Source organism: Aotus nancymaae, unplaced genomic scaffold (genome assembly GCF_030222135.1).
Source record: "Aotus nancymaae isolate 86718 unplaced genomic scaffold, 86718_ANA_hifiasm-v0.15.2.pri h1tg000033l, whole genome shotgun sequence".
NCBI classification, from domain to species: domain Eukaryota; kingdom Metazoa; phylum Chordata; class Mammalia; order Primates; family Aotidae; genus Aotus; species Aotus nancymaae.
Window position 1 is genome coordinate 53301337 of NW_026988447.1, and position 72089 is coordinate 53373425.

The 72089-nt window shown below is 37.2% G+C and overlaps 1 protein-coding gene across 1 annotated transcript; it reads right to left on the minus strand.

The window, feature by feature from the left end:
- Positions 1–5088: 5088 nt before the first annotated feature.
- FAM241A (family with sequence similarity 241 member A) lies at positions 5089–44202 on the minus strand. The gene is made up of 2 exons (XM_012436593.2): positions 44053–44202; positions 5089–10577 (listed from the first exon to the last, which is right to left on the minus strand). Exons 1-2 carry the CDS (start codon positions 44200–44202, stop codon positions 10332–10334), a joined length of 396 nt encoding a protein of 131 aa, XP_012292016.2. The 3' UTR covers positions 5089–10331.
- Between the last annotated feature and the right edge of the window lie 27887 nt (positions 44203–72089).

The window sequence follows — 72089 nt, forward strand, 5'->3', positions numbered from 1 at the left end:
TTGATGATCTGGCTGAAGTAATATTTGTCAGGTTTATCCCCTATCAACCTACTATCCCTACGGTCTTCAGTTCTGTATACTTTGGAAAGTAATTCATATGCATTAGGGAGTTATGCTCAACCTACCTGAAGGGGCAGTATCTATATAAATTCTTTGGAAATTCTTCTGCATAAGAGATTTGTCTATTTTCCCTTATTAATATGTTTATATAATCATCTATTTCTATCAGGATAAACTCGTGAATATTTATACTTTGGGTTACAATTCAATACTACTTTATATATTTTGTTGCTTAAATTGTTCCAGCTTTGGTCTTTTGGAAACTTTTCCAATTGGTGTGTGCTCTCTCTCTCTCTCTCTCTCTCTCTCTCTGTGTGTGTGTGTGTGTGTGTGTGTGTGAGAGAGAGAGAGAGAGAGAGAGAGAGAGAGAGAGGTAAATTTTAGCATTCTTTACTTTCCAGGCTCATCTTTCACATTCCCTCTCTAGCCCTAGAATCAACTGTTTCTCCAGGGAACCTTGATTACCATTATTAGAGAAACGTATTAGAAACAAAGAGATGGGCGATGATATGCTAGTGGGGTGGTGGTGTTTCTAGGCCCTGTCTACTTGGAGAGATATGAGCAGTATACTAACCCCTTGTATACAGACATATCTATCATTATTTCTGTATTTATTCATCTGTATCTATATTAAGCTGAGTTCATTCTGATGTAGCATGCCCTGTATTTAAAGAAAAAAGTTAGCAGCAGATAGTGTGTCACAGAGTTGCCTTTCAGTTTGAGAATTTACCAGTACCACTCTTCCTGGTATGAACATTTCTGAAAGTCACTGATGAAGAGAAATGACTCATCTGGTAAAGAAAATAGTCCAAATAGCAGCTTCTTACTTGATTTGGCAGAAATGAAGGAGCACCACCTAGCATCAGTAAATGGTGCCAGTAAAGCACCTGTAATTTAAAACAAATTTTATAGGCCAGGTCTTTTTGTTTGTAAGTCTTTCTGCCATTGCAAAAATAATGTCTTCTTTGTTAGCCTAGGGATTTTGCAAGCCAAGTTAGGAAAAAAAAAAGCCTGTCTCATCCACCTGGGTGTCGGTGATATGGTAAGGGAAGAAAAAGCACAGAATATTTCCATTACAGAGAGGTGATTGTGAAGATCAGGTATTCAGGAATGGAGTTCTCAGGAAATGTTTCTCACAATCTGAAAAAGGTAGAAATGCCTGAAGAGCTGTATTAGCCAACATCAGCTCTATCTGAGCATCTTATAAAAATATCTGAAAGCATAAACTGACAGTTAAGGAAAATGTGGGAGAACCAGTTTTGAAATGCCCTAAGAGATGGCACTAAAGATAGGCCATAACTTTTCATAAACATCTGATTTGAGAAACTCCCACTTTTCAGGTAGGGAGAAATACTTGAAAGAAAAAGAAATATGAAAGGGAAGTCCAGGAGAGAACAATGTAACTGGAGGTTTGCTAAAACAGAGAAAGACTAATTAAAATAATAATATGCATTTGGCATGTTTTCAGACTAAAAAGGTACCACTTCATGAACATACTAATAATACTCTTTTAGATACTACATATTAATTACCATTCCTGGCTTATATTATCTACTCATATACAGAATGTTTTGATGTGGGCTGGATATTTTATGTGAGAGTACTAGTACAGGCTATACATTCTGAATACAAATTATACTGGGTACAATTATATTTATCTTGGTCAAACTTTTTTTTTTCTTTGAGACAAAATTTCACTCTTGTTGCCCAGGCTGGAGTGGAATGGCGTGATCTCAGCTCGCTGCAACCTCTGCCTCTTGGGTTCAAGCAATTCTCCTGCCTCAGCCTCCTAAGTAGCTGGGATTATAGGCATGTGCCACCATGCTCGGCTAATTTTTTTATTTTTAGTAGAGATGGGGTTTCTTCGTGTTGGTCATCAGGCTGGCCTGGAACTCCTCACCTCAGGTGATCCACCTGCCTCAGCTTCCCAAAGTGCTAGGATTACAGGCATGAACCACTATGCCTGGCCCTTAGCCAAACATCTTTAAGTGTGTATTGACAACATAGCATAGACAAACAAATTAATTTGAAATTTCATTTTAAAATCAAAGCAAGATACATGTTATTCTAGAAACATACCCCCAATACTATTGGCTTATGAAATGGAGGAAAATTTAGAGTTAAGTATTTTCAGAATTGATATCATTTTGTAAATGTTCAAACCCACAGCAGATCTTGTGTGAACCCCTGAGTGTGGTTCTGCAACTAAGTTTTACAAGACAAAAAAGCAACAGAAAGTGCATGGTATTGGGGTAAACAGGGGCTTAAAGGAAACAATGCATCTCGTTAAAGAAGGTATGGTTGCACAAAGCACATTTTATTTCTGTTCATTAACTTGTTGGCTTATTCCTTATTTTTTATGATCATTTTAACTCATGAAGCACACATAGTTGAAATTAATGAGATATTTCACAAAGATTTCAATCATGAGTGATTGGGAACAGAAGAGCATTGTAATAGAATTCCCTTGTATTTATCTTTTGTTAACAATAAAATGACTAAACCTTTTGCGGCTCTCAATATATGAGCTTTCCACGGGCAGTGAAGAAGGTCACCTCAGTCCCACATGTAAATGTTTAATAATGACTGGCATTTATTGAAAGTTTGCTATATGCAAGGCACTATGATAAGATATGCAATAACTTATGCCGTCATAACAATTACCCTGTTTTACAGATGAGAGACTTGAAGTTTAAAAAGATGTATTTACCTAGTAAATGGCAGAACCAAGTCTTAAATTCAGATCTGACATAAAGAGGATCTTTTCATCTGGAAGTTTGTTTGTACATTATTCTAAACTTTTTCTATAACAGAAGAGGAAAAGCATGCCTCAACACTACTATAGACTTTGTGCATAACTGGGTTGGGGTCATTGTCTTGCTTGATCATGCCCACTCCTAAGATTCCTGAGATAAAAATGCAACTAAAATTACTCTTAGGGAGCCCCAAAAATATTCTGAATTAAGACTGGAGAAAGCTCTTGAGTGCCTAATAAATTACCAAATCTGGCTTCTGAGACCATATTTATTTCCTGAAAATAAATAGGAAAGTCATGATTAGGGCAAAAGCTCCAAGTCAAGTCAGTTCCAATACTGCACTGGGGTAGGTCACAGGATATGGTTTAAGTGAGTTCTCTGCCATTGAAAATCTTATTTCAAACATGCTCCAAAAGTTTGAGGATTAAAACTGCTTTGGGAACTTGGGGAGGTGCCAGAAAGCACAAATCAGAATGCTGGAAAGACTTACCTTTGTCTGTGCTTGGACCTGTCCAGCTCCCAAGACACGCCCTAATGATGGTTTGTCATGATATTTTGTGAGGCTCCATCTGATGGACTTATTAGTTTAAATATTGGTCTATGCAGTTTATACATACAAAATGTCACTGACTTCCTACTCCTGGCTTTAAGTACTGAGCTTTCTTGTCAACCATTCTTAATAGAGGAAGCCATTTTTGGCTCCTGGACATACTGTTAAGTCAACTAAAGCCTTATCATAACTGAAGACTGATTCTCATGGTAGAAGCTAGGCAACCCAACAGACTAAAGGTGTAGGTATTCCCTCAATTTTTAAGCCATCTTAGTCCATAAGTTTATGATTTAAATTTTTATCAGTCATTTTCATATGGTACTCTGAAGACTAAGGTTTTTGAAAGTGACTCAGATACCATGGAGAGCAGATGCTACATTGTCCTGCTCAAATCCTCCCTTCAGAACCGAAGGATTTATTCTGATAGCTGCCGGGAGTGCTGCTTGATCACCCCTAGCTGTCAGCCCTCCCTGGGAATTGCTTTTTGTAGAAGAAAGCTGTCTGCTCCGGACATGGAATTCTGAGGGACTATCCTAGCTTCAGAGCACCCCATAGAGTTTTGGCCCTGTTGTGACTGTATTGCTTAACCCCTCTGTCTAATCTTGCATCTTTTACTTCCCTCACAGGTGCCAATCCCAGAGCACTCCCTAACAGACTTTCCATGCTAAATTTCTTCCAGGTCTGCTTCCCAGAGAACTTTGACCTACAGCAACTCAATCATAGTAGCTCTTTTACCATATAAATAATATTTATGTATCAAAAGACCAATTTATTTAAGTTCATCTCTCCAAAGTAATACCCAGGGGTGTTTTCCTTTTGTAATTGTTTCTTGTTAACCTTTATTTATACATTCCATTTACATACATACTCTTGTGCCCTTTAAGACAGAAAAGATATTAAAAAATTATGACTTAAGGTCCTTCAGAGGTAGCCTGCTGTGGGGGTACCTGGTGCTGTGGCCTCATGGAAAAACTAATGATGACTATTTTTAGAATTTTATACCTAAAAAATGAGGAAAGCATTAACAGAAACAATCATGATAGATCATCTACCATTCAGTAGATGGTACATATTTTCAACTACGGATAATGTCTTTACATATCCTGTTACTCCCAGAAAAATAACATTTTGAAGTTTTTGTCTTAACTATGATATTAATAAGTACATTGTATATAAAATTTTCTTAAGCTAAACAACTTCACATTAAAAATATACTATAAACTAGCCTCTTATAATACTGGGGGAAACCAATAGCAAAAAAAGAGTCCATGGTTTTTTGATACAAGTTACTGTATTCTGGGTGCTTTGGAAAATTGGCAAGGAAATTTCCAACTAAGTCAATGAAAGATCAAATGATAAACCTTAATTGCTGAAAAGATCATTCTAATTTAATAAACATAAATGACTATGTTTTGGATATTTATAGCAGGCTTCTGCACAGTTGATTCGATAATTCTAACTTACACAATAGTCAAGGGAACAGAAAGAAGAAAAACATAGCTTGGAGGCAGAGGTTGGTCTTGATCTTGGCTTTCCCACTTCTTTCCTGGGAAGCCATACATGTCAGGTCTTGGCATTCTGTTCCAGCAACAGGGATGAGGAAAAAAGATAAACTCTTTTCACCCTCAGGTGTGTTGTTGCTTTGGTCATTCCAAGCCGGATGTGGCAGCCATTAACTGGTAAGTAGAACGTGATAGGGAGTCAGAAGTGACACTCAGAATGAAGAGTTGTGAAAGAGTATTATTTATTAGAAAGAATAACAAAGTATATACATATCATTTAACACGTATGTTTGGGCAACTACGACATTGTAATAGTGAATTTCTTCTGGAGCCTAAAATACCACACTTAGATACTTGAGAATTCCTGCTCACAAAAAAGTTTCTGAGTTTTTTTTTTTAATTAAAATGTAGTAAATAAAAGTCTATTGAAAAATACTGAACAAAGGTGAAGTTTTGGTAATATCAGTGACCATATGTATTGTAAAATATTCTTGTTGGAGAAATAGTGAATCAACCAAACACAACACTGAAAATACATTTTCTCCTAAAATACACAAGTGTATAGTGGAAATACTGTATATGTATCCAAATAACAGCAATATTCTTTTATCAAAAGTGAATAGCTTTGTACATTATAATGTATACATCAATCCACTCTCTTTGTGCACAATAAGTATACTTTTGGAGTCAAAGAACTTCAAAGTACAACCAACTCTAGATCTTTTTTGTTAGTGGTCTATCTGGAGACTATGAGTAGACAAAATGGGTTTACTTATTTGATAAATATTTTGAGTACCTATTATGTGCCAGGCATTGTGTTAGGCACTAGCAATGCAATTATAGAATGACACACATGTTCTCTTCCCTTGTGAAGCCTATTGATTAATGGAAGAAGCTGACAAATAAGCTATTACAATATAGCATGAGAAGCGCTGACCTGGAAAGTACAGGGTTGCACATAGTGAGAAACCAAGCCATAATGAAGAACCAAAACTCGATTTAAAGGAGTCAGAGAAGTTTCCCTGGATAACACGATGTCTCACTTGAGGTCTTAAGGCTGTGTAGATGTTGGTCAGTCTGGTGGGGAGCACTTAAAGAAGGTAAAGCATGTACAAAGTTCTGGAAGTAAGAAAGCATGTCTCTTTAAAGGAACTGGGGAAAAGTTCAGTATAGTTGAGTCTTGGAAATGGAAAGTGGCAGTATAGAGAGATGAGGTATGCAAGAACCAGTACACGAAGAGCCTTGTACAACATATTAAGGCGTAAGGACTTTGTCATAATGGAAACAGAAAGCCATTGAAAAGATTTAGGTCAAGGATATCAGAATCAGGTTAGAATAACGATTTAGAAAGATCTGTAACTACAAAGTGGAAAATGAAGGCAGGGAGGCTAATCAGTATTCTCAGCACGTCAGGTGAGATGATGGCAGAATGGACTGAGTTAGTGATGCCAGGAATGAAAAGAAGTAGAAAGATTAAATACATTTTTAGAAGTAAAATAGGACTTGGTAATTAGTTACATATAGGTACTGTAGGAGACAAAGTCAAGGATGTCACCTACAACTCTTGCTTGAGCAGTTAGGGAAAGGATTGTGTCATTTGCTGAGATGGCAAACAGGAATTAAAGATTTGGGCAAACGAATTAAAGAAAGATGCTGAGCTCTTGTTTGGACATGCTGAATCTTGGGTACTATGGGATGACCAAGTGTAAATAAATATTGGGGAAGCAATTGAATGTATGAGTCTTGAATTCTGTACAGTGCTCTGATCTAGAGATGCAGACTGGGGAGCTGTTAGTATGCAAATGGTAACTCTGAAGCCATGAGAGTGATGTGAGAACGAGCTGTTGGACTGAGAACGAGCTGTTGGACTGAACTCCAACGCATACCAAAAATTAAATGTTGGGCAGAGAAACAGGAGTTGCAAATGACCCCAAATCCACCAATATTCCTGAAGCCATAGTTTGTAAATAAGTTTACATTCTTCTTGGGCCAAGTCTATTAACAGGCATCAAAGTCTTATTTGATTTTTTTTTTTTGAGACGGAGTTTTGCTCTCGTTGCCCAGGCTGGAGTGCAATGGCATGATCTCAGCTCACTGCAATCTCCGTCTCCTGGGTTCAAGCGATTCTCCTGCCTCCAAGCGATTCTCCTGCCTCAGCTTCCATGAGTAGCTGGGATTACAGGCATGCGTCACCAAACCCTGCTAATTTTTTTTTTTTTTCAGTAGAGATGGGGTTCCTACATTTTGGTCAGGCTGTCGAACTCCTGACCTCAGGTGATCCACCTGCCTCGGCCTTCCGAAGTGTTGGGATTACAGGCGTAAACCACTGCACTCAGCTGTCTTGATTTTTTTCTTCTTCTCCCTTCAATTGTAAAACCATAAATTGGTAATGAAAGCATTTAAAAAGCCTGAAATTAATAAACTTTGTAAAGTAACTATTAAAACATAATCTACGAACCACATGAACAGCCTTTGATTGCTCAATGTCTAGCTTTGACTATTGTGATCTTTACTTATACTGTAATTTTTCCTTCATCATTCTGTAAGTTTCTCCTTTCCTGGTTGCCTGGACAGTCTTTAGTGGATTTGCAGCTTGGTGACAGCCTGGAGAGATTTTCTGTGGTCAAACATGATTAAATAAGAGATTTGTTGGTCAGCAGATAACCATGGACTGTAATACCCACAAGGAAAAGATCCAGATGCAGTTTTGGATGGGTCGATGAGGATTTACGTCATATGCTTTCTTTTATTTCACAAAATGTGTTCGGTTCTTTACTTTCATATATGTAGGAATAGAAATGGGAATGTGGCCTCTAGGGTGTGCTGATGTATGTTTAACAGCTGACTTTTGAGGAAAAAAAAAGATCTGATTTGTAGCATTTACTAATTTTTTTGGTATAAATACTCCCACCATGGCCAATTTCAAACTACCAATTTGACAGCACTGAAGGCAGAAAAAATGTACATAGTTGGCTCTTGTAAGCCAGTGCAAGCTGGCTCCAGCACACTACTAGACTAAGATTGATCTGCCTGTTGCCAGGAATGGGAAAATACCTTGCACATGATAGCTTAAGGTGTAAGAGAATAGAATTCTACAAATACAGAGTTTTTACTTTAAGAAAAATGGATTTACTCATCTATAGTCAGTTTACTTGTGGACTTTGACTTTTTCTTTTGAATTAAAGGCTGGCTGTATGAGTGTGCATTATATAATCTAATAACCTTAGCACTGTAACTTCTATTTCTTTATTCATGAGCAATAACAGTTTCTAAAACTGGCTTGTATTTGAGATTGAAATTATTGAGAATCATTTTCAATCTAATTCCTTATACCATGAACCAAACAAATTACCAGTTTTATTTCAGGGTATTAGCATAATTTGCATTCTAATATATTTCATAAAAGAAAATATTTTATTTCCATTATATGGGCAAAGTTTTTTCCCATATCAAAGCCAAATATTTGATGGCATATTGCACTAACCAATAATATGTGTAGAAAGAATACCAGCAAAATACCTTATTTTTAAAATATAATTTAATATATACCCTATTAACACCAGTGTGCAGATGCATAGTATTGACAGTATACTAAATACTTACTATTAAAAATTACTTTTAAAATGTTTTCAACATTAGGTACTGGTGGAACCAGAGCTGTTATTTTGTACATCGTATCTTTTATGTGTTCCAAAGGGAAAGTAAAATTTCCAGTAGCATTAGAAAAAAAGTACTTATATTTTATGTAGATATACAAAATCTCATGACATCTACTGAAAACCTCACAATTCTACTGTGCACTAATGAAAACACCTTTTCAAACAATTTGCACTTATATTGAGTTCATAAAGGTTACTACAAAAATATTGCAAACCCAATAAAAACATAATGATATCGTACAAAGTGTTTTGATTTTTAAAAGTCAAATTTTAAAAGGCCTGTATTTATATAAATGTGCAATAGTTTTTAGTTACGCTGACTAATATTTTTGTTTAGGATTATCTGATTTTAGAAATCTGGGTTAAATGTTTTTCCTTATTTTCTGCTACGGAATGAGAAGACACTGAGAATGCACAGAATTTAAAAAATAGATTGGGTAAAAGCTTTATAAAGTGGAATAGCAAACACTCCACATGTTTTACTTGTTGCCCTACCAAAGATAAAAATGTCCTACTGCCCCAATTTTCTGAAATTTAACTTGAATTCTTAATGATCTTAACTACCTAGGTCCTTTATATTCTTTGAGATGAAAGTGTAAAGATTTTAGGTTCTCCAACAAAACCCAATATATCACTAAAGCCATTCTCCATTTTCAAAGAATATTTAAAGAAATGCATATTTCAATATAAAACCTCAAAATGCTGAACTAAGATACCTTAACAACATGACTACCCATTACTGACTTGGCTTTAGCCTTAGAAAAATATTATTAAAATCAGCTAAGTTCCAAATTTAAGCATTTGGTTGTATACTGTTAAAACTGTACTTTCTGATATAGATATCAAAGAAAAATGATTTTTTCTGAAAAGCAACAGCAAAATATATATCTTTTTTTGGTGAAAAAATCCATGTCAATATAGGAAATACATTGTTTTAAAACTTAGAATAATTGTTATGAAAGAACTATAAAATTATAAATTTCTAAAAAAAATTACACTGAAAATGTCTCTCTAGGAAAAAATATGCAACTTGTTAGACACCGGAAAATATGGCATTACCACAGGGCGCAGTCAACTAGGCTATGAGACTTTAAAAACTCACAAAAAGTAATTAGCACCAAAATTGAAACTTCAAATGATATACTAAAGTAGGTCTAGGTCCAAATGTTACATTATAAAAAAGTTATATTTAACCCAGGAACTTTCCCTACCAATAATAAATATATTATTTTCAACCTTTAGAAAACATTCCAGCTTTACTGATTTTCATCACAATATTAAGGTAGTGTATGCTAATTATCATTTAACTTAGTTTAGACTGGGTAGGGACAATCAAAATCCAAATATTTCCCAAATAGTATTATTTGGTGTGGAAGGTGAGTGGGGAGCAGTTTTCTAAGAAAAACTTATTTTTAGCTAGTTTCATCCTTTTCTTCTGAAATGTTACTGGAACTCTATAAGAACTATATTGCTTGATTTGAATTCCATGTCCCGTTGTTTTCCCTGTTCACTTTCTGATGGTGTTATTTAAAATCTGGCATGGGGATAGAGGTGTATAAAGGGGACAGAGATCACAGTAGTGAAACAAGAGTTTTGAATAAGCTAATGTATAATCAAAATATATATTCAACCCTGATCAAGAGTTTAGTTTTAAATAACATCCAGGTATAAATTTACTTACAAAACAGTCAGCACACAATTTGAAAACAAGGCAAACTTTTTCGGTTGTCAAAAAGTGAAATATATAACTTATTCAATTACATATACGGTTACCAAATGTCAAACAATTCCATTCGACTGTGTTTTACTGTTGCACATAAATAATAACAAGGCAAAGAACAGCAACTAGTCCAAGGGCTTGCAGGCCAAGGAACCACAGCATAACCCAAAAGAAAATCACTATTACTGGTTCCACAATTCGTTCTCCAAAATACATCCTTGTGAAGCCCATGTTGATAAGGTTTTTGTTCAGTTCACCAAAAAGTGTTCCCATTTTTTTGTAGTCATCTCTAACAGGCTCAACAGTGTGGTTTTGTGATTCTTCAACATCCTTAAAAAAGAAGACAAAACATGAACATAACATGAGAAATATGTAAAGTTATTCAAGAACCTTAGTTCTTCATCACCCAAAGTGCTGAGCTACTTCCGATAATTATTCAGTAAGTGCCTGTTAACTTAATACAATGGGAATGTTCTTTCTGATCCTGGAATTGCACAAAAATGGCTGCTTAAGTGAAGAATCATGTTTGTATTTCCCTTGTGAACAACTGTTTCTGCCACCCTCCTGTTTTGTGAGGCAAAACGTGATTAGTCTGTCCTGGTAAGATTCTTTTTAGTCTATTCCTTTGACACTAAGACTTTAAGGAACTGAGCCTCAGCTGACCAAAGCATGTTTGCAATTACTATTGAGCAATCCTCAGCCACTACTGCTGTGATCCTTGTCTTAGGCTCAGCTAAGCAGACTTCAGCGTAGGCCCTTGTATAGTTTCCTGTTCATGATACAGATGCCCTAAATGTCTCTTATGAAATCTCATCAGGAGAAACAAATAGTTTGAAAATAATACAATTTTTTTTTTTTTTTACAATAAGGCCAAAAGTCTACCCAGACATAGTTGAGTGTTGCAGAAAATGTTTGTGTGCACCCAATTATACATAAACAAAAATTTTATTTCTATTATCTTCCAGTCTTATTACAATTAAGGCCATGCCAATAAGTAAGTTACTGTCTCTTGGCTTTAAACTCACTCTTTGGAATTCTGCAAGTATTGGCTCCCTGTTAGGCTCTGTCAACACAGGGACCAGTGTGACACTTCACAGGTAGAGAAGGAAGAAGGAATTTGCTGTTTCCTTCAGATGGGTTTCTTGATCCTGTTAAGTCTCACTCTAACAACAGTTTTTCACGCTGACAGCAATAGTGCATTCTAGTAGTATCAGCTGATTGCAATTTGGGGGTTTTCCAACACTTGTAGAACCAATCTCAATGTGCCTTCTTGAGATGCCAGCTCCAATTCCTGGATGCTTCTTCCTCAGATATCTGGTTCCTAGGTCTATAGGCTCCCTCCTCTGAACTAAGAGAAATCAGCACCAGGTAAGCAGTGACCTATTCTCAAAAGTCTGAATTTCAGCTCCATGGGGACCTTTTTTAAGCTTCTCAGTTTCAGTAATTCCATCTATTTCTTTTCCTTGCTGCCCAATCCTACAAGTGGTGGCTACTTCTGGCTGTTGTCCTGGTGATATTTTAGTGTAGTGGTTTTTAAACTTTAGCGTGTGTTAGAATCTGCTGGAGGACTTGTTAAAGCACAGATTGTGGCCTACTACCAGAGTTTCTGATTCAGTAAGACAGGGGTGAAGCTTGGAGTCTGAGAGTTTGCATTTCTAGGAAGTTTCTAGGTGATGCTTATGATGCTAGTCTGGTTACCATGCTTTTCCAATACCTAGTTAACAATTATTTATATTAAATTATCTTTGTTAAAATAATTGATATAGTTTCTATCTCACCCCAGACCCTAGTACAATCACAAAAGAAAATCTATGTTAGGTAGGTGAGATAACTGTAAATATAATTTATTAAATACATATTTTTAGGGGTCATGATTCAAATAATTATTGAAATATTTGCTCATAATAGGTACAAGATGGAGAATTTATCATATGTTACAAAAGCCTTTAGATATAGGGCTTCACATAATAAGTATTAAATACCATTAAGTATGCTTGTATAGGCCAAAGGAAGGCAAAATTAATTACCTTAAAAGGGAGTGTCACAAAAATCACCTGCCATAGAGCCAACAAATTTGAGGAAGTCTTAAAGCATTCTTTGAACATCTGATTCAAACTTACATTCTTTTAGTAGAAACCAAAGCTTGATCATTTCAGTCATCAATCAGTAAATAATTAAAAATACTTTTTCTTATTTAACAAATGAGGGCCATATGAAGCCTTATTTTCTATTATAGGCATAGAGTTTAAAAAACATCTTTAAGGGAAGAGTGAAAAAAATATAACTTTTGTTTGAAACAGAAAGTCAAACAAAATGATTTTCAGTATGACTTTAAGAAGTGGGCTTTTCCCATATACTAGTAATTTATGTGCAGTAATGAGTACCAAGGGGGACTGATGAGGTAGTAGAAAAATGAGACTCACTGGGGCATACTTGTTGAGCCTGTGTCATGTGTTCAAGCCATATTTACTTTTGAGCTGTACTTTTACATAATTTTAAAAATTACTTTTGGATTTTCACTTCTATCAGAAAAAGAGTCAGAAAAGCAAAATGTTGAGTTATCTAGGGAATTCAAATCCAGGCTGCAGCACTTAAAGTAGCTGAGTGACGTGACCTTAGCCAAATTACTTCACTTTTCCCGAACTTCAGTATTCTAATCCATAAAATGATTTGTGTGATTCTTTTTTGATACTGATAGTTTTCTCTTAAATTATAATTTGTGGTTCTTTTCTTTTTTTAAAAAAAATTAATTTCTAAGGTATTTTTTCCTTCACTGATATATTACGAATGGGTCAATTTTATGTTCCTTGTAGTTTGATGTGATCCATAAAATTACACTACATTTAAAAAAAAAACCTTGTTCTTGTCTAATATTAAGGCTTTCTTTTCTCTAGGGTAGAACTGGGTCCTTGATTTAGTATGTAATTCTGCTGATTCCTCATCCCTCTCTATTTCTCCAGTGTTTAGTATGTTGATACTGTTTCTGGCCTTTTTTTCTTCTTCATGTTTTATTAAAGTTCTTAAAAATTTTTTTTACTCTTCCTAATTTCTTGTAATCTATGCACTCGTTGTACTTTGGGGTTTTTTTGTTGTTACTGAAGCTTTTTGAGACTTTTTTTTCAGTATTTTTGTGGTTTTAGTACAAAGAAAGTACCCTAATCTGGATACGGCAGGTACTCTCTGAAGATTTAAAATTCTTTGTAAAATAAATTAAATCTACAAATGCTTGTGGTTTTTTTCAGGGGAAGAAAGAGGTGTTGCAACACTTAAATCAAAATAGAGAGTTACTAACACAGGCCAGGTGAGGAGACAGCAATGCTGACATTATCTCAGATCTTGAGAACAGCTGGTGGGACTGAGACTGAAGGCCGAAGACCCAGTAAGGACAAATCTGGGCAAGCTGTGGCTGTCGCAGCCTTCTTCTTCCTTTTTTATTATAAAAAATTTTAAGCACACACAAAACTAGAGAAAATAGTATAATAAACCTATATACCCATCAACCAGATTCAGTAATTTCTAAAACTTTGCCACCTACTGAAGTACTTCTTAATCTGGGTAATCTAATGAAGAAGAAGAAAAAAGTTTTTAAAAAATCACTAGACTAATGCCTAAAAGTAACATATCTTCACAAATGAAGTTCTATAGAAACATCAAATATATCCAGCAATGAATTGGATAGGGGGTTCAAACAACGCTAAAGGAAGACATTTAAGAGTGTGGAAAGGGTGTCAGTTTCCAGGCAGGCAAATGAAAAAAAAAAACATGGAAAAGGAAAATGAGCAATATTCTTCAATCAGTAAGATTATAGTCAATCTCATTAAAGTATTTTATGTATCTAGGCTATCCTCTCAAATAACACAGTTCTAAAGGATACAAAAAGTGGCGTGTTGATAAATGTTTAACAATGGGCTTTGTTGGGGGTTGAGGGAAGCTCTATTTTGTAGTGTTTGCCAATGCTCTTGTGTTTTCCAATTTCTGTAGTATTAGTACTCTCACTCTGGCCAATTTCAAACTGTAACAGTCAGCTCACAAAGTTCCTGAAAATTTAACAACTTGCTCTTCGAGGACTGGTAGGAGCCAGCACCAGCACTTCACTGTAGGAATAAGAGATGCTTGAGATAAGTTGAGGTAAAGACCTGCATGTTTATAGTCGATGAGTTTGATCCTTTCCTTCTGTCAATTGGTGCATTTCTACATTTTGTTTTGTTTTGTTTTTAAGTTTACAAAATTGACAAGCTGGGATAATTAAGTAGAATTAACTTATTACAAATATATAGAAAAATATATTGCAATTGGGTAAATTGTATTAAGATAGGAATATATTATGACTTGAGTTAGAGATACAATGAAATGCATGTGGTGTCAGAAAACTAAGTAACAGCATATTGCTTTTTCTGGATCGTCTCATGCAGCTGTCAAAAGGTCATCCAATTCAATTATTTTTAGAAATTCTTATTTACAATAACATTTAAACCATCTGGTTGATTTGTGAGGAAGAGGGATTTCTTGATGCTCCCTAGGTCAGTGAACGACACCACCATCCACCAGATCCAAAGGTCAGAACTCTAAGGCTTTCTTAATCCCCACCCTCTTCCTCTTCCCTATGTCCCACTTCTAGCTCATCACCAAATCCTCTGTTTTATCTTCTAAATATTTCTTTAAAGTGTATATACTATTCCATCTACTGCTATAATCATAATAGTCTACTAAGATCTCTTGCCTTGACTATTCAAATAATTTCCTAACATTGCTACTGCACAAATCCATTAGCTTCTCTATAATGTATATACCACAATGTAGCCACAGTGATTCTTTCCAAGTACAAATTCAATCATGCCACCTCCATCCTGTTTTTAGGATCAAGGATCCTAAAAACTTTTCTCACAGTTTACAGAATACCTAAAAGTATTCAAGCAGAAAATTTGCTCAAATTCTTATTTTCATCTTGGACAAAAATTTAAACTAGGTAAAACTATTTGCAGCAGGTTAGTACATTTTCATAGCTTTTAAAGTAGTGATGAATTTAGATTCAAATGTGAAAAAAAGACTCAGCAAGAATGAAGAGATACATCGTTGGCAGAATTGCAATAAGACAAAAAAAAAACAAAAAAAAATCCTCCCCCACAAACAATAAACAAACCCATAAGACTTCACACATATACCAGTACATGAGTGCAGAAATATAGATGGACCTTTTTTCCTGTTCTAATATTAATCACTTTTGTCTTTGCCAAAATTTATTCTTTGTATGCGAGGTCTCAATGGAAAAACATTTGTCAAATATACGGTTTCCTTTGTGATTATGCAGAGAGTACTGACTATGATATGCACATGAAGAGTGTTCTCAACAAAACAGTGATATTCTTTTTTTGGTCCATGATTAAAGACATACATAAAAATAGAGGGGTGTTCCAATTGATTCAAAACGCTTCTTAACAGATACCCAAAATTAATGATGAGAAATTAAAGGTGAACCCTTAAGTAATCACTGGATTTTTGAGAAGCATCTTCAAAGATAATTAAATCAAAGTATCTTACTTTAGAAATTAGGCATAAAGAGGTTAAGTCCCAGAGCCCATTAACAACAACCAAGGTTTTGGTAGCAAATAGGACAGATTCAAATCCCGCTCTGTCATGTATCAGCTGTGTGACATTAGGCAAATTACTTAACCACTGACTCCCAGTTTCTTCTCCCATAAAATGTGCATAATAACACCTACTTCATAGAGTTGTTGTGATAATAAGAAAACAGATAAAAACTTTTTGAATAAGCACTCAACATATGGTAACTATTATTATTACTGTATTTTTGGCAGAATTTATATCTTGTGATTTTACTTCTATTCTCTATTGTATCATGCTGCCTGAGATAATTAATACCTTACTGATTATCTTTCTCATGATAATTAAGTTCATTTGTATTTTTTTCAAGTGTTATGACAATTTCATTCTAAGGAAATTGAGTTGGGATGTTTTCTATGGAACATCCCTACCCACAGAACAATCTGTGCACATTAATATTGGTAAAACTTGTTTACTCACTTTTAGGAGAGCACAAGCTACATTCTATAAACAGGCTTTTGCTGAGTGAGTGACAATTTAAGATTCACTTACAATTGTCTTTCTGTGTCCAGTATTACATGTTGTTGTATTAATGCATATTACTACATATGCAATATTGAAAATCTGCTGTTTTTGCCTACATAGTATATATTCCATATATTCTACTTGATTTAACTTTGGGGAAACCATACTTTACCTGCTCTTAGTCCATGTGTTAGTTGAAGATGTCTCCATTCCCCAGCTCCAGGCCTGCCCAATAAGAACATTTCATTTTATTTTTTTTTGGGTGTCAGATGGTTTACTCATATGAATTATGAAAGCCATTTCAATATCAAAATCTGTGATGAAATCTGGGGAGTGGCCAGGTTAGTGGCAGATAACTATGATCTGAAGTTCCTTTATCAATCATTTTCTATACTCTTACTTGGCCTCTAACTTATTATCTGTCATTCTCATGTCCATTGGTGTCATCTTCTTGTCTTCACTTCACTCTTTGTCCCATTCATCAAATTGCTCTTGAAAAAAATTAAATGATCTTAGTCCTCTGACTCAAGTCACATACCTGAAAACAGTCACCCTTGGCCAGGCACTATAGCTCACACCTATAATCTCAGTTACCTGGGAAGCTGAGGCAGGAGAATCGCCTCAACCCAGGTGGAGGTTATGTGAGCCAAGATTGCACCACTGCACTCCAGTCTGGGCAACAGAGCAAGACCCTATTACAACAACAACAACAATGACAACAACAAATCACCCTTCCAGGAGCATAATCACATTTGTAGAGACAAGTCATGTTTGGAGGGGATGTTTAGAGATATATTGACAAACTGCAGAATGCACTGAACCCGTTAGCTACTATAATGGATTTCCCTTTCAGTCTCAAAACATTTCCAGAGGTTGGTAATTTCTTCATTGATTTTTTTCTTAAATAAAATCAATTAACATCTATTATAAAAACTTTAAATCTACAGTAGGGTAAAAATAAAATGTATAAAAGCTCCTTTGCACTCCCCTCACTTAGTTCTACTCCATGGAATTAACGATTGTTAAAATTTCTTGTTTATCCTTACAGAATTCCATTTATTGGTGAGAATGTGTCATATAAAACATCTTAGCCAGGTGCAATGGCTACTGCTTGTTAAGCACAGCATTTCTAGAGCCAAGGTCAGACGATTGCTTGAGGGCAGAAGTTCAAGACTAGCCTTGGAAAAAGAGAGACCCCATCTCATGTTTTTTCTTATGCTTTCTCTTAGACATTTCTGTATTATATTTCTTCCTCTTTTTATAAAACACTGATTTATCTGTTCATATGTCACGCCAAATTCAAATGAGAGTGATAGACTCTCTTGTATTGTGGGGCACCTGTTAAACTTTGCCCAGTGTCCATGAGGGATTTGCTGACTAATCTTGTCTTGGGATATTGTTTCTCATTTTCTGTTTTCCTTTTTATTTCCTGTTCATCTTCCATCTCCTTTTCATTTTCCTCTTCTTTTCATCACCTCTCTTTCCACCAGCTTCTCCTCCTCCTCCTCTCCATTTCTGCTTTCCCTTTCATTCACCTTCACTGTAATTTCCATTTGATTGTTCTGGATTTTGATCCCAAGGCATAGCTGATTGTTTCTGTATAAAAATATTTGAATGATCAGGGGCTTCTGAAGTATCAGGATCTCTCTCCACGTTAAAAAAGTTTCTTCTTTCACTTCCTGAACACCATCCTTTCCTGGGCTTCCTTCAAAGTCAATGGCTGCTCTTTCAAAGCTTTCTTTATTGCTCCTCTTTCCCCTACTGCTTTCTGACCCTGTGCTTTTTTAATCACCCATTTTCTTTCTCTCTTTTTTTTGTTTTTGAGATGGAGTCTTGCTCTGTTACCCAGGCTGGAGTGCAATGGTATGATCTTGGCTCACTGCAACCTCCACCTCCAGGGTTCAAGCAATTCTCCTGCCTCAGTCTCCTGAGTAGCTGGGATTACAGGTGCCCACCACCACACCCAGCTAATTTTTGTGTTTTTAGTAGAGACAGGGCTTCACCATGTTGGCCAGGCTGGTCTTGAACTCCTGACCTCAGGTGATCCACCCGCCTTGGCCTCCCAAAGTCCTGGAGTACAGGCGTGAGCCACCATGCCCAGCTGAACATTTTATTTTCTTGGGCAAGTATTTACTTAATGAATGAGTATATAATGCAAGACAGGCCAATGAAAACTCTAGCCAAGACTTTTACTGCAACTATTTAAAAAAACACACACAAATAAACTGTAGTTAGATAGCTGGTGAGATGTAGGCCATCATATTACTAGAAGGGGAAAGCTTGCTAAGAACAAAGCCAACATAAAGCCAAGAAATGGATAGAGACAGTTTCATTGACATAGTTTGAGTACTTGGATCTAGCTAACATGTCTACTTTTGGTCTTTTTCATAACATGAGCCAATAAATTCCTATTTCCCAAAATTTAGTAGGAGTTGGATTTTTGTCACTTGAAACCAAGAGTTCTGACTACAGATGATGATAATAATAATAATAGCTACCACTAATCAGAGTTTAACTATATGCTATATATTGTGATAGGCACTTTACACATTCAGCTAGGGACTCGTAACTTGGAGATTCCCACTCTGGCAACTGAGAGAGAAGAGCCTTGGGCATGTACATAGTTTTTCAGGCTGCCAGTGATGACTGTGATATCATTTTTAAGCCTGGCTTCCAAGGAGTAAGGGGTAAGAATAGTTTATTGTTCAATCGGTGTTTGGTCAGATGTTGAATTTAAGCTCGTTGTGCCACTGAGACTATTGTCCTGTGTTGATGGGTCTATGTACAGTATGGAGAATGCTTTCAAGTCTATAATCCTACTATAGTTACTCCTGAGTGGGTGCAGCCTAGCACATGAGCACTGCTTTCTTGATTCTCACAGTTGACTTTGATCCCAGAAAGACCCTTGGCTCTTTCCCTGGTTCTCTCTTTAAAACTTCTGGCTGCTGTGTTGTTTTGATGGTGTTACTAGTAATATGTTTTGATATATTATGGAGCTATTGGCCTCCTTTTAATTGGTCTTTACCAAGATCTGTATTGCTTTCAACAACAAACTTAGCCATGAAGTTCTCCATTCCCTTTTCCAAATAAAGCCTCTCAGGCAAACCTATGGAGCTCTTCACTCATAAGATTTGCCTTTCCTCCTGGGCAGGGCTCCTGCACCTTTGCACTAGTCTTCACTGGGGTGACACCCTGCTGTAAAATTAGACACATGAAGTTAGGGAGAAGCTCCTGGTTTTCCTGGGTTCTTGCTCCTGGAAGGGAACCTCCACCCTACAGTGAGTATGGGGAGCGGAAGCTGGGCCTCTGTGTTCTCAACTTGCTGTGCCTCTCTTAGAGACTGTTTGGGGGAAGAGAGAGTTGTCCTCTCAGCTATGCCTACCTGGAATAGAGATTCCACAACATGGAGCTAGCGGGAGGGGAGGCAGAGCGCTGAGAAACACCAGAGGCCTACTCCTCCAGGGTGAAACGGTAGCCTGAGATTTAGCAGATATTCTTGAATGAATAATTCTCTATTTGCTGTATACCTTGAAGATGGTTCTTGGAGACTTTAAAAGATTGTTTTATTTTGTTTTGTTAAATAATTTTCAACAGTTACATTGTTGCTTTGCTGAGGAGACAGTCTGAATTCCTTACGTCCTTGTTCTAGAAACCCTATCTTGGTTGTTTCTGGATACCACTTTTGATGGTGAATTGTGAGACAATTTCTGTGAGGCTGAATCAGAGGATGCTGTATGGTAGACAGCTAGTTCTCTGGAATCAGTCTTGGGACTGTAAGCACCTTCAAGAGTGTTTATTATTCTTTAAATGTTCTGTGATCAAACTCTCAGTATAAAAGTTCGACTTAGGAGGATCCATTTAATCAGGCAGTTCTTACTAACATTAAAAAAAGGCTTTAAATATATACTTAAAGTTTAAATGTATTTAAAAATGGCTCCCCTTTTCTCCTTCTTCATTATCCTTTCACATATCACATTAAATGGGCAATTTTTCTTCATTGTGCAGTTGTCTACCAAGTACTTTAGCTGGTAATTTACTTATTTTTTCATTAAGCCTAAAGAAAGTTAACCAGAAACCCAAATATCAGAATAGTCCTGTTTTTTTCCCTAGTTGCTTTAATACATTAAATGTCACACTCAAACCTATTTTTTAGAACAACTTTGAACATAATTAAAAAACTTTCTATCATTATTTATAACTCTCTGGAGAAGTTCTTGAAAAATGTAGAAATATAAAAAGTAAATCAAGAATGCTCTGTGAACATTAAAATAGTCTTCTCCTTCTACAGCCCAAATTAAATCTCTGGCAGGGCTGGGCATGGTGGCTCACACCTATAATCCCAACACTTTGGGAGGCCGAGGTGGGCAGATCACTTGAGGTCAGGAGTTCAAGACCAGCCTGGGCAACACAGTAAGACCCTGTCTCTACAAAAAATACAGAAATTAGTGGGGTGTGGTGGTGTGTGCCTGTAGTCCCAGCTGCTCAGTAGGCTGAGGTAGGAGAATAGCTTGAGCCCAGGAGGCAGAGGCTGCAGTGAGCCAAGATGGCACCACTGCACTCCAGCCTAGTTGACAGAGCCAGAACTTGTCTCAAAACAAACAAACAAAGAAACAAACATCTGGCAGCCCAGAAAGAAACAGCAAATAAATAAATATATTAATGCACAAATGAACAAATAAAACTATATTAAGCTATCATTTATATTCAGCATAACATTTACAATTATTTTGCTTTAAAAACACTTTACTCTCTAGAACCAATTCAACAAACATATTTTCTGGTACCTATAAAGTATTAGATAAATAATACCATGTCCTTAACTTTAAGAAGCTAATAATGTAGTATGGAGGTTAACATTTATAAACAAATACATGTATCTTAAGGCATAAGGTGTTAAAACATTTAAGAGTTGCAAAATGCTTGGCATTTAGTTCAAAAAAGATAAAAAACTATATCAACAGAATTGGTAAAAAGCCCACTAATGCAATGCTTTCAAATATTTAAATGATGTTTTTAAAAATGATATGGTGTGCTTAACTGCTTTATATTATTATATAAAAGGATAGCTGGTTACAGCACTGATACACCACAAACTGATTCCGTGGTTGACAAAACGTCTTCACTTCAGAATTTAGTCATCTGCAAAGACCCGTTTCTTGCTTTATATTCCTTTTCATCTCAAAGGCTATCCCTATGAAGCTATGCTCTGAAATATGTAAGCCTTGAAAACAAGTAATGTTTAAATGAAATTTTTAACTGATTTAACGACACATTTATTTAAAAATGAACATTAATTGAATAGTATGTGCTGGGCAATGTTTTAAGTACTATAATCTTCAAAACATAAAGGAAACTGAGGAAGAGAGATTATGTAATTTAGTCAAGATCCCTTAGTAATTTGTGGAATCTAGAAACATTCTGGCAATCTGGCTCTAAAGCCTATGTTCTAAAGCCCTACACTATATGCTTCCTTATAAATATAAAATCAATCTTGTGATGATTCATATTCTAATTGTTTCAATGTATCAGTTTTTAAAAGTAGTTCAGTTATACTTGTCTTGATTCACTTATATTCAGCAAATTTTTTTGAACATAAACTCAAGAGTTTATAGTATTCATAATAAAACAAAAGATGACATTTAGAACTGAATCACTTGGCCCTTTCTCTCCTTATCTCCACTCTGTTCAAAATGCTTGTATCTTTTAATAAGCCAGCATTCTCTTACATCTGTGTTTGGGCTCAACACACTCAAACCTTAGCACAGTCTTCTTTGTAGTTTTTTTTTTTCTGGAAAATTGGCTTAGTTTGCCCTCCATAGCCACTCTGCTTCCTGTCATAACATTGCTTTCCCTCGGCATACAGAGAATCCTTGCCCTTCTTGTACTGCGTCATTTTGTGGGATTGGTGCTTGCCACACTTTGTATAGAAAGTCCAGCGGGTTTTAGGCATGTTCACCATGTTTGTGGGAGCGCTGTCACACAGAAAGAAAGTAAAAATAATCATTTTAAAATGGTTTTGTGGTTTTTGCATTTTTTCCTGTACAATAACAGCTTCTTGTTTTATACACACATCTGGCTGACTATAGTATAGCACCTGTCAATTGTCATACTATTTGACCAGGATTTTAAAAATGAAAAACAAAACCAATCTCTAACCTTTAATCCCATTCCTATTCCCAGAAGAAAAGAAAGCTGTAGAGGTTGGCACAAAGACTAAGCACATTGAACACTTCAAAGGTGGACTTTTTTTTGTTTTTCATATTTCTAACTGTATCCAGTGAAGAGAGAAAACATATCATATTTGGGCAGAAAATAACCACTTGTTTCCCCCTGAAATTTTCTGGCCTTAATAGTATAGTAATCCCCCTTATCCACAGTTTCTCTTTTCTCAGTTTCAGTTGCCTGTGATCAACTGTGGTCTGAAAAATATTAAAAGGAAAATTCTAGAAATAAACTATTTGTAAATTTTAATTGTGGGCCATTTTGAATAGAGTAACAAAATATCACACCATCGTGTTCCATCCTGCTTGGGACATGACTCATGCTTTTGTCCAGTGTATTCATGCTATTGACACCACCCATCCATTAGTTGCTTAGTAGTCACTTCAATTATCAGATCAACAGATCACAAGGAGGGTGAATATGATACAATAAGATTATTTTGAGAGAAAGAGAGGGAGAGACCACATTCATACAACTTTTATTACAGTATACTTGTTATAATTTATTCTTAGTTATTGTTGTTAATATCTGTGTCTTATAAATGAAATGTTATCATAGGTATGTACATATAGGAAAAACAGTATATATAGGGTTCAGTACTATCATCAATTTCAGGCATCCATTGGTGGTCTTAGAATGTATCCCCTGCAGATAAGGGGGGACTACTGTATGTGCTTAATGACTAAAAACAAAGAACAGTGAACTTCTAACATGAGCAGAATGTGCTCCAATGATCATGGAAAGGCTGCCTTTATACATAACATAATTTTTAACTAAATTTAGTTATAGAGAGACCAAAAGAAGGAAGAGGAATGACAGAAAGAAATAGTTTGAGTGAGTCTCAGAGGGATTTTAGACTAAAAAATATTTTGCCAAAAAATAACTGGAATTTTGTTCCACTTCATCCACTCTACACCATGCCACTCAACCTCTCCAAAGAAAGGCTTTTTGAAAAATGCCTTCTTACTTACTTTCTTACAAAAGGTCAGGAGTCTCACATTTGTTAAACACAAGTAAGACATAGTATCATACAGAAAGAGAATAGACAAATACATGACAATATATACCATGAAAGAAGCCAAATTTTAAAAGCCTCTGGATTCGTTATATATTTAGTCCTTTTGGCTTCTATTTTCTCCTTGCAGTTAATTTCAACTGTGAATTCATAGCTACATTTTCTCCCCATGCCCTGACTTCCCACAGTCTCCAATTTCCCTGTTTCTTTTAGGCTGCTAAGTGTTGTTGGTAAAAATTGTGCTGAGATGCTTCATTATAAAATTATGTTGTCTCAATGTTCCTGGTACTCCTTCCATACTCCCAAATCCTTTCAGTCACCTCTTGGTAACTGTTCATCCAATTCCTGAAGATTATTTTGGATCTTTCTGATTCTTTTATCTTCTCTTTCTCAGAGGTGTTACTATTTCTTTTTAAAATTAGTGTTTACTCATAATCCCAATCCTCTTATTCATGCATCCAAGTACAAAAATAGATTTTATACTGTAACATATTCCTTTACATTCCTAAAGCAAAATAAGCAAAATAGAGATCCTGAATGGAACTGGATTAGTTTGTGTGTTTGATAAGTCACTTTCTTTTAGGACAAAACTAAGAAAAGCAATAATATTCAAAATCAGAGGCACCAGAAAGAATCTGTGGCACTAACTAGATGAGGACTGATTCTTAAAAGTGTTGAGTATATCACTGATGCTGCTCTTCTGGTAGTTTGGCCAGCATCTATTGAAAGAATTATCAACATTTATGATTTTGTAAATGCTTCTTTTAAATTAAATTTTAGGATAGGAGTTTTAAGTTTGTACCTAGCCCAAGGTAAAGCTCTATGGAAGATTGAAGACTATTTTGCTTATGCTGTTATATATCTTTTCCATATTATATTTTAAGAGCTAAACATGTAGGCATGACTAACAAGTATCCACAGCTGGGCATGATGGCTCATGCCTATAATCCCAGCACTTTGGGAGGCTGAAGTGGGTGGATTACTTGAGGTCAGGAGTTCAAAACTAGGCTGACCAACATGGTGAAACCCCATCTTTACTAAAAATACAAAATTAGCCAGGCGTGTTGGTACACGCCTGTAATCCCAACTACTTTGAAGGCTGAGGCAAGAGAATCGCTTGAACCTGAGAGGCAGAAGTTGCAATGAGCCAAGATTGCGCCATTGCACTCCAGCCTGGGCAACAAGAGCCAAACTCCGTCTCAGAAAAAATAAAAAAAAGTATTCAAATATAGGAACCATCCTTGTTAGCATTACATTTCCTTTAAAAATTAACTTATCAATAATTTCTTAGTAAGATCTATAATGGAATTTTGTCTCACAGCAAACAGTGCTTATGAATTTTTCAAAAAGCTATGAAAATGCCATTCATTTATATTAATTGTTTGGGAATATACAGTTCCCTGTACAATAACAACATCTTGTTTTATATATTGCACTTTTTATCAAACCCAGTAACTTGGTTGATTTTTTTCTTTGCAGTTCTGAAATAACCACTGCTGTATAATTATTATTAAATGAAATGTCTATTAAGCTATCAATCATTTGGACTAAGTAGGGAAATAAGTTTAATTGCTTTTCATTATTTATAGAACTAAAGAGTCTGTAGGAATATCTAGTCTTGTAGATAAAGAAAAATGTGTGAATCTGTGACTTCTTGTGAAAAAAACCTTTGAAAAACAGTTTATCTACATAAAGCCACCTTATTTCATAACTAAGTATATTAGTTGTTTTAATTTTAGTGAATGGTGAAATAGTGAAAATTACTAGAAGTTTTCTGCTTACTGTAATAAAGTTTGTGCTTACATTCCAAAGTTATGATCCTCTCCTCTCAGCAAGTTTTGCACCTGCATTTTATGCAAGATGTGCTGTGCCCTACTTGTGGCAAGCCTGCACAGACCTGACTGATTTGCCAGACTGATTGATGGCTGCTTACTTTCAGGAAACCACACACTGGTTCTTGATGTGTATCATGTCCTCCTTAAGAATCTCTGATTATTAAGCTCCAATTCGGATAATTCACAATCCTTGATTCACAGAATAGGCTGGCTTGCAAAAGAAGCTCTTGAGTCAGTTTAGTTCAATTCAACAAATAATAATTGAATGTTTACCATGAGTAAGGTTAAGTGCTGTGGGATATTAAAAATAATAACCCATATTTCCTGTGATTAAGCTTCTTAATATATAAAGATATATACCCAAATCACCATATAAAACACTGCTGTACTATCCCTTCCTAATTAAAATGACCCATATTTTCATAAAAGATTCACTTTTCTTATCTTTCTGAACATTACTTCTCAGCTCAGGCAACTCTTTAGATTTCTAGATTAGAATGCTCAACTACATATTCAACATTTCTTCATGGATGTCTTATAGGAACATCAAATTCAACATGCCCAGTGCCAAATTCATAAACATCTGCTCTAAAATTGATCTTCCTCCAGTATCCTCTCCTTCAATGAATGCACAACCTTCAGTGCAAGCAAGAGGTCTACTAGTCATTCTAGATGTCTTCATCTCCCTTGTTCTCTTTGGTCTACTTTTGCTGGCCCATTCCCTTCTGAGTTTATATGTTAGAAATGTCAGGGGCTTACCTACAGGGCATCTTATCTTTTTACTCTATGTTCTCTTCTGATGGAGAGTTCATCTTCTCTAATGATTTTTAATAATATTTATATAGTTTATGTGCTGAAGACTCAATTTTTAAATCACACCTTGGCTAAGAGAAAATTATTAGTATTTTTAATATCTTCAGGAAAAAAATCCTTGTAATTTTGATTTGATCTTTTTCTATCTTCCTTTGCTTATAGCCATTTGTTCAATAAACTATTGAACACATAAGTTCCAAGAATTAGTTCCTCACAAAATCACAGTCAGGTGGGAGCTATCAGATTCTAGAGGTATAACTGACTCCAGAGTACTTCCCCCAAATCAGCCAGCCAGGATTTGAAAGCAGGAGTATTCTGACAAATTCTGAGCTCGTTCCAAAAATCTGTAGTATAGTTTACTGGGAAATTTCTTTTTCAGAAAATATGCTTTGCTATAAATAATTTACATTCTCCTTCTCAACCTCACCCCTTCACATCAAGTAATCAAACTTCTAAATCTCTTATTGTAAAGGAGTTGAACCAGGTATTAAAAGGAAAGCAGAATATTTAAACAAATTCATTATAAGGTGTGATGATATAATCTTCATTAAGAAATGTACTTTTAAAAAACATTAAAATTTTTTTTGAGTACATAGTAGATATATATATATTTATGGGGTACATGAGATGTTTTGATACAGGTATGCAAAGTGAAATAAGCACATCATAGAAAATGGGGTATCCATCCCCTCAAGCATTTAATTTTGTGTTACAAACAATCCAGTTATACTCTTTTAGTTATTTTTAAATGTACGATTACATTATTTTGACTATAGTCATTCTATTGTGCTATCAAATACTAGGTCTCATTCATTCATTTCATTCTTTTTGTACCCATTAACCATCCTCACTTCCCCCTCACACCCCACCACTCTTCTCAGTCTCTGGTAACCATCCTTCTACTCTCTACCTCTGTGAGTTCAATTATTTTGATTTTTAGATCCCACAAATAAGTGAGAACATGCAATGTTTGTCTTCCTGTGCCTTATTTCACTTAACATAATGACCTCCAGTTCCATCCACATTGTTGGAAATGACAGGACCTCACTCTATAAGAGCTGAATATTTTTCAATAGTATTCAATTGGCTATAAATACCACATTTTCTTTATCCATTCATCTCTTGATGGACAATTAGGTTGCTTCCAAAGATTGGCTATTGTCAACAGTGCTATAACAAATATAAGAGTGCAGACATCTCTTTGATATACTAATTTCCTTTCTTTTGGGCATATGCCCAGCAGTGGGATTGCTAGATTATATAGAAGCTCAATTTTTAGTTTTTTGAGGAACCTCCAAACTGTTCTCCATTGTGGTCATATTAATTTACATTCCCACCAGCAGTGTATGAGGCTTCCCTTTTCTCCACATCCTTGCTAGTATTTGTTATTGCTTGTCTTTTGGATAAAAGCCATTTTAACTGGTGTGAGATATGTCACTGTAGTTTTGATTTGCATTTCTCTGATGCTCAGTGATGTTGAGCATCTTTTCATATGCCTGTTTGCCATTTGTATGCCTTGTTTTTGCTTTTGAGACAGGGTCTCACTCTGTCATCCAGGATGGAGTGTAGTGGTGCAATCATGACTCCTGAACTCAAGTGATCTGCCTGCCGAGACCTCCCAAAGTGCTGGGATTACAGGCATGAGCCACAGCATCTGGCCTATACGCCTTTTTTTTGAGGAATGTGTATTTAAATTTTTTGCCTATTTAAAAATTAAATTATTAGACCTTTTTCCCTATAGAGTTGTTTGAGCTTCTTATATATTCTGGTTATTAATCCTTTGTCAGATAGGTAGTTTACAAATATTTTCTCCCATTCTGTGGGTTGTATCTTCACTTGGTTGATTACTTCCTTTGCTGTGTAGAGGCTTTTCAACTTGATGTGATCCAATTTGTCCATTTTTGCTTTAGTTGCCTGTACTTGTGGGTATTACTCAAGAATTTTTAGTCCAAACCAATGTTCTGGAGATTTTCCCCAATGTTTTCTTGTAGCAGTTTCATAGTTTGAGGTGTTAGATTTAAGTCTTTAATTCATTTTTATTTTTGTATATGGCAAGAGATAGGGTATGGTTTCATTCTTCTGCATATGGTTATCCAGTTTTCCCACAGCATCATTTATTGAAGAGACTGTCTTTTCCTCAGTGTATATTCTTGGCACCCTTGTTGAAAATGTGTTCACTGTAGGGGTGTGGATTTGTTTCTGGGCTATTTATTCTGTTCCATTGGTCTGTGTGTCTGTTTTTATGCCAGTACCACACTGTTTAGGTTACTATATCTCTGTAGTATAATTTGAAGTCAGGTAATGTGTTTCCTCCAGTTTTGTTCTTTTTGTTCAGGATAGCTTTGGTATTCTGGATCTTCTGTGATTCTAAATAAATTCTAGGATTGTTTTTTCTATTTCTGTGATGAATGTCATTGGTATTTTGATAGGGATTGCATTGAATCTATAGATTGTTTTGGGTAGTATGGACATTTTATTAACACTGATTCTTCCAATCCAGGAACATGCAATATCTTTCCATTTTTTGGTGTCCTCTTTAACTTCTTTCATCAGTGTTACACAGTTTCCATTGTAGAGATCTTTCACTTACTTGGTTAAATGTATTAATGTATTATTAGGCATTTATTTTATTCGTAGCTATTGTAAATGGGATTTTTTTTTAAAATTTCTTTTTCAGATTGTTCACTGTTGGTATAGAGAAATGCTACTGATTCTTCTTCTTTTTTTTTTCTTTGAGATGGAGTTTTGTTCTGTCGTGCAGGCTGGAGTGCAGTGGTGCAATCTTGGCTCACTGCAATCTCCGCCTCCAGGATTTAAGTGATTCTCTTCTCTCAGCCTCCCGAGTAGCTGGGATTATAGGCACGCACCATCATGCCTGGCTAATTTTTGTATTTCTTAGCAGAGACGGGGTTTCATCATGTTTGCCAGGCTGGTCTTGAACTCCTGACCTCAAGTGATCCACCCACCTCAGCCTCCAAAAGTGCTGGGAATACAGGCATGAGCCACCATGCCTGGCCAGAAATGCTACTGATTCTTATGTGTTGGTTTTATATTATGCAACTTTATTGAATCTATCAGTTCTAATAGTTTTTTGATGGAGTCCTTAGGTTTTTTCAAATATAACATCATATCATCTTCAAACAAGGATAATTTGACTTCTTCCTTTCCAATCTGGATGCCCTTCATATCTTTCTCTTGTTTGATAACTCTAGCTAAGACTTCTATTACTATGTTGAATAACAGTGGTGACAGTGGACATCCTTCTCATGTTTTAGATCTTAGAGCAAGGGGTTTCAGTTTTTCTACATTCAGTATGATACTAGCTGTGGGTGTGCCATCTATGTATGACTTTTATTATGTTGAGGTATTTTCTTTCTATATCCAGTTTTGTAGTGTTTTTTATCATGAAGGAATATTGAATTTTATCAAATGCTTTTTCAGCATCAATTGAAATCATCATATGGTTTTTAACCTTCATGCTGTTGATACATCACATTGATTGATTTGTGTATGTTGAACCATCATTGCATCCCTGGAATAAATTGCACTTGGTCATGATGAATAACCTTTTTAGCATGTTGTTGAATTTAGTTTGCCAGTATTTTGTTGAGGATTTGTACATCAGTAGTCCTCAGAGATACTGTTCTGCAGTTTTCTTTTCTTTCTTTCTTTCTTTTTGATGCATCTCTATTTGGCTTTAGCATAATAAACACACCTTTTAAAAGATGAAATTTGCTAACTGAAATAAGTCCATAATTAACTTACTTTTTTATTTTATCTTTCCACAAAGAATCTGCATTTGCTTACAGTAGGAGCAAATGAATAAAATAGTAGCAAAATATAGAGAACTGGAAGTGGGGATTGTGAGAAAGAACTGAGAATCTTAGATTAAAGAAAGATATGTTACCATAATTAGTAAGACTGAGACTCAAACTGCTCTACCCTACTAAAGAATCAAAGCAAATGGAGGGGCAAAGCCAAATAGGTAATTCTCACTTCCTTTGGGTCTTTGCTCAACTGTTACCTCAGTGAGCTCTTCCATGACCACTTTATTTAAAAGATAAATAAGCCAGACACAGAAAGACAAATATTGCATGTTCTCACTCGTATGTGGGAGCAGAACTGGGAAGGATGTATGTATCAGGGGAAACTGGGTGATAAAGCACAATCATACAGTTAGAAGGAATCTATGGTTCAATAGCACAGTAAAGTGACTGCAGTTAACAGCAATATGTTGTATATTTTTAAAAAGCTGGAAGAGAAAATTTGAATGTTCCCAACACAAAGAAATAAGAAATGTTTGAGGTGATGGTTATCCTAAAAACACTGATTTAATTATTACACAATGAATGCATTTATCAAAATATCATGTGTACCCCATAACTATGCTCAAATGTTACATATTAATAGCAATGAAAAAAATAAGAACAACAAAAATAGCAACCCTAGCTCATATCCACACTCCTGTCTACGTTCCTGCTTTTATTTTTTTTATAGTGTCTATAACCCAATTATTTACTTGTTCACTGACATACTGTTTATTTATTCATTGTCTCTCTTTCCCCACTACAACACAAGATAAATGAAAAATGAAATGTGGCCTGTTTTTGTTTGTTTTCTTACATCTTGACCTAGATCAGTGCCTGGAAAAATAGTAGGAGCTCATTAAACTTTTTGAATGAATGGGTGAAAAGCTATCAAGAAAGTACATGCTAGCTAGAAAAATAAAGAACAAATAATAAATACAGAAACATTTATATAATACAACAATTATAATCAGTTGTTAAAACAATTGATGTTCAATATGATATAAATGGAGTAAGTATCTTCAGTATATGGTAAGATTGTTAAGGCAACTTAAGTCTGAAAATCGTAGCCAAATATAGAGTGCCCAAAGACTTTGATTTTCAAATAGCTAATCTTTTAAACTCCAAGAAGAAAATATTATCATCCAGAAATGGCAGAATCATTATACCTTTTTCAGTATATTACTGTTAAATAAACTATAACAGTAAATTATAATAAATAAATAATGAAGGACAAAGTTTGGTATCTATTTTTTTCCTTATGTATTTTTTCTTAAGTGTTTTATATTGGATATTTTTATTGATGCCAAAGATAGTCATGCTAATTGGTTAATTACCTATGGAAAAAAAATCACTTCATTCTTGCCCTTCTTTAAATTTAAAAGCTTACATGAAATGTGCCTCTACTTTGCTGTGAAACTCTTGAGTAGACAAAGTTGTCTCTGAACCGATGACCACTCAACACATGGAGAAAATATGGTAGGATGACATGAACAAGCAATTGGGATTTCTGTGCTAAATAAAAACTAGACATAGATATAGAATCCTTTCAGCAGCAATCTTGTTTTCACCAAAATTTTTTTGTGAGTGTTTGGGGTGTTTTTTTGGGAGTAATCTCAGTTTCAGGTTAATTTTAGTTATATAATAACAGAAGAATGTAAAAAAGAAATCAAGTTTTGCTTTTGTTTTTCATATAAACCATGCATTTTCACATGTACATTGAATGTATGCATTCAATAGCATTAGGGAAGAAGACTGGAATAGAATTAATATTTTCTAGCATCACATGACACTGTAAAGAGACATATGTATCCCTGCTGTCCAGAAATTAATCTACTTTGTATAGCAATTTTTAGAAATTATCTTCATCTATTACTAAATTATCTTTCTTTCTTTATCTATTTAGGATAAGCAAAAAAAGTTACTGGGTGACTCTATGGCATTATTTAGAACATTGTTAGTTTTCATGGTCTTTGAGTTATTTTAAAGTCTATAAATTACAGGTAATTGAGAGCAATGCAAAAATATTCTTATCTATAAGAATAAATTCTGTTCCAGTGAAGGTTCAAGTGACTTCCCTCTGTCTGGCTGTGGAAAAAGCCAGTTCGGAAATTCATTTCAACGTATCTTCTCCATAATATTTTTAGTTCTTTGATTTCTTCTTTGAATAGGTTGTAACATTTATTGGGTTCCCTCTTAATTATGAGTTAAATAAAACCTTTAACATATGCTCCTTTTACGTTTAATAAGAGCCATAACTTTACCTTTTTGAAAATTATAATTTAACATTGTCATAATTGAAATAGCTGATATGAACTTTATTCACTATCTTTCTACTAGTTCTGGACTTTATTGACTATCTGGGTTTCCTACTATCTAACGTCAAAAAAAAAAAAACCTGAAAAACAGAATTCAAAATTTAGAGTAATATCAGTTAATATCCCCAGTTCCTATGTTTGTTAGCCTTTTACCATCTTTATATGGTGATAATTTTTAAATACAGTACATCAAGGACTACAATTCTTCCCTAAAATTTTGCAAATGTTTCACAGAAGTCTTTTAAGCTCAATACACAACTAACATCACTAGTTCCTCTTCTGTTGATTCTGATAAGAGGACATGTTCCTGTTATACACAAAGTCCAAGATTCTCCTTGAAAATCAATTTCTGTCATGGTAATTTCACCTGGGAAGACATACTTCTTTAGCAAAAACATCAATTGAGTTTTTACTAGCAAGTGTGTTTTTGGATAGAAGTTTTAACAGATTCATCCCTACTAGCTCAGAGATGCCCAAATAATTTTCTAAAATACTTCTCATAATTCAATCTCTGTCCTCATGGGGATTACGTTTTAGAGTGTGCCTGTGGAGAGGGCAGTGAGGAGCAGCAGAGAATAAACATATTAACTAACAAGTAAGATAATTTCAAATAGCCAGAAAATCTATGAGGAAAAGAAAACAGGTTAGTGGAATAAAGGATTATAGGATAGGAGGTTCTTTCTACAAAGTAGTCAGCACTGAACTTTCTGAGAAAGTAATAGATAAGGTGATGATATGAAGCTCTGCCAAGGGAAGATCTGGGGGAAGAATTCCAGGCAGATGACCTGAGATAGAATTGATCTGTCTGTGCTACTGCAGTGATCTTGACTGTCATCCACAATAAAAAATATACAGTATTTTATATCCTGAACTAGTACAAATTAAGTTCCACAAAGTGACACTCATACTATGTGTGATGCATTCCAATAATTTCTATATTATCCTATCCTGTTTAAAATCCACTAAACTGATTTCATGGACAAACATGGCTTGGTAGTTTAGGGCTATTAAGCATGGGTTTCAATCTCAACTCTGCAACTTACTAACTGCTATACTTTCTCTATATTACTTAACCTCCTTGCTCAGCAATTTGCACATCTTAAAGTAGGGGCAATAATAGTATCTATTCATAAGGCTTGATATCATATTTCATTCTATAAATACTGAACTAACTTATATATCTAACTTTTAGTGTATTTTATACACTATATCCCATATAGTATATTTTATACACTGTATCTCATATAGTGTATTTTATACACTGTAGCTCATATAGTGTATTTTACACACTATATCTCTGAACCCACACCATTCATCTTTTTAATCTTTGACAACTATATAGGTGAAAAATCATTCCTAATTGTTTTAATTTGCATTTCTTTTCTTTCTAGTGAGGGTGGACATATTTTCCTATTTATTGGACTCTATATGAAGTTGCAATTTTCATTTCCTACAAAACATAAAAAACTATGTACTTAAATGTAAAACTTTACTACCTATATAAGGCTTCATCTAATAATAGCAGTACATATTATATAATTTATGACTTCATCATTATAAATTGTCATTTATCAGTAAATAAAAAGTTATAGCATTGTTTTATACTTATTTCCCACTAAACTACACAGAATCAATAAAAGAAAAATATATTTTTGAAGGGATGGATAAAAACCAATGAGAATATAATCTAAAACTTAGTCTTTTTAATGATTATAAACTGAAAAAATATCAGAATTTGTATTCATTTTTCATCTTAACTACCGGAATTCAATATTTTAAAAAGTTTAAGTCATAACTGCAAACACACAAATGAAACCACCAGGTAGTCAAAAAGATACACGCAATTTCAGTAGTATCTAACAGACATACTGGAACAGCTGCCTGTTGTAGTGAAAGAAATGGTTATGCAATGGAAAAATAAGAGAAGGGCTTTTCATGAACTAATGATACATGATAATGGGCTATGAATTCAAGAATATGACTAATTCAAGCCTCTTTTTTTTTGTTTTTGGTGAGGGGGCAAAGACGGAGTCTTGCTCTGTCACCCAGGCAGGAATGCAGTGGCACCATCTCAGTTCACTGCAACCTCCGGTTCCTGAGTTCAAGTGATTCTTCTATCTCAGCCTCCTGAGTAGCTGGGATTATAGGTATTCACCACCATGCCTGGCTAATTGTGGTAGTTTTTTGTAGAGCCTGGGTATCGCCATGTTAGCCAGGCTGGTCTCAAACCCCTGGCCTCAGGTGACCCGCCTGCCTCAGCCTCCCAAAGTGCTGGGATTACACTCCCAAGTGTGGTGGAATGAGCCACCATGCCCTGCCCAAGCCTCTTTCTTAAATCAAACTGCAGTTTAAAAAATTTCTACATTTTATACATTTTCAAGAATCTACTTCTTTTAAAAAAAGAAATGAAATTTCTGGTGACATTACTTAGTACCCTGTATATGCAGGACAATATGCTAGATGCTACCACAAGATGGGTGAACTTGTCTATTAAAAGTAGCCAGGCTGGGCATGGCAACTCATGCTTGTAATTCCAGCACTTTGGGAGGCCGAGGCAAGCAGATTGCTTGAGGCCAGAAGATTGTAACCAGCCTGGACAACATGGCAAAACTCCATCTCTACTAAAAATACAAAAATTAGCCAGACATGGTGGTGTGCACCTGGTAGCCCCTGCTACTCAGTAGGCTGAGGCACAATAATTGCTTGAACCTGGGAAGTGGAGGTTACAGTGAGCCGAGACCGCACCACTGCACTCCTGCCTGGGCAAAAGAGCAAGACTCGGTCTCAAAAATAAATAAATAAACACACAAATAGAAATAAATTTTTAAAAAAGTATAAAACTTAGGGAAAAAAGTATCCAAAATCAAGTATTCTCCTGAAAAAATGACTTTCTTTCTCAATTCTCAATCTGTGGCAGTGAAAATTTTGCTCCTGCTGTTACTATCTCTAAAACTCATGGAATAAGGAATCCTCAGTTCAGTCAGACTGATGGAATTTGCAATCATGCAACATCAAACTTAAATTCCCTGCCTCTGTAGACCATCTGCAGACATTCAAGTAAAATTTTGATCAAGAGGATACAAAACAAAAATCAAATTCTTTTGGATTAATTGGAAAGGGAAATGAAAAAAATTCTCAAACACAGATATTTAAAAAATTATATGAAAAGAAATAGAGTAAAAACCACAAATGGGAATCTAATTTTCTTAATATTATGTTCAGACATTAAGTATTAAAAATAATTTTATCATTCATTTTCCATAAAGTTAAAAACATTTGTACCATGCTTTCCTTTTGATCAGAACTCTGATAAGCTGCAGTTGTTGCCATAAGAAAAGAGCAAGAAATAAAGCCAATCATTTCCTCTTCCTATGCCAAGATAAGGCTCAGCTGCTGATGAGGTAAAATGGGCAGGGGGGAACATTGGGTATGGGGAAAAAGAGCAGAAGATAGAAAGTTAGCTTCTGCCTCAGGTTAGTTAGAAACTTGGTTTATCTGCTCAAAAGAAGCTACACTTCAAATGTCTTATCAATTTTCTTAAACACACATGGACACAACGAAACAAAACGTAACTAGTAGGAACACAAGGTTTTTGGAGATAGGTGGCTGTTACTGCAAGATAAGATTATGACTCCAGAGAAGACAGAAAATGAAGATAGTGTTGCTAAGGCTTAAAGAACACATGAACAGAGACACAGAATTTCTACATATTTCTGTTACAGCAAGAATGATGTTATGGTACTTTTAGGTTTTCCCTTTAATCTTACCTTATCACTTCTTTTGAATAAGAAACTGAGAATAGTTTGTACAGAGGAGGCAGGTATCTTTCCTATCAAGGATTAGTGAGCAACAAGGAGGAAAAAATCAACTAGAGATCTACATAAAAAGCAACATAATTTAGGTTGATAGGTTTAATTTTTTCCTTAGATATTGTGAAACAATTTATCTAATGTTTAGAATAGACAGTCTTAACAGTTTGTTCAATAAATATTCTATAAATCTGAGAATTATAAGTACTAAAAACACAGTTCTATGATGTGTTAGTTGAGGGAAATAAGAGTAAAACCAGAGGAAAAAAATGAAAAATAGAAAAGGTGAGGGAGAAATAAGCAGCAAATATTTATTGAGGGCCTATCTCCCATGTGTTAGGCATTTTACATACAAAATAAGACTGAATCCTCCTAAAAACTTTTAAGAGGTAGGTAGCATTATACCTATTATAAATAAGGAAATGTAATCTCTGAGGGTTTAAGTAATCAGGATCACAGGGGCTTATAAAGCAGTAAAGCCAGGATTCAAAATGAGATCTGTCATACTTCAAACCCTTTTTCACTGTTTCCCAATGCCCAGCTTCTGCAGAGAAGAGGAAGAGGTAGAGGAGGATGCATGCAGAAGAAGAGAAAGTGGCTGAGATAGGTGGGGAAGGATAAAGCACATGGGAGAATGAGACTCAATAGGGATAGAAAGGAGATGGGCGGTAGGAAAGAAAGGCAGAAAAGGAATGTGAGAGAAAGCCAAAGACAGCAAGTTGCGTGTGAGCAGCTGCTAGAAGAGACACAGAGAAAAGGGATCATTTGAAAGTCTGTCTAAAATACAGGTTTCAAGCAAATAAACAATTTTAACCTATCTAGTGGAATATCTATTATCAGAGTAATTACTTTTGGCAACTCAAAGGACTTTAACACTTACCCATTTTGAGTATGGTTTCTCAACTTTGGCACTATTGACATTTTGGGCCACATAATACTTCGCTGTAGGGGACTATAGCATTATAGGATGTTTGGCAGCATTCCTGGCCTTTTCCTATTAGATGTCAGTAGTATCCCTTTAGTCTCAACAATAAAAAATTGTCCAGACGTTGTCAATCGCCCACTGTGGGCAAAAGGCCCCCAGTTGAGAACCACGGATTTAAGAGATCTACTCTGGATAATGATTTAAAAAAATGAACAAAAGATGCCTATCATATGCATAGCCCTGAGTTACTCCAGTGACTGGATGTCCTTAGAAACAAGATGAGATTAAGTTAGGGCAGAATTCATCTAAACTCATAGCACTTGTTACAATATTGTTTGCAAACTGCTTTTAAAATATGTGAAAGGAAGTGGGTATAAACTAATATTTAGTTTTGAACTACACAGTCTAAAGAAGCGAAGAAAATCTATCAGACTGTTCTTCCATCATGTGATGGGCTCTTTGTATTTATGCAACAAATAACCAAAAAAACACTAGCTTTGGTGTTTAGAAAACTGGGTTCTAGTCTGTTCTAGCATGAGTTAGTAGTAGGACCTACAGCAAATAACATGGCCTAGGGAACAACTATTGGCTTCTCATATTTTACCAAGAGTTTAAATAGACAATTCTAGGAAAATAGTTAAACAACTTCCATATGTATATATTACTGATACAATGTTGAAGGGCAAGTATGGTGAATACTGTGTACTGACTTGCTTATCCTCGATTCCCTTGCCAAAGTGTGGTCCATGAGCACAGCATCAGCATCGCTTAGGAGTTTGTAGAGATGCCAAATCTCAGACCTCACTCCAAACCAACTGAATCAAAATATGTGTTTAATAAGAGATGATTCCTATGCACATTAAAGTTGAGGAATATTTGCATTAGTTTTCATTGCTATAAAATATCGGACACTGATAATACAGCACTGGATAATTTATAAAGAAGAAAGGTTTATTTGGCTCATGGTTCTGCAGGCTGTACATGGAACGTAGTGCTGGCATCTGTTTCTGATGAGGGCCTCAGGAAACTTACAATCACGGCGGAAGGTGAAGGGAGAGCAGACAGTGTCACATCACAAGAGAGGTAGTGAGAGAGGGAAAGAGAGAGAGAAAAGAAGAGGAGGAGGAAGAGGGGGAAGGGGAGGAGGAGGAGGTCCCAGATTCCTTTAAACAACCAGATCTCATGTGAAGTAAGTGGGCAACAATTTACCTATTACCAAAGGAATAGCAACAAAGCCATTTATGAGGGATCTGTCCCCATGACTAAAACATCTCCCATGAGACCCCACCTCCAACACTGGAGATCACACTTCTATATGAGATTTGGAGGCAATAAACATCCAAACTGTATCAACATTGTTCTATTCTGCTTTTCTCCTAAGGTGGTTTTCTAACTGTAAAGGCTGGAAAACTTAAAATTGCTTTTCTCAGATTTCTTTTCAGTTAGGACTTTTGTCGAAAATTAGGTCTAACAGCTAACACTCATGTGCTAGCTATGTGCCAAAGACTGCTCTAAGTATGTCTTGTATATTGTTAACTCATATAATCCTTCCAATAATCCTATGAAGCTGATACAATTATTATTCTCATTATGCAGATGCAGAAACTGAAGCCCAGAAAGGTTGGTTACTTACCTAAAGTTACAGTCAATAAAAGGCAAACCCAGGTATCCTTGATCTAGAATGTGTACTGTTAATCATATTTCTACTGATAGATGAAAAAGCATGGGCCCCCACTGCCCCTCTTTTTGTTTTATGTTTTACAGATCATCTCATGAAACAAACTTTGGCAAATGCAGTTACAGAAGTTCCTTCATTTATTTACTTAAATATCTATGAGCCGGCATTGTTCTGAAAGTTCTAGGCATTGCAAAAGGCAAGAAATAGAAATAAGACATTATTTGAAAGGAAGCAAAATCATTTTTATCTAAAAACTGGATGATTATATACCTAGGAGATGCAAAAGAATCAAGTCTAAGAGATACTGGTATTTATTAGTACTAGTATAAAAATTTAGAAAGGTGTCCAGTTAAAAATGAAATACATAAAAGCCAACAGCGGCCAGGTGCAGTGGCTCAAGCCTGTAATCCCAGCACTTTGGGAGGCCAAGGTGGGTGGCTCACCTGAGGTCAGAAGTTTAAGATAGCCTGACCAACATAGTGAAACCCATCTCTACTAAAAATACAAAAATTAGCTGGGTGCAGTGGCATGTGCCTGTAATCTCAGTTACTCGGGAGGATGAGGCAGGAGAATCGCTTGAACCCGAGAGGTGGAGGCTGCGGTGAGCTGAGATTGAGCTATTTCACTCCAGCCTGGGAGACAGAGTAAGACTCCATTTCAAAAAAAAAAAAAAAAAAAAAAGGCTAGAAACCCATAATAAAATATGATATGGAAAAAAATCTTTTTCATAATACGAACAAAAATATAAAAACTTAATACAGACTTTAATATAATCCTTAATACTATATAAGATTATAAAGTAAGGGAGAAAGTACATTATTCAATGATTAAGATAAAAAAGTGCCATACTTCATACAATACAGGAAGTCATTCTAAAGAGATTAAATACATACAGTAAAAAATTAAAACATAAATGCATACATACAAAAGAAAACACAGGCAAATATTTAACTGATTGTAAGATTAGAAAAAATTGCTTAACAAACGTGTATAGAGATATGTGTACACATGTGGGTGGTATGTGTATGTATGAAACTACCAAAAAAATTCCTTTGACTAAGAAAAAATCAAAGAATTTTCAAATTAAAAAAATAATAATAAATAAAATTATAAATTAAGTAGCAAGCAGGGAAAATATTTACAGCCAATGTGAAATAAGGGATTAATATCCTTATAATGCCGAAAGAAAAAAATTTTAAAAAGAAATACAAATGCCTAATAAATATACAAATGGTTTAGTAAACCTCGCCAACAATAGCTTACAATATGATAGAATTTTTACCTATGACATTGGCAAAGATTATAAACTATATTTTTCATTGCTGGCATGGATGGTTTCCAACTGGCCTTTTTACACACCAGTGCTGCAAGTATATATGAGTACAACCTTTCTTGAATGAAATTCCTTAGGATGTTTCAAGAGGCTTCAAAGAGTTTGACTCATTGACCTTGTTCTTCTAATAATCTATTCCAAGGTAGAAGTTTAAAGATTTGCAAGTAAACATTTTCATACAGCATGATTTATAAAAGAAAGCTTGAAGCAACCTAAATGTGCAGTGTTAGGGTAATGAATTATTAGGCAGCCCTAAAGATAGTTTTTACAGAGAATTTCCATAACATGGGAAAATGACACAACCTTTCGTAAAAAAAAAAAAGACACAAAATTCTATTTATATTAAAACATGTTAAAAATATGTGTGTGGCTGGGTGTGGTAGTTCAGACCTGTATCCAGTACTTTGGGAGGCTGAGGTGGGGAGGACTGCTTAAGGCCAGTAGTTTGAGATTAGCCTGGGCAACATGGCAAAACTGGTCTCAAAAAAAATGTTTGTATATATGCATACACACATACATAAATAAATATACTGTAGTAATACCAAATGTTTCATATTTGATATCAAAATATTACTTGGAGTGGGATTTCAAATGCTGTTTTCTTGTTTATATCTTCTTATAGTTCCAGTTTTCCAAAGCACACATAACTTTTATAATCATAAAGATGTTAAAGTTAGAGTTAATAATTCTAAAGTCAATCTAAGGATAATGGGACTTCCCTATTCTCTAGGTAAGAGGGTCATCTTAGGTTATTTCAGGTTGTGAGTGACCTGCACATTGTGCCACATCTAAGCAGATACTATTGACATTTAAGGCATTTGATAAAGGACTGGAGATGTTTAGCCTTCTAGCTATGCATCGAGGCACAGAATCTCTTACATAAAGCCACCTAGCATTCACCATCATGAGCATACTTGGATCATCTCTCATGCACACAATTACTAACACATATATGGAATAGCTGTGTCTTGTCCCTTCAGTTCCTTGGGCATTCCCTGAAATCACTTCTTTTCCTTGCTTATCTCTCTTTAGAGATCTGATCCTACTTCAGATCTGGCATAGTTTCTTCATCTACAGGACTTTGATTCATTCTCCCAAGGCCTCCTTTCTTAAGTGACTTGATTTTATCCAGGCCTCCTGTATCAATCGCCCTACTTGGAAAGACTCGGGCCAGAAGGACAGAGGAACCTTCATTTATTGCTCAAATGGAATAGCATCTAAGGACAAATTGTAAAAAATGATGCAGACAATATCTGTACTAGTAATAAAACACCTATGTTAATATTAGCATTTCAGTATTACATGAAATAAATAACAGAATAAAGATACGTTTTGTTTTGACGTTATAATCAGTTGATGAAAGAGCCCTCCAGGTTGAGGGAAGGGAATGAAACTTCCAGATAGACGTGGAAAGAAAAATCAGTGAAGGAAGGGATGTATGTGAGAGAGGCTTTAGCTTGAGAAATAACCCAAGAAAGAAACCTCCATCAAATAATCAGGAAAGGGCAAACTCTATGAAGGGAATAGAAATAGAAAAGGACTTATTACAGAAAATTAGGTGTTGACAAAAATCATTGAAAGAGCTAGAGGAGCACGTCAGATACCTCTGGAGCTATCGAGTTCAAGAGCACACAACCATAGCTCTTTTCTGGGTTAGAAGGAGCCTCTGCTAGCTCCTGCCTCTAATTTCCTCTCAATATCCATGAGGCTATCTGTGGAACACCAAGCGAGCGTTCCAAGTAGAAAACACGGCAGGAAGATGGCCTCTGCCTCATTTCCAGCTAATTAGTTTTGGTTCTGTTTCTGTTTCTATCATTGTTTTCATGGAAAAGTTCACCTTAAGTTCTAAGTCATTAACTTAGAAAAACCAATCTTTCAAAAATATTCCATTTGTAATCTGGAGTCCTTGTATCCTCAAAACAACCAACAAGACAAACAAAAACCATCTCCCTAAATAAAAACTAAATAAAATGAGTCTTTGGGATATGCTCCATAGTTGTTAATTTCATTTCTCCCCCAAATGTCTTTACCATGTAATACTGTGTCTACCATCATTACATGGCTGTGTGTAACAGTTTTACATTTCATTTACAGGACTTGAAAAAAACTAGAAAACAAGGCTTTGTGATAATACTACCAAGAAACAATTTATCAGAAAAGCTTGCTTTTTACACCAATGGGTTGGATTGCACCATTTTTTTGCTTATGTTTGGCTTCTTGATAAGTTCTTCTTTGGTGCTGATGTAGAAGGAAATGCATATCTTGAGTTGTGATTTTCAATCACTGTGTATGGGGGCTTAGAATACATTCACAAGTCTTGAGACAAAAAGAGGATGATAAAAATAACACTTCAAAGGAGTACAGGAAAATGAACTTTCATGACATTCAACGAAGGAAGCAGGTATGCAAAGTGATTATCTGTTTTCTAAGATACATATTTCATTTTGTGTTTTATTCTTTTACTTTGTACCATAAGCAATTTTGGAAAGACCACAGCTATTGATAATGTCTACATAATCATACTAATGAAGTACACAGAAGCTTAAATGAAGTATTTTACATGATCCCTTACAACCATTTGAAAATATACTTTGGAAACTCCTGCTCAAATGCACCTCCCTCCCCCATTCCCCAAAGGAATTCTTGTTGCTGTTTTCTTCACTTTTCCAGTTGAGCAATTTAAGTTAGAGGAAACCAAGTCCTTGAGCAACTGAGTACAGTTAATGTGAAAAACTACCAGGAAGGGAATCAGAAGAACCAGCTATCAAATTATTTGCTTGAGTTACTTTCTCTTATATTGTCATAGATGAAAAATCACACTCCACGTGGTAATCAAACCTAACGCTAAGGCATATGTTGTATGCCACACAATGTTATTCTGTTTCCTAAGTAACATATTGAAACAATAGAAGTTATACATCTATTAATACATTTAGTGATGATATTGGAATTTGTGAAATGTGACAGAAAGGCAGATGGAGAAAGATGAGGAGAGACAGGTATTAACTGTCCTAACAGTATAGGCTGTAATAAAGGCCAATAATCATTTGAATTCCTGCTCCTTAATGTGATTCTAAAGATCGGCTTATCTCGGTATTTGTGAAAATCTAAATACTGTATTTGCTGTAGAAATTCATCCAACATACAATTTAGTTTTTAAACTTAAACCTCTTGCCTAATCTTGAAGATATTTGATGTTATAATGCTCATTATCACACTTTATTTAAATGAGATCAAACTCAGCGAGTTTAAAAAATTACCCAACTTCTTTTCCCTTATTATGGCGCTGGCCTCTTAAACTTCTTTCTCTTTGGTATAATACTAACCGAAAGCAATATTCTTGCCTCTCCACTTTTTAACTGAAGCTTTGATCTCATCTGTGTTTATGTGAAGAACTTGCTCTGGGAGAGTCCCTGTCAAGACATCCATTGTAACACCCGCTTCCTACTCATGCTTTCAGCGCTGCCCGTGGATGGAATCCACCCACACCTTCCAGACACGCTAGGTGTGGGTTCGGAAACGCCAAGATGGAGGGCGGGAGGGGAGCCGCCGTCTCCTAAACCCGACGCAGGGTACGGACTGGAAGTTGAAAAAGAAGTGTTTACAAGTGAGGTTTTTAAATCAATCACAGCTACGGAGGGCATTTCCCCCGAGCCCCGGGCGCCGGCCTGAGAATCCTCCGCCGGGCGCCAGGGGACGGGCCACGCTGACCCCGACAGACACGCGACCCCGGGGCCGGGGCCGGCGCTGGCGTCCGCACTCGCGCGACCCTGCGGCCCCTCCCGGGCGCGCCGTCTAACTGCTCCCGGAGGTGGTTTCCCAGAGCACCGCGGAGCCAGTGCCCCACGCTGGGCAGAGCCGCAGCGCGGCCCGCGATCCGGGCCACTTCCCCCCACCGCCCGGAGGGACTCGCGGCCCCCGGCCCTACCGCTCTGCCGCCGCCGCCGCCTCTCCCCGCGCTCACCTGCTCGCTGTCCTTCAGCTGCTGTCTGCGCCGCCGCGGACTTGCCCCGGGCTCCCGCTCGGTCCCTGCCGCCGCCCGCTCCTCCAGCGCGTCCCCGTCCTCGTCGCGCTCCCCGCCGCCGCCCCGCAGCAGCTCCCCGGCTGAGCACATCCCGCCGCTAACTCCTGCCGCCCCGGACGGCCGCCGAGGACCACGCCGAACGCACCAGCCTGCGCCGCCGCCGCCCGAGGGCTGCTCTGGGACCTGCCGCACCCGCCGGTGACAGGAGCCGCCGGTGACAGGAGCCTCCGGAGCGCGCCCCGGCGGCCAGGGCGCCTGAAGTACCAGCCCGACCCCTCCTGTCACTGGCCCGCCCAACCCCCGCCGTCGGGGCGGAGCCATACGGAGGAGGGGCCAAGGCAGGGGGCGGGGCCAACGATGTGTGTGTGTGTGTGTGTGTGTGTGTGTGTGTGTGTGTGTGTGTGGTGTGTCTGAGAGAAGAAGGGGTGTGAGTGACTGGACATAGACTGCATGAGGGAGCTCGTATACAATGAGAGAGGCTGTGTGTATGACGGACATTGTGTGTAAGAGACTATTAGAGAGTGAGAGACACTGAGCGTGATTTGTGTGTGTGTGTGTGTGAGATTCTGTGTAAGAGAAACTGCGTATAAGAGATTGTATGCACTTTGGGAGGCCAAGGAGGGCGGATTGCTTGAGCCCAGTATTTCGAGACCAGCCGCAACATCGTGCAAACTCCGTCTCTACTAAAAATACAGTTAGCAGGGGCGTAGTGGCGGCACTGAGGTCCCAGCTACTCAGGAGGCTGAGGTGGGAGGATCGCTTCAGTCGGGGAAGCCAAGGCCGCCTTGAGCAGAGATTGCGCTACTGCACTCCAGCCTGGGCGATACAGCCAGACCCTGTTTAAAAAAAAGAAAGAAAGAAAGAAAGAAAGATTCTATGTGTGTATTAGAGACTCTGTGAGACAGAGATTGTATGAAGGAACAACGGAAACTGTGAGAGAGACCAAGTGTGAAAGAGAAACTACTTGTGTGAGACAGCCAGTGGATATATTTAAAAGAGAGTGCGTTTGTGTAAGAGATGACAGTGTTTGTGGGTTTGCATGTGAGAAACACACACATACACCCAGTTACACTCTCCAGCAGGGTCCCCCATTCTTGTCTGAGTAGCTGCCCATCCTTTTCAAGGCACACACATTTCACTGTCCCTCTTGTTCCTTTAGCCGCCTTTCCTAGTGTCTCTCCGAAGGTCTGTGTCTGTGTCCCTTTCCGTTGAGTGCTTCCTGGTGTGTGTTGTTTGTTGGAGGGTTGGATGGTTTGATGGTGTGTCAAATGGCGTATCTTTCTATAACTGGGTAAGAATACGTCTTTCTCAGTGGGTGGTAAGGGGAGCATATCAAATTGATAATTTTTTCTGTACTTCCCCCTCCATTTTGTTCAAGGAAAATGGAGAGGTGTTTAAATAAAATGTCACATTTTTTGTGTGTATGCCTTATCTGTACATTGAGAAATGATAGGTTATTGTATAGGTAAAATATCAGGGAAGTAAATATGGAAAGTCAATGGAAAGTAAACGTGTACACGTGGAGAATAATAAGAGTTACTTGGGATCTTCTGTTAAAATGTTTTCAGGCCCAGAGAAGGAATTAAAATAGGCAGAATCTCATAGGCTTATTTTAAAGAGCTGTTTCCTGTTTTTTGTAGTCAGGAGACTATCGGAGTCTTTCTCACACACCCACAATCTCTCTCACACACGGTCTTTCTCATACACACATGATTTCACATACATACAGTCTCCCTCGTATAATCTCTCGCACATACCATCTCTCACACGTAGTTTCTCACACATGCCCTCTCTGATTGTCTCTCCCCGACAAACAATCTCTCTAGGGGCCAGAAAGAATGCTGTTGGATATAAAAAATTAGAAAATGAATCTGGTTTATTCTCCTTCTTAAAAGTCTTTAAAAACGCAGAAGAGAGTATTTAATATTACCTACATATAATCAGAAACAAATGTCACCATGGGAACCCAGAAGCCTCTCTGATAGGCCTCATTTTTTCCCCCTAAAGACAACATTTTCTTCCTTGCAATTTTGGTTTGACTATTAGTAGTGTTTCTTGTAAAAATCAACTTTTTTGGATAAAAATTTAGAATTAGCTACAGCAGCCCAGAGAACATCAGCTCTTTATTGCCAACCCCATGAACTAAGGCACATTTTGAAGTTCTCCCTCTTGGCTTTTGACTGGCACCTTGATAAGTCAAACAATTATGCACTCTTCAATCAGGCTAAAGTCAGCAGAAATTCCTTATATATAAGAGGACTCAGAAGGCACAAAATATTATAGCTGTGCAGGTGCAAAGATTAATACAGTGGTTAGCTTTGTTCCACGTAGGGGACAACTCTCACAGAAGTTCTTTAGAGTATACTGTCTGGTCTTTTGTAGATTCGGGCTTCTTGATTCTTTGAAAAGTATATTATTTCAGTGTTTTAGCAGGTATTTATTGAACGCTATGAGGCCTTAGGCCAAGGTCTAGGTCCCTATTCTCATGAAACTTCATTTTAATCTAATTCTTATTTTGTTGTCAGAAGCCAAGAACTTTCACCAAAGAGTAGCCAGAATCCTTGGATCTCCACCTAGGACTGAAGGCAGAAACTTTTTTTTTTTCCTAGTATCATTTACCTTAAATTTAATGAGTGAGTTTTTCTTTTAACTGTTATTCTTTTGTTAATAGAGTCTGGTTTTTCCTGGAGATCTGGAGAACCACCGCTTTAAATAAATCTAGCATTTTACACAAAAGACATTATCCAGATTACATCCCTATCTTATGGGAGAAGAGGGCTGGTTTCACTCTGCTGCACAATGTGAAAAATATGCACATAAAGCTAGCACTTCCAGTTTCCCATGGGAAATGTAAGATTGTTATTACCTAGGCAACTATAACACATTGATCTCAAGTCATATGTAGTGTTTTTTTGTTGTTGTTTTTTGACAGAGTCTCGCTCTTCCACCCAGGCTGGAGTGCAGTAGTTCGATCACAGCTCATTGCAACCTCCGCCTCCCAGGCTCAGGCGATCCTCGTGCCCTGCCAAGCTCCCCAAGTAGCTAGGACTTCAGTTGTGTGCCACCATGCCAGCCTAATTTTTGTATTTTTGTACAGATGGGATTTTGCCCTGTTGGCCAGGCTGGTCTTGAACTCCTGCGCTCAGGTGATCCACCTGCCTTGGTCTTCCAAATCAAATCATATGCAGTTTAATTTTGATTTTATTAGTATGTATTATGCTTTCCCAGAAATTAATAAGTGGCAAGAAACAGATGCATGTCTAAGGAATGGCCTGTCTAGTGCAAATGTGGCTTGTGCAGTTGCTATGGGAACAAGGACTTTTAATCCTTCACTTTCATGCCTTTATTATTTTTAATGTTCTTCTATTCTTATTTCATTTGTACATCTTTCCAGAGGGAGAAATGAGCATATCAGAGAGTTCTGGACTCAACTGGTAACATAATCTTAGAAAAACAAATGCAGTTATTTGTGGAAACAACCCCAAAGTTCATTTGTCAGTTTGATTTTTGACACACTGTAATGTTTTTCTGAGCTTCCTATATGGTTTAATTTTTCTCATATAATTTTCATCTGCTTCCTTTCTATTTAGCAGGGCACAGGGAATTATTTTTGAGATGTTTGGAATCTCAACCAAAATTCCAGGAAACTATGGTTCTTACACAACTTTCGTAAATTTAAAGGAAAAGAAACTTGGAGAACCCTCACTTCCTTTAGTGTTCCTTCAGTTTAAGGAAGATGTATCAGCTGAAACTACGCTCTGTTAATGCTCTCACCTTCTCAGGGAGTCCACTCTGTTTGGGAGAAGGAGAAATTTGCTCTTTCTCTTAGAATTAATGTTTTTTTTTAAATTTTTTTGAGACAGACTCTTGCTCTGTCACCCAGGCTGGAGTGCAGTTTTGTAGTCTTAGCTCACTGCAACCTCTGCCTCCTGGGTTCAAGCGATTCTCCTGCCTCAGCCTCCCGAGTAGCTGGGATTATTGGCGTGTGCTACCACACTGGCTAATCTTTGTACTTTTAGTAGAGACAGGGTTTCACCATGCTGGCCAGGCTTGTCTCAAATTCCTGACTTCAGATGATCCGCCTGCTTTCAGCCACCCAAAGTGCTGGGATTACAGGCGTGAGCCACCATGCCTGGCTCGGAATTGATCCTCTCTGCTCCATTACCTTTCTCTAGTGTGATTTTGTTGCATTCAAATGCACTGCTGAGTTCTCTCCTTACAGTAGGAAGGTAGATTAAAAATTTGTTTTTATTTTAAAAAAAAGTATTAAGAAGGCTAAACTCATTGCTAGAGAAAAAAGCTTGGAAATATAGACAATTATAAAGCACTATTTAATATCTGTTAATTGTTAAAATGTTGAATAAAACCTAATGTGAACAATATTTTAGAGAAATGGTGAAACTCAGGCATTGCTAGTAGCTCTGAAAACTGCTAGCATTCTTTTGGCAGTACATACTCAGAGCCGCAGAGATATCCATACCCTTTGGCCCACTAACTCCAGACCTAGGAAAGGATTCAAAAGCGGGTGGGATGGAGAACAGAGAGATGTTGTCCCAAGGGTACAAAGTTTCAGTTAGACAGGAGGAGTAAGTTTTTGAGCTCTATTGCATAGCATGGTGACCATAGTTAATAATAATCCATATTTCAAAACTGCTCAAAGGGTAGATTTTAAATGTGTTTACTACAAAAAAAATGATATGTGAGGTGATGGGTAACTTAATTATCTTGATATAATAATTCCACAATGTATATATATATCAAAACATCACACTGAACTTTGTAAATATATACAATTATTATTTGTCATTTAAAAATAAAAATTAAAAAACAAAAAGGGGAAAAGGTTGTTTGCATAAAGATGTTCAAGGCAGAATTATAGTGAAAAGTTGAAAGTAAACTAAATATCTTCCTGTAAGAAAATGCTTAAGTAAACTGTGGTATACCAACACAAATATGTAAAGCCTTAAAATGGTAAAGATTTTGTATCAATGTGATAAACATTTTAATTATAATGTTAAGTGAAAAAGTGAAGATTGATAGTAACAGAGCCACTCAGTTATCCTGTACCCCAGGAGCTAGGCAGATAAAAAGAGCAATTCAGGACTTAGCTTCTTAGCTTAGGAAATAAGTCTCACAGAGATGAAATTATGTGAACAAAAAATTAAATTTGGAAGAGAAAATTGTAAAATGTTTTTTTTGGACAATATGACAATGGGGGATGTGTTTCCTTGTAAAATTAATTTTAATGTTGTAATTTAAAAATACATCATTTAAAAAGATCTATTTCTGTTTTTCTTGTAAGATGGGATTGCTGGCACCCAAAGTCTGGTTGATTCAACTTCATTGCTGAAAGTTCTATTCCCTTTTGTTGAATTATTTAGTTCTTGCATGGATTTGGATCTTTTATTCATGCTGTTCTCAATAATTTAGAATCTTAGAGTTGGAAGGAATCTAAGAGGCAGTTTAGAGCAAGCCATCACTCAGTGTAGGGATCCCTTCTATAATATTTCTGACAGATAGTCACCCTTCTTCTGCTTGAAGGCCTCCAACTATGGGAAACTCATTACTTCATGATACTGCCTATTTAATTACCAAATAATGAAGACTAATTGTTAGAAAGTTTATTGCATCTACTGAATTGAATCTGTATCCTTATCACCTCTGCTTCTTGGTCCTAATTCATTTCCAAAGTACAAAAGAACAAATTAATCTTTTTTCTTTTTTTGGTGAAAGTCCTTTCAAATATTTTTGAAAAGTGATTTTTGTCTTTTATTAGTCTTTATTCTTTTTAGTTATTTATGGATAAATGTTGGATTTTGCTATTGTTGTTTGTACTTACTTTTTTCTTTTGGACAAAGCACATTTATTACAGATAAGCAGAAAGGTGTATCTACTTCTTTTGTTAACAATACCCCAGCTTTTCTTATTTTTTATTTTTTTTTTTATTTTTTTTTTTTTATTGCATTTTAGGTTTTGGGGTACATGTGAAAAACATGCAAAGTTGTTGCATAGGTGCATTCATGGCAGTGTGATTTGCTGCCTCCCTCCCCCTCACCCATATCTGGCATTTCTCCCCATGCTATCCCTCCCCAACTCCCCCCACCGCTGTCCCCCCCACTCCCCCGCAACAGACCCCCGTGTATAGTGCTCCCCTCCCTGTGTCCATGTGTTCTCCTTGTTCAACACCCTCCTATGAGTGAGAACATGTGGTGTTTGGTTTTGTGTTCTTGTGTCAGTTTGCTGAGAATGATGGCTTCCAGGTTCATCCATGTCCCTACAAAGGACGCGAACTCCTCATTTTTAATGGCTGCATAATATTCCATGGTATATATGTGCCACATTTTTCCTGTCCAGTCTATCATCGATGGGCATTTGGGTTGGTTCCAGGTCTTTGCTATTGTAAACTGTGCTGCAATGAACATTCGTGTGCATGTGTCCTTATAGTAGAACGATTTATAATCCTTTGGATATATGCCCAGTAATGGGATTGCTGGGTCAAATGGAATTTCTATTTCTAGGTCCTTGAGGAATCGCCACACTGTTTTCCACAGTGGTTGAACTAATTTACACTCCCACCAACAGTGTAAAAGTGTTCCTATTTCTCCACATCCTCTCCAGCATCTATTTTCTCCAGATTTTTTAATGATCGCCATTCTAACTGGCGTGAGATGGTATCTCAATGTAGTTTTGATTTGCATTTCTCTAATGACCAGTGATGATGAGCATTTTTTCATATGTTTGTTGGCCTCTTGTATGTCTTCTTTTGTAAAGTATCTGTTCATATCCTTCGCCCATTTTTGAATGGGCTTGTTTGTTTTTTTCTTGTAAATCTTTTTTAGCTCGTTGTAAATTCTGGATATCAGCCCTTTGTCAGATGGGTAGGCTGCAAAAATTTTTTCCCATTCTGTTGGTTGCCGATTCACTCTATTGACTGTTTCTTTTGCCGTGCAGAAGCTGTGGAGTTTGATTAGGTCCCATTTGTCTATTTTGGCTTTTGTTGCCAATGCTTTTGGTGTTTTGGTCATAAAGTCCTTGCCTACGCCTATGTCCTGAATGGTTTTGCCTAGGTTTCCTTCTAGTGTTTTTATGGTGTTAGGCCTTATGTTTAAGTCTTTAATCCATCTGGAGTCAATTTTAGTGTAAGGTGTCAGGAAGGGGTCGAGTTTCTGCTTTCTGCATATGGTTAGCCAGTTTTCCCAACACCACTTATTGAACAGGGAATCCTTTCCCCATTGCTTGTTTTTATCAGGTTTGTCAAAGATCGGGTGGTTGTAGATATGTTGTGTCGCCTCCGACGCCTCTGTTCTGTTCCATTGGTCTATATCTCTGTTTTGGTACCAGTACCATGCTGTTTTGATTACTGTAGCCTTGTAGTAGAGTTTGAAGTCCGGTAGTGTGATGCCTCCCGCTTTGTTCTTTTTGCTTAGAATTGACTTGGCTATGCGGGCTCTCTTTTGGTTCCATATGAAGTTTAAGGTGTTTTTTTCCAGTTCTGTGAAGAAGGTCATTGGTAGCTTGATGGGGATAGCGTTGAATCTGTAAATTACTTTGGGCAGTATGGCCATTTTCACGATATTAATTCTTCCTAACCATGAACATGGAATGTTTCTCCATCTGTTTGTGTCCTCTCTTATTTCGTTGAGCAGTGGTTTGTAGTTCTCCTTGAAGAGGTCCTTTACGTTCCTTGTTAGTTGTATTCCTAGGTATTTTATTCTCTTTGTAGCAATTGTGAATGGCAGTTCGTTCTTGATTTGGCTCTCTTTAAGTCTATTATTGTTGTATAGGAATGCTTGTGATTTTTGCACATTGATTTTGTATCCTGAGACTTTGCTGAAGTTGCTTATCAGTTTCAGGAGATTTTGGGCTGAGATGATGGGGTCTTCTAGATATACAATCATGTCGTCTGCAAATAGAGACAATTTGACTTCCTCCTTTCCTAATTGAATACCCTTTATTTCTTTTTCTTGTCTGATTGCTCTGGCTAGAACTTCCAGTACTATATTGAATAGGAGTGGTGAGAGAGGGCATCCTTGTCTAGTGCCCGATTTCAAAGGGAATGCTTCCAGTTTTTGCCCATTCAGTATGATATTGGCTGTTGGTTTGTCATAAATAGCTTTTATTATTTTGAGGTACGTTCCGTCGATACCTAGTTTATTGAGAGTTTTTAGCATAAAGGGCTGTTGAATTTTGTTGAAGGCCTTCTCTGCATCAATTGAGATAATCATGTGGTTTTTGTCTTTGGTTCTGTTTATGTGGTGAATTACATTTATAGACTTGCGTATATTGAACCAGCCTTGCATCCCCGGGATGAATCCTACTTGATCATGGTGGATAAGCTTTTTGATGTGCTGTTGCAATCGGCTTGCCAGTATTTTATTGAAGATTTTTGCATCTATGTTCATCATGGATATTGGCCTGTAATTTTCTTTTCTTGTTGAGTCTCTGCCGGGTTTTGGTATTAGGATGATGTTGGTCTCATAAAATGATTTGGGAAGGATTCCTTCTTTTTGCATTATTTGAAATAGTTTCAGTAGGAATGGTATCAGTTCCTCTTTGTATGTCTGGTAGAATTCGGCTGTGAACCCATCTGGACCTGGGCTTTTTTTGGGTGGTAGGCTCTTAATTGCTGCCTCGACTTCAGACCTTGTTATTGGTCTATTCAGGGTTTCGACTTCTTCCTGGTTTAGGCTTGGGAGGAGGCAACTGTCCAGGAATTTATCCATTTCTTCCAGGTTTTCTAGTTTATGTGCATAGAGTTGTTTGTAATAATCTCTGATGATGGTTTGAATTTCTCTGGCATCTGTGATGATATCCCCTTTATCATTTTTTACTGCATCTATTTGGTTATTCTCTCTTTTCTTTTTTATTAGTCTGGCTAGTGGTCTGTCTATTTTGTTGATCTTTTCAAAAAACCAGCTCCTGGATTTATTGATTTTTTGAAGGGTTTTTCGTGTCTCTATCTCCTTCAATTCTGCTTTGATCTTAGTTATTTCTTGTCTTCTGCTAGGTTTTGAGTTTTTTTGATCTTGCTCCTCTAGCTCTTTCAATTTTGACGATAGAGTGTCAATTTTAGATCTCTCCTTTCTTCTCATGTGGGCACCTATTGCTATATATTTTCCTCTAGAGACTGCTTTAAATGTGTCCCAGAGATTCTGGTATGTGGTGTCTTCGTTCTCGTTGGTTTCGAAGAACATCTTTATTTCTGCCTTCATTTCATTGTTTATCCAGTCAACATTCAGGAGAAAGTTGTTCAATTTCCATGAGGCTGTGCGGTTCTGGGTTGGCTTCTGAATTCTGAGTTCTAACTTGATTGCACTGTGGTCTGAGAGACTGTTTGTTATGGTTTCCATTCTTTTGCATTTGCTGAGGAGTGATTTACTTCCAATTATGTGGTCAATTTTAGAGTAGGTGTGATGTGGTGCTGAGAAGAATGTATATTCTGTGGATTTGGGGTAGAGAGTTCTGCAAATGTCTATTAGGTTTGCTTGTTCCAGGTCTGAGTTCAAGTCCTGGATATCCTTGTTAATTTTCTGTCTCGTTGATCTGTCTAATATTGACAATGGGGTGTTGAAGTCTCCCACTATTATTGTATGGGAGTCTAGGTCTCTTTGTAAGTCTTTAAGAACTTGCCTTATGTATCTAGGTGCTCCTGTATTAGGTGCATATATATTTAGGATCGTTAGCTCTTCTTGTTGCATTGATCCTTTTACCAGTATGTAATGTCCTTCTTTGTCTCTTTTGATCTTTGTTGCTTTAAAGTCTATTTTATCAGAGATGAGAATTGCAACTCCTGCTTTTTTTTGTTCTCCATTTGCTTGGTAAATCTTCCTCCATCCCTTTATTTTGAGCCTTTGTGTATCCTTGCTTGTGAGGTGGGTTTCCTGGATACAGCACACTGATGGGTTTTGGCTTTTTATCCAATTTGCCAATCTGTGTCTTTTGATTGGGGCATTTAGTCCGTTTACATTTAGGGTTAATATTGTTATATGTGAATTTGATCCTGTCATTTTGATGCTAGCTGGCTGTTTTGCCCATTGGTTGATGCAGATTCTTCATTGTGTTGATGCTCTTTACCATTTCGTGCATTTTTGGAGTGGCTGGTACTGGTTGTTTTTTTCTATGTGTAGTGTCTCCTTCAGGAGCTCTTGTAAAGCTGGTCTGGTGGTGACGAAATCTCTGAGTGCTTGCTTGTTCGCAAAGGATTTTATTTTTCCTTCACTTATGAAGCTTAGTTTGGCTGGATATGAAATTCTGGGTTGAAAGTTCTTTTCTTTAAGGATGTTGAATATCGGCCCCCACTCCCTTCTGGCCTGTAGGGTTTCTGCTGAGAGATCTGCTGTAAGTCTGATGGGCTTCCCTTTGTGGGTAACCCGACCTTTCTCTCTGGCTGCCCTTAGTATTTTCTCCTTCATTTCAACCCTGGCGAATCTGACGATTATGTGCCTTGGGGTTGCTCTTCTAGAGGAATATCTTTGTGGTGTTCTCTGTATTTCCTGGACTTGAATATTGGCCTGCCTTGCTAGGTTGGGGAAGTTTTCCTGGATAATATCCTGAAGAGTATTTTCCAGCTTGGATGCATTCTCTTCGTCACATTCAGGTACACCTATCAAACGTAGATTAGGTCTTTTCACATAGTCCCATATTTCTTGTTGACTCTGTTCATTCCTTTTTACCCTGTTTTCTCTAATCTTGCCTTCTCGTTTTATTTCATTGAATTGATCTTCGACCTCTGATATCCTTTCTTCTGCTTGGTCAATTCGGCTGTTGAAACTTGTGCATGCTTCGCGAAGTTCTCGTGTTGTGTTTTTCAGCTCCATCAATTCGCTCATATTCCTCTCTAAGTTGTCCATTCTCGTTAACATTTCATCAAGTCTTTTTTCAAGGTTCTTAGTTTCTTTGCATTGGGTTAGAACATGTTCTTTTAGCTCACGGAAGTTTCTTATTATCCACTTTCTGAAAGCTGATTCTGTCATTTCATCACACTCATTCTCCATCCAGTCTTGTTCCCTTGCTGGTGAGGAGTTGTTCTCCCTTGTAGGAGGAGAGGTGTTCTGGTTTTGGGTGTTTTCATCCTTTTTGCGCTGGTTTCTTCCCATCTTTGTGGATTTATCCACCTATCGACTTTGTAGTTGCTGTCTTTCTGATTTTGGTAATTTTAAGTCTGCAGTAGCTGAACTCATAAACCCCCTTTTCTTCCCCCTAGGTGGTCTGTCCCAGGGAATTAGGGCGTTATGATTTTCCACTGTTGCAATGGTTTTCCCTGCCCACAAGGTGGCAGCCTAGTCACACTCAGCCTGCAGAGGCTTCGTTGAGCTGCTGTGGGCAAATTGTCCTGGGAACTGCAGGGTGTTTCCCGGTGGGTGACGCCCCTCCTCCACAGAGCTGGACCGTCCCCTGTTCAGCCGTGTTTCCGGAGGCGTCCTCTTTGCCCAGGAAACTCTTGGGTTGAGTCCCTGCCTCAGCTCCCCTTGCTGGCCCAGAGGGGATCCGGTCTCGCTCACTCTGCACAAGGGGCCGCTGCTCCCTGCCTCGGGTGCAGGCAGAGCAGCCGCGCCAGTCCAACCAGCGGCGCTGGCAACCCGTGGAACTTCTCCACCTTTGAATCTCCTGGTCTGTGGGCAGTAAAAATCCGCTGCCCTGTGAGCCGCTGCATCAGCCAAAGCAGCGGCTCTGAGATTCGTGGCGCGCCCTTGCCCGGGAGTGTCCTGGCTTGAATCCCTGCTTCAGCTCCCCTTGCTGGCTCAGAGGTGATTCAGTCTCTCTCGCTCTGTACGTGGATCCGCCGCCCCCCACCTCAGGGCGTAGGCCGAGCGGCGCGCCGCTCCGCTCAAACCAGCAGCGCTGGTGACCCGTGCGGCTCCTCCTCCTGTTAATCCCCTGGTCTGTGGTCAGTAAAAATCTGTCTGGAAATGCGGCGTCCACTCACCCTCTGCGCCTTCTTTCGGAGCTGCGATCCCGACTTCCTCCTAATCGGCCATCTTGAAAACCTCCTCAGCTTTTCTTATTGATCAATCTCTCTCCCACTCCCAGTCTGTGATTAGAATGGAGAATATGGCTTTTACTAATCTAATTAAATGCATTTCACTCTCCCACCTCCCGTGGCCACTGTGACTGGTTCAAGAATAGGCACAAGTCAGGTCAACCAAAGTCAATAAAACTCAATCTGGGGACTTTTGTTTGTATTATAAAAAAAAGTATTATCTACAGGACTGGCCTGTGACGGTATGAGCTGGGAACTGCAGGAGGACCACCATATAGGGCATAAGAATGGAGTTGACCCAGCAGAATACATAACTGAGAGATGAATATTTTTAGCTAGCTACTCCAAATATTAAAGCTACACCTGTATGCTTTTTTCCATTATGTTAGCATATAAATCTATCACCATAATGTTGTCCCAACTTTTTTTTCATAAGCCATATTGGGTTAGCACTTCATCACTTACTAAAGGAATCAGAATAACACAATCTCTAAACTGGGATACAGGAGAAATGACTAGTTCTGCCATTCTCAGGCTGTAGAAATATGTGCAGTTTATTTAAAATATCTGCTATTGAATTTCATAATGAGTAAAATGAGCAGACTGAACTAGACAATTTGAAAAAAATCTCTCTCTCCTTTAAAATTCCGTGATTTCTATATGACTTTTCTTCTATATTTAACCTGAGTGCCTTGGCTGCTGTTCTGTTCATTTATTCCGATTAGTCAAGTTTTTCTGATTGGAGTTAGTAATTCTCAAAAGCAAAAAGATAGAAGGAATGTTTCTTATGCTGTGTCTTAATCATTATAATTAAATTATCTAAGATTATTTTTGCCAGTACCTCCCCAAAGATCTTTAAGATGCTTTGATGTACATATAAGTTGTTCTATTATAATTCCAATATATCTCTTATTTTAACACTCTGCAATGAGATAACCCTCTTTACTCAGTGAAAATTAGGTCTATTACATTTTTGCCTCCACATTTTTATTTTGAAAAAATTCCCACCTTCAGAAAAAGTTGCAAGAATAGTACAACGAACATTCACAGAGTGTTCACCTAGAATGTGCAGTTGTTAATATATTTCTATATTTGCTTTCCTGTGTGTCTATTTCCTGGCTAAGTCTGTTACTTTCAATGGGTTATTTTTAAATTGAGATAGGGTCTCTGTCACTCAGGGTAGAGGGCAGTGGGACGATCTCAGCTCACTGCAACCTCTGCTTCCCAGGGTCAAGCAATTCTCATGCCTCGGCTTCCCGAGTACTTGGGACTACAGGCAGGTGCCACCATGCCTGGCTAATTTTTTGTACTTTCGGTGGAGGTGGAGTCTCATCATGTTGTCCAGGCGAGTCTCCAACTCCTGAGCTCAAGCTATCTGCCTGCCTCAGCCTCCCAAAGTGCTGAGATTTTAGGGGTGAGCGACCACGCCTGGCCTTCAATGACCTTTTAAAACGATATATGTGAAGAGAATCAAGAAATTCCGGGAGGAATGCTACTTTCCTCTGGGAATATTTAGAAGGATCTGGAGAAGTGAAGGTGGTACAGTGTAGCAGTTAACAATACTAAGACTTGAGACTTGACTCTGCCCCTAGATTCCAATCCTGGCTCTTTCTAATCCTGTTTTTTTATTTGCAAAATAATGGGTATTATTGGCATCTAAGTTTATACGCAAAACATATTCTTTAGCATTAATATTACATGAATGGAGCTGATAGCATGAGGTGTGCTTAACTTTTTCATTGCATATAGGAAATCTGTTATCTATGCTCTGCAAATGAGCTTGGATCTTGGGTATCCTCACATACTAAATAAATTAGTGGTTGATTTAAAAGGGAATGCAAAAAGCTGAAACAGAAATTAAAGAATTCTGTATGTATCTCCAGCTGGGCAGGAAATCAGACCCCAAATAGTATCTGCCAATACAGTACTAGCAGATGTAAGCCTAGATATGGAGAGGCAGGTGGGTTTCATCTCATGTTCCAGTTACTGGTAGTAGCTGTGTGGCACACTGTGTTTTCACAAGAAGGCTTGTGCAACTTTATTGGGAAAGAATGACTGCTATAGAATAGGAGATATGAGTCATGGCACAGTGTCATGTTGCTGTGGTCTGAATGTGTCCTCTAAAATTCATGAAACTTATGGTCAATGTGATAGGGTTAAGAGGTAGGGCCTTTAGGAAGTGATTGACTTATGAGGGCAGAGCTCTAGTGGATAAGATTAGGCTCCTACAAAAAGGCTTGAGGGAGTGGATTTGTTCTCTTCTGCTCTTCCACCACGTGAGGACATAGTGTTCATCCCCCTTTGCCCTTCCTCATTCTGCCAAATGAGGACACAGTATTCAAGGTGCCACCTTGGAAGCAGAGACTGCATCCTCACAAGACAACAAACAAGCCTTGGATTTTTGTTGGTCCATTTCTGTGCCTCTATAAAGAAGTATCTGAGGCTGGATAATTTCTAAAGAAGGAGGTTTAATTGGTTCTGTGTGCTCTACAGGAAGCACGGCACTGGTATTTGCTCCAGGTGGGGGCCTCAGGAAGCTTACAATCATGATGGAAAGCAAAGGGGGAGCAGTCACATCACATAGTGAGAGCAGGAACGAAAGAGAAAAGGGGGGGTCCCAGACTCTTTTAAGCAACGAGTTCTTATTATGAGGAGTGAGAGAGAACTCACTCATCACCAAGGCTATGATGCTAAGCCATTCATGAGGAATCCACCCCTTTGATCCAATCACTTCCTCCAGGCCCCACCTCCAACACTGAGGATTACATTTCAACATGAGATTTGGAGGGGGCAAACATCCAAACCATAGCAGTCTTTCTCACCTCAAGAACTGTGAGATATAAATTTCTATTATTTATGAATTACCCAGTCTCAGATATTTTGTTACAGCAGCACAAATAGATTAAGACACATGCATTTTCCAATTCTGGTCTAGGTGTAAAAGGCAAAGAAGGCACATTTCAATAATACGTGCATACATCTGTCCTAGCATTTGCCACATCATACTAGCTCCTTCGTTTATGTGCTCCTCTCTCCAATTAGACTACAGTTTTCTGTATAGAGATCTACTACTATCCATGAGTTTCACAAAGTGCCCGGTATGTAGTTGGAACATAATCAATGTGAGGGCTGATTCAGCTATAACTAAATTTTAATTAGGTTTGGAGAGAAAGTTCTTACTCTGTAAAACTCATCCCATTTCTATATTTGTTTTGAAGCCTCCTGATCTGCTTAATTTCTAATTTAAAATATCTTGAGAAAAGTCTAATATTGTCTTAAGTAAACTAAGTGCAAAAAGATGTTTGCCAAACTCTGATCAATATAGAAAAAGAGCAATATGAGATAGCTTATGATTTCTCAGTCCTTTTTCAGACCTCATGAAGGACAGAATTTAGGTAGGGAATAGAGAAACATGAGGATACTGGAGACATAAACTTTAGCCATCTGTGAATAGTAATCAGCTCCCGTCTGCTTCTGCAACCCATTGGAAACCGAAAAACAAAATCAAAATTGAATGATTTCTTGTCTTCTTAAATATTTAAATTATTGGCAATCCTTAATTCTGAATTTCTGAAATTTTGTCAAACTTGAACCTTTCCACTTCACTGACACTCCCAAATAAAGTGTGTACTGTCGTGTTCAGTAGCTGGAGAATAATTATTCTGAGCCATCAGGAAGGGGGTAAATTGCTCAGTTTTGGCCTTATTGCCTTCTTTTTCTGAATAATGACAATTTAACTATTATAATTAAATTTTGTCATAAGCATTGTTTTTTTTTTTTTTTTTTTTGAGACAGGGTCTGGCTCTGTTACCCAGGGTGGAGTGCAGTGGCACAATCTCAGCTTACTGCAACCTCTGCCTCCCAGGCTTAAGCCATTCTCCCGCCTCAGCCTCCAGAGTAGCTGGGATGACCGATGTGCACCACCATGTCCAGCTAATTTTTTTGTAGAGACAAGGTTTTGCCATGTTGCCCAGTCTGGTCTCAAACTCCTGAGCTCAAGCAATCTGCTCACCTCAGCCTCCCAGAGTGCTGGGATTACAGTCATGAACCACGGCGCCCGATCAAATTTTGTCATAAAGGTTTATAGATATAAAAAGCAATGTGCTATAAAAATAAAAATTTTGTTGAAACCTGCATAAGAGGTATAGGCTTCATAATCTTAATGACAGTTGAGCAAAGGTCAAATCTTTAGAGATGTCTCTAATGGCACAATGTTGGCATCAGCAACACACTATTTAGCTTTAACTTCCTTATCTGCGTGGTTTGTCAGGTAAGATAATAAACTTAAAGAGTTGATACAAACTGTTAGACATATGTCTCCCAATTACATTTATAAGATTACCTAAAGGATGTTATAGTTTTTGGCTTTCTGACAATGTACTCATTTGACTGTTACATAGATTTAATCCATTTGGTTAAAAAGTAGATGACTGCTTCTATTTACTTTCCTTGATAGTTGCCTTTTTTCTCAAATTGTACTTGAGTCATCTTAAGTTTTTTCTCCTTTAATGATATTTTGCTGTTCTGTATCTCTGTCTTAATAACTTTATCTATCTTGAACACAGTTAAGAACAAGAAACTAAGCAAAAGGCCTTCTGAATGACTTTTGAACCGCCTTGAGCATTGTAGTTTGCCTACTCGGAAAAAACATGCTTCTTGGGTCCTCACCCAGTCAGTTTATTCATAATCTATTAACAATTCTAACAATCTTAGGGCAAAAGAGACACCTATGCATTGTTTAAGTTCTGTATGCAAGGCACTGTATGGGATGATTTATATGAAGGGGCACAAAGAATATTAAGAAACCTTTTTGGTTCTCAGATGCTTAAGCCCTAATAGTACATGTAAAGCATGTATACAACTAACGGTAAAACAATAAAGAAAGTCTCAGAGGGAGTTACAAATGAAGGGGCATATAGCTCAGAAGAGAGGGAGATTACTCAGTTCTCTAACTTCCTTCCATATCTACAGTATACAGAAATACCAAATTTAGAAGAGGAGACTGCTATAGGCAGGTATGCTGTCAGCAGCTGCTGTTACTGCTGACCAGTTCACATCAAGAGAGAACATAACAATACTTGAGAAAGCAGACACCTGAACTTATATCCAGGAGTTTCTTAGTGTAAGGGAAAGCTTTAAAAGGTTTTGAGGACATCACTGAATGATACAATAATCAAGATAATCATGATTCATAGACTTTTAGAATTAAAAGTTCTTTTAGAGGTCATCTAGGATACACATTTTATTAATGGCACTTAGGAAGAGTAAATGACCTGCCTAACATGGTCTGAGGATGTCATTCTTGACCCCTTTATTTCTCTCTCCCTCACCTTTTCCACCCCTCCCACCTCCTTTCCTCTTCAAATCAATCACTTTGTCTTTTCGCCTCCATTTTTCTCAAATTTATCTTCCCCCTTCCATCTCAATTTTCACCGCTTTTTATCAGACCTTCAATACTTCTTGCCTGAAATTCTTCCATGAGTTCCTAACTCATTCTTCTCCTTCCATTTTTTTTCTTTTTTTGTATTTCCATTTCTTAGCTTCTTAAATCTATATTCCACTTATCTGGCCAAAGTCATCTGACAGGAACCGCTTTCCACTGCCTGGAAACTAAACTTCAAACTCTTACCCATCCATTTCCCACTTTCTACCATCAGCTACTGATATTATTTGTATAATTTTGGGGACTGAGAACATTGCCCCTCATTCTCTCTTCAGATTCACTTGACTAGTATCTCAAACTTTGGGACTCACCTCAGATATCTCCTTCAGGAAACTGAGGCTAAGTTAGGAGCTCTTTCACTGTCCAGTATAGATTTTCATTATATACTATTATTGGATTTACCTCATTGTACTTTAATTATGTATTTGGCTCCATTACTTGAATGTAGACTCTTTGACAGACCATATTTTATCCATCTTTGTATGCTAAAGCCTATCTTAGGTGCTTGCTATAGACTGAATGTCTGTGTACTCCCAAAATTCAAATGTTGACAACTAATCCCCAATGAGACAGTATTTGGAGGTGGAGACTTTGGGAGGTAATTAGGCCATGGGCGCAGAATCCTTGTAAGTGGGACCTGTGTCCTTGTAAAAGAGACACCAGAGAACTCCTTTGCCCCTTCCACCCTATGAGGACACGGTGAGAAGATGGCTGTCTATGAACCAAGAACTAGGCCGACCAGACATTGAATGTACCAGTCCCTTGATCTTAGACTTTCCAGCCTCCAGAACTGTGAGAAATAAATTTTTGTTACCTATGTAAGGGTTATTGCCAAGTTTAAAATGAGGAAACTGAGGCCAGCACAAGAAGATTAAATGCAAATTTATTAAGCTCCCGGGCGAGGTTCTGTGTCCCAGAAAGGGGCCAGAGAAGTCGCGCTTGACTCCTCTTGGACGTGGGGTTTTATAGGGAGTGGAAGCATTTTTATTGGTTGGGGGAAGCAGGACGTGGACGGGGCAAGTTGCCATTGGCAGGTAAGTGGGATGCAAAATCCTATTGGGCAGGTTTTGGCGAGGCTTCTTTTAAATTTTGGCGGGGTTCTTCAACGGTTGGCTAGGTGCTGAGTGCAGAGGCTAGTGTTGAGTGCAGATTTGCGTACTGAGTGCAGAAGTGGGCATGGGGGAGTTTAACGGCGGGCTAGGTGCTGAGTGCAGAGCTTGGTGTTGAGTGCAGAAGTGGGCGTGGAGTGGTGACGTGGTTTCTAGGTGTGGAGGGGGGTGGGCGTGTCCGAGCTCCTGGCGAGGCGACCGGCCTTACAATCTATAAGCCACCTTGTCTGTGGCATTCTGTTATAGCAGCCTGAATGAGCGAAGACAGTGCTCAATATTGGGATATATTAGATGCTCAATAAATGTGTGTTGAATGCATGCACAGCTATCAAAGTTACACTGCCTGAATACTAATGGTCAGACAAATGTTCTTCCTCTTATACTCCTTGTTCTTGAAACTAGCCACAGAATTACCTGGGAAGGTTTTAAAAAGCACAGATTTCTGGGCTTCATTCCTGTCGTAGTAAGTCAGAATCTTTTCTCTGGATTTTTATGAAGTTTCCCAGGTGATTCTTATGGGTCAACCAAGCACTTGTGCTCAGACCAGAGTTTGTAAATCATTGCACAGTGTTTCCTTTCATGAACCTTTAAGAACAATCACATTTGGCTGGGCATGGTGGCTCATACTTGTAATCCCAGCACATTGGGAGGCCAAGGTGGGTGGATCACCTGAGGTCAGGAGTTCGAGACCAGCCTGGCTAACATGGTGAAACGCTGTCTCTACTAAAAGTACAAAAATTAGCTGGGTGTGGTGGCACACACCTGTAATCCCAGCTACTCAGGAGGCTGAGGCAGGAGAACTGCTTGAACCTGGGAGGTGGAGGATGCAATGAGCTGAGATCGTGCCACTGCACTCCAGCCTGGGTGACACAAACAGACTCCGTTTCAAAAAAAAAAAAAAAATCATGTTTAAGAAGTCAAAGCAATGATGTGTAATTGATTTTAGAAAGATCTGCATCAGATTAAATTTGGTTAAATTTGTTATAAATGTGTTTCAAATATGAGTTAAAGGATAAACTCCCAGCTCTCCAGAAAACTCTGCACTGTATAGTAGTTCATTTACTAATGGTTTTGAAGAGCTAATATTTTAATTTTTTTGTGTCACTCAATTATTTATTTTTCTTCCTTTCCTAGCTCCTCCAAAATGGATTTTTCTTATGTTAGTTTCCTTAGCGTGACCACTTCTCAATATCTTTTGCTCCTTTTTCCATTTATAGTTAAGAAAGCTCTATTTCTTTATTTCTCAAGTCTCTTTTTATAATGAAATGTACCTTTTCAGTCTTTGCTTTCTAAAACTCGTGATACTTCATTCAACCCCTCTGTGGGTTGTTTGAGTCTGCAATATACTTAAAGATTTCTGTTAACAAAAGAAGTGAGTCCTGGGTTTCTTCTTTCCATCACATTGAGTTGATCAGTTTCTGTGGATTATTAGGGCTCGGGAGGAGATGGTGTGGGTGGGAATTTGGCTGACTCCATGGTTTTCCATATGCACTGGGTGCTCCTTGTGCCTGAGCAGGAAGCTGGTCTCCACCGACAGACCTGGGAGCAGGAAAACAGCCTTTGTGTAGGTGGTTTTGAGAAACCCTACTCTGTTTTTCCTGTACCCAGCTGGTTTAAGTTTTTGAATGGTAGTGCTAAAATGACCTTCAAGTTTTGCCTTTGGTTGAATAGGATTTCAGGATTCTGATAAAGATTGCCTGTGGTTTTGGACCAGTATTTTAATGCATTTTACAAGATGATTTATCTCCAGTTTTGGTTTTCCATGAGATACATTTTGTGCAAGTGTATTTTTTTAAAATTTTGATTATGCAATTTGATATAAATCCAATGATCTCTCAATGGAAGTTTATACTACTTTTATACTACTTTCATTGTGGGGGGAAATGAATTTGTTACAGTTTTCATTAGTATTATGATTTATGTGATGTGACGTTCCATTCTAGATGAAAGGCACAAAACACATGTTATTTTCTAGATTATTTCCTAAGGTTTATAGTTTTCAAATCACCAAAAATATTGACTAATTTAACATTTCCATCTTCTGCTGTTATTATTTTTGCTTTTTTTTTTGCTAGCTAGCAAAACATATTTGTTTAGGAGATTCTCCTTGTTCACAGGTGCTTAAAATCTCATAGAAATGATACAGCATATATGCAAAGAATAAATGTTTTGGAATTGAGAAAATGTCAAAATAAATTAATGGAACATCTTTATGGTCTTCAAAGATTTATATCCTGAAAGAACATTTCATTCTGCCTTGTCCCAGCAAATTAGCTGATTCATGTAAGGACAGGAGGGCAATTTCAGGTAGAAACCCTAGGATTGGTTGGTTGGTAACCTGTCCCTGGGTAGTCCTGAGCATATAGAATGGCACAGTCTTCAGTAATTATTATTTAAGTTGATGAAGTGGTTCACTTTGGTTATTTAATGAAATATCCTTTACCAAGTTTTGCTTGACTTTTCCATATGTCTCAAGGAAAATCTGCATTATAATCTTGTATGCTAAAAATACTAGATTTCAAGGTTAAAACATTTAAACCTATCATTAGATTTAAAAATCCATGAAGGCCTATGACTGTCTCCAGGTAGTATTTATATAACATAAGGTGATGTCTTTTAAAGTTGCAATAATGGTAGCCATATGTTGTGTTACTGTATCTTCTCAGTTTTAAAAGCAATTGACAATTTTACATATACATGTTTTATATATGCATATTTAAAATTATATTTTAAGATTAAAAATTTCTTGATAGCAGCTAGTTTTTAAGTATCACATGTAAAAATACAGAGTATAGTTTTTAGGTTGTCATTTAAAAAATTATTTCAGCCTTCACAATTACAGCTGTTTCATATTTGAGGATAGTTCATTATGAACTATTCTTAGATAACTGGTCTCAGCAGACTTGGTATGTTTAATATGCACTAACAAATATTGAATACACTCTCCCCCTCTATTTAAACCAAGAGAGTGACCATTATCACTTATTGTGATAATAAGCAATTAAGTGATTGTGTAAGAGATATCTTTTATGATGTCTAGGAAATACGATATTTTGGATATGTTGAGGCCACAGTAGACTGAGAGCTAAGTTTAAAGTAGAGCTGGTACTTGGTAAATTCATGAGCTTTAAATTCAGCAGTGAAGTGTCCAAGCTCTGCAGTCAGACGGGGTTTTAACTTTGATTTTCTCACTTACCAGCAGTGTAACCTCAGTCAAGTTTCTAAGTTCAGTGTTTCTTGTCTGTAGAATGAGACTAAGGTGTCTACCTTATAGTGCTTAGCACAGTTGCATTTACACTTCAAACCTACAGACTTTATTGTAGATTATAAGCTTGATTATAAACTATTAGGGAATTTTAATCAATTAACTTTATTTGCTTTTTACAAAAATACTATGATTTTGAAGGTCTTTTTTTTTTTCCTAAGTAGGAGGCCTAGAAACCTTTTTACTAAGTAACATTTCTGATAAAAAATCTTTGTTTTCAATTTGATTTTACAGGATGGTGGAGCTTGAAAAAAAAACTTTTAAGAGTACATCTATTCCACCTGTGCATTTATTGGTACAGAGGCCGAGCTCTGTAGAGTTTAACTAACTTACTCCAAATTGAAGTATAAAAGGAAGAAAAATCCATGAATTTGATCATTTCTTTTTGTTGGCTAATTGTGCTAACTGGTATTAGCCCTTTATGGAAAGCAGAAAAATGGGACAGTCATCTAGACAATAGGGAACTGATACATTTAAAAAATAAACTCTCCAAATAGTTAATGATATATATAGATCATAGTTATACGGATCATAGTTTTGTTATTTTGCTGTAATTATTGTCAGTGCCTCTTTCACCCTCAGTTGTGTCTCAGTTTGAATAATATGTTATGTATACTTCCTGTTTAATTGTGTTTATATAGGCAAAGAGTAGCAACCATTGGGTAAATTGTGGACTGGGTCGATCCCAAAATAGACTATTTTTTTCTTGTTCTAAAACTGAGGTTCAGCTGGAATTACTGAACCATTCCTCAACACTTCCTTCATCTTCTGAGTGTAGTCTCCTGGAAGAGGAATTATTAATAGAGGGTTGGAGGAGATGGAAGGATCTACTAACCTGCTGGAATTATATGCAAAATGATAAGTGTGTATGTGTGAGCATTTTTCCGGAAGGTGTATCCATATTTTCTGTGAGATTCACTGTAAAAGACAAGGAACCGTTGCTCCCCTTTATGTTCCATAAACAAAATTCCTGGCCCCCGTTGTGCTCCTTATTATCAAATCTGTAAAAGACAGAAGAAAATTAATTTCAAATAGTGCTTTTACAATTAATATGCCTTTGTAAATGTAAAGCTCTTCAGTGAAAATTATTAAAATGAGCCATATGAAATGTTGATGAAATCCCTGAATGTGAGGTGCTTGAATGTGAGAGCTCACTTACAAGGAAGGAGGAAGGCAACACCAAGCAGTGGGTTTCTGAAATTCCTTTATGTCAGGGTAATAGAATTCTTGCCAGTTTTTGACCTGAGGAAATGAACATTTCTTATGGTTTACACTGAATAATCTCACAAGCGAATTTAATTCAACAAATTGTATTGAGATCCCACTTTAGGAAATCACTGTTCAAGGAATATATATCCCTCTCCATTTTAGGAGACTCTCGAGAGTTTTAAATTGAGAAATGACCAGATTTTTATTCAGTGTGACTCAGTGGTAATCTGACTCAGTACTCAAGGAAATCCAGTTGTAGTCAGGGAGACAGACATTTAAGTAACTAATATAATGCACAGCAGAATAAGAATAAGCAGCAAGTAACAGGCCGTGGGTATACAGAGGAGAAGCAGGGTGGGCTTTTGTGAACAGGCTGTGAACAACAGGATCTCCTCTTGTAGAGAGCAGATGAATGGATAGAACAGACTTGAGAAACTTTATTTGCCATGATTTGTTCTTCTTGGTTATTCTCCCTTTCTGTTTTAATCAAATTCTTTCTTTCTTGCTTGCTTTCTTTTTTTTTAGCCCCTCATCCTTTATTTATTTATTTTTTTGAAGTAGGAAGGCAAAAAAAAAGTTTCCTAAAATGACTAACAGAAGAGCACATGCTTTCAGAGTGCAAATCACTTAGCTCTCTGGGATAAAGAGTCTAAATATACACTTAAATCCAAATATAGACAGATAGAAGAGTATCTGCTGGGTTTCCAGGGAGCATGCTGACCAGTTGAATGCGGTTTGCTTTATTCTCTGTTGTTTTTTTTTTTAAAGAAAAGTCAAGTTTTAAAAACTATAACTATTAGAAAAAGACAGTACAATCACTCAATTTTAAATAACTGCCTAACTAGGGAGCAGAGTCCCGGGAGAAGCCTGGCAAAAATAGCACAGGCTTTTTTTAGCTGCCTGTATTTTAACTTTACGCAGAGAAAAATGAAATCTCTGTAATTAAAGTATGTACAAGTATGTATAGAATTAGAAGGCCTAAATTGTTAAGTGGGTAAAGAATTCCTTTAAAGAACATGTAAAATTCAAATATAATTATATTTTCTATGCATACAGAATTATGTGTTTTAACCTAGTGATAAAAAGACATGAGCTCTATCAAGAGAAAAAGAAAAGCACAATATACAATTGTACCCACATTTAACAAAAACTGTATTTGGCAGAAAATAATTCTTATTACCATGTATTTAATTTGTAAACATTAAAGTTCTTTGAAATGCTGATTTTTAAAGTTAATATTCTAGAGCAAATGACAGAAGCAAACAGATACTGAAGATCATCTTCCCTAACTTTCCTATTTCATAGTTGAGGACTTGGAAGCCCAGGAAGAGACGAGATGGCTTGGTCAAGTCTTCTATTCCATTGGTTATTTAGCCCTGTAGCATCTGTGTCACTTATTTTAATGGGGTTCCAAAATTCATGACAACCAAAAATTATAATTGGGTATTTTTATAAGAATGTATGAAACCTGAGGTCAATAATTATTACATTCCAATTTTCTATGTGTTCTAACTGTTCCAAGAAAAGGAGATTTTATTCTTTTCTATACAGGTTCTCTGGATATGACTCCATACTTGGAAAGGAAAGAAGAAAATGGAAGCAAATATCAAAATCTTAGTTCTCAATTTTAACTAACAGTTTAGTTCAGATATAATTAATAACTGAGTACATACTGTAAAACGCCCTTTTAGAGTATACAGTTCAATAGTTTTTAGTAGATGCACTATATTGTTTAGACATCATTACTTTTTTTTTTTTTTTGAGACAGGGTCTCACTTTGTTGCCCAGGCATGGTACGGTGATGTGATCACAGCTTGCTATAGCCTCAACTTCCTGGGCTCAAGTGATCCTTCCATCTTAGCCTTCTTGGTATCTGGGACTATAGGTGCATGCCACCATGCCCAGCTAATTTTTTAATTTTTTTGTAGAGATGGGGGTTTTGCCATGTTGCACAGGCTTGTCTCAAACTTCTGTACTCAAGTGATGCACCTGCCTGGCCCTCCCAACATGTTGGGATTACGGGCATAAGCCCCCACACCTGGTTACTTCTGTTCCAGAATATTTTTATCTCTCTCTCTCAAAATGCCATATCCATCAGCAGTTATTCACTATTTTCCACTGGTCCCCAGGAACCACTATTCCTCTCTGCTTTTATGGATTTGCCTATTTTGAATATTTGATACAGATAAAATTATACAATATGTAGCCTTTTGTTTGTGGCTTCTTTCACTTAGAATGTTTTCAAGATTTATCCATGATGTACTATGTATCCATACTTAATATATTTTAATGGTCATATAAAAAATTATTCCATTGTATGGATATACAACATTTTGTTTGGCCATTCATCAGTTAATGGACATTTGAGTGGTTTTTCCTTTTTGACTGTTGTGAATAATACTGCTATAAATAGTCATGTACAAATTTTTGTGTCAACATAAGCTTTCTAATTCTCTTGCTGTATATACCTAAGAGTAGAGTTGATGGTTCATATGGTAATACTATGGTCAACATTTTAAAGAACTACCAGGCTGTTTTGCAAAGTGACTTTACTATTTTACGTTCCCACCAGCAATGCATGCGGGTTCCAACTTTTCCACATTTTCCTCCAAAAATTGCTAGGTTTTTTTTTTTTTTATTTATAGCCACACTGGTAGGTATGAAGTGGTAGATAGCTGAGGTTTTGACATACATTTCCCTAATGACTAATGATTTTGAGCTTCTTTTTATGTGCTTATTGATCATCAATATATCTTCTTTGGAGAAATATCAATTCAAATCCTTTGCTTATTTTAAAAATTGGGTAATTTTGTTTTTAAACTGTTGATTTGTAGAAGTTCTGGATATAAATCCCTTATCAGATATATAAATATTTTCTCTCATTTGTAGGCTGTCATTTTACATTCTTGATGATGTCCTTTAAAGCACAAACATTTTGAATTTTGATGTTATAGCTAAGAAACCATTGCCTAATCCAAAGTCATAAAGATTTACTCCAACCTTTTCTTCTAAGAGTTTTACAGCTTTCACTCTTACATTTAGATATATGATATCCACTTAGAGTGAATTTTTGTATAAGGTGTGACATAGGGGTTCAAATTCATTCTTTTGCATATGAGTAGTCAGTTGTTCTGGCATCATTTGTTGAAAATATATTCTTCTTCCATTGAACTGCCTTGGCACCTATGTTAAAAATCAATTAACCATAAATTTAATGATTTATTCCTGGGCTTTCAGTTTTCTTCTACGTATCTATATTTCTACCCTTATGCCAGTACCACATTGTCTTGGTTAATGCAGCTTTTTAGTAAGTTTTTTTTTTTTTTTCTGGATATGGAGTCTTGCTCTGTATACAGGCTGGAGTGCAGTGGCGCAGTCTCGGTTCACTGCAACCTCCGCCTCCTGGGTTCAAGCAATTCTCCTGCCACAGCCTGTAGGCTGTGACTACAGGCACACGCCACTATGCCTGGCTAATTTTTGTATTTTTAGTAGAGATGGGGTTTCACTGTGTTGGCCAGGATAGTCGTGATCTCTTGACCTTGTGATCTGCCCGCCTTGGCCTCCCAAAGTGCTGGGATTACAGGCGTGAGCTACCACGCCTGTAAAAAAACTTATGCCCAGCATAAGTTTTGAAATCAGAAAATGCAAGTCCTGGAAATTTGTTTTCTCAAATATTGCTTTGCCTATGTTGGGTCCATTACATTTCCATATAAATTTTAGGATCAGCTTCTCAATGTCTGCCACACACACACACAAAGTCAGGAGTTCTCAATACTTACTGAAGAATATAGTTTGTTATAATAAGACCTAGGTACCACAGAGACTACAGAGATGAAACCCAGTCTTAAATCTTAAAAGAGTTAACCATCTTGTAATTATACATATATGTCAACCATCAGTTTATTGCCTCTCAGCTCCAGATTCACTCCTCAAGATATGCCCTTTGATAATGGGCAGAATTCTTTTAGGTGTTTCCTCTTTACAGTGAGCATGATGCTAAGCTTTCTTAGTAGATGCTGTTGGAAGGATGTCTCCTGCTGTTTCTGGCTACTGCATGGCGAGTTGGTGGAGTGGGTTTGAAGACATCTGGTGGAACTCTGTTTTGACCAGATTCCTAGACTATGCAGTCACTAGGTAACCTTGCAGTTTCAGCCTATCCTGGCAATAAGCTTCCCACAGACCCCTTGGCATGGAAACTGGTGTCCCAAACTCTTCCTGCCCACATGAGTGCCCCAATTCCCTGTGCAAGCCTGCATGTAGATTTTCAACCGCCTGGGAGTTTGCCACTGAGGCATTACTCTTTATTCGGGCCCTGTGGCTTGCCTGCTCCCTGAATTCCCACCGCCTATGCATAACCATGCATCTGGTTTCTGAACTGCTAAGCTCTGGCTGTACTCTGGAGGGTTGCTTCTTTTTCTCCTAGTGACCCCAGACCAGCTCTGGCCAATGCAAACCAGTGAACTTTTCTGTTTCTGTTTCTGTTCAGTCTTGGAAAAGGCTGAACTATACCTTTTCCAATGAGGTCTGAACCCCAGGTCTGGGGAGGAGGCCCCGTTACAACTTTGTTCTTCCTTGATTACTCTCCCTCAGCCCTAGGGTACCTCGTAGTTTTCTTATACCGTCCTTGTCTCTGTGTACTCATTTATCAGCGTTTAATAATTCTTTATATTCTACTTCTTCTATGTAACCCACTGTGTGATTGGATCCACAGTAATACGGGCGTGAGCTACTGTGCCCGGCATGAGTTTTGAAATCAGAAAATGCAAGTCCTGGAAATTTGTTTTCTCAAATATTGCTTTGGCTATGTTGGGTCCATTACATTTCCATATAAATTTTAGGATCAGCTTCTCAATGTCTGATCAAATAACATTATAAATTGGAGTTAGTAGGTTATATCTTAAGAGATCTGCCAGTGAGATAAGGATTTGGAGCTCACAGTCTGTTGATAGAATTAGGAAATATTTAATGAGG

Bases quoted from the DNA above. Each gene is read 5' to 3' on its own strand.
- FAM241A (XM_012436593.2), bottom strand. From the start codon at position 44,202: ATGTGCTCAGCCGGGGAGCTGCTGCGGGGCGGCGGCGGGGAGCGCGAC. The intron at 10,578-44,052 runs GTGAGCGCGGGG...TTCTTTTTTAAG, and splicing joins AGCTGAAGGACAGCGAGCAG to GATGTTGAAGAATCACAAAA.